Genomic DNA, 71,456 nt, shown 5'->3' with positions numbered 1-71,456 from the left:
CCCCGTCATGAACGATGGACCCAGATTCCACTCGATCATACCCATTAGCGAACTCACTGAGCGCGTCACTCGAGCCCGAGCGATTAGGACAAGGGACAAAACTTAGCCCCTCTGGTTGTGAGAAATTGAGGACAGCATAATGCACACAACTCAAACCGACCCCTACCAAAGCCCAATAGGGCTCGGGGGCTCAAGACACCAAACACCCGAGTCTGCGACCCTGAACTCACCCCAGCCATCGGCTATGCTTCGACTGCACACCAAACGTCGGGGTCTGCAACCCGAACTTGCCCCATCCATCAGCTATGCTTCAACTGCACACCAAACGCCTAGGTCTATGACCCCAAACTCACCCCATCAGGATCCACAAACTCTAGCTCGCCCGATCCATAAAACTAACTAAACTGACTGCCTTGGATGCGGGGGCTACACCAAGGCCAGGATCCATGACTCTGACCCCACCTGATCCCATGGCGTGCACTGACGCCAGGACCCACGAGTTCCGTCTTGTCCGATCCCTAAAGACTAACTACCTCGCTCGATCCCATGCTCATATCGATGCCAGGATCTGCGAGCTCCATCTCACCCAATCCCTAAAAACTAACCGCCTCGGATGCGCAATGACGCCTTGGTTGACAAACTCTGTCTCGACTAAAAAACACACACACGCCTGCTGATAAACACCCCCAAACGATTCTACCCGAATCGCCCGAGGGCTCGGGGGCTACACCCGCGGGTGCGCTCGCGCGCACCCACTGACAAAATGAAAACCTCCCCTGCTGGCAACACGAAAAAACCTCTCAGATGATTCTGCCTGAATCGCCTGAGGGCTCGGGGGCTACACCCGTGGGTGCACTCGCGCGCACCTACCATCAAGACAAAAAATCCCCCAAATGATTCTACCCGAATCGCCCGGGGGCTCGGGGGCTCCTGTTGGGTTCATAAAACCGGGGTCCCTTGGGGGCTGGCTTCCCAACAAAGGCTCGACCCAAGCAGACAACACGCAACTCACAGGCCGGCCTAAGTATCTGAACAACAGGCCAAAAGGGCTATCCAATCACCAACTAGAAGGTCTGGCCGAGGAGGAGCGGTGCCCGTTTTGTGACTCCGGCCCACCTCTCTGACCGGAAGGCCTGGCCAAAGCACTACTTCTGACTTCGACCCCACGTCTCTGACCATGGTATGCCAAAACCCTGCTCACTGCTCTTCTCTGACTGGCGCAATCAGAGCCGACTGGGACCAACCGACCATGGACGCCCGCTCGGTAAGGACCAAGAAACAGGCAAAGAAAGCAAGGTGGGGGCGTACAAGTCAAACCATGATAACTAGGACCATACCCTGTACACCTACAGAAATAGTACTCTGTAACTTCCCTAACACAAATAGTGTTGTAGGCGCTGACATTTTCCCTACAGTATTATGGGCACCATTAACTCCCATACGGTAAGGCTCGCCCACATACCTCTGGGCATCGACAGTGTTGTGGGCGCCGGCATTTACCGTACCGAGTGAACATGGTGAAACTCCTCACATGCCTCTAGGCATCAACAGTATAGCAGATACCGACATCTGCCATACCCAAACAATACGACGCAACCTCCCACATGCATCCAACATCTAATAGTGTTGTGGGCGCCTCCCATCATCCTGTACCCATCAACATGGGCAACAAGGCTTAGAAGCATACATACTCTCTCTCTCTCACTTGTAGGGCCATCCCCTTCATCTATAAAAGGGGATGCGCTCTCTCCCAACAAAAAGGTTGATTCCTGATTCATTAGGTCGATCAAGTTCACTAGTTCAAAACCACAGAACCGTCAGGTTTGAACCTCAAGCACATGCTTGAACACTTAGCCAATAGCAGGGCTCCCGTCACTCTTGGCCCTTCTGACTGGAGTCCGACTGGACCTCTTGTACTCCCCATCTTTCTCCTTCTTATTTGTAACCCCACTACAAACTTCGAGCACCTAGGCTCAGGAATAAAGTCACTGACCAACTCACACTGGACGTAGGGCACATTGCCTAAACCAGTATAAACCCTATGTCATTTAGTGCTAGGCCACCTCCGATCACAACGTACGGCAAAACTACAAATATTTACTTGTTGGTCAATTTCTGCACCAACAATATGTGTGCCCCAGATGTCCACATGACACATATAGTGTCAAATATGGAGATTATCAAAGATAATGCTTTATTATATATCGAACATCATTACAACGAGACTTACAAGTATAACAGAAGCATAGCGGAAACTATTCTTAATCTTCTCTTTGGGACTCCATACTCCACAAGGACGGTTGACTGGGGAAACACTTGCCTAGTACCCTTGTAACATCTCAGGGAACTCCTCCTTTGAATCACCATCTGGTACCCATCTAGGATTTTTTTGTTGTTGATTGTAAAGCAAGTGTAAGCATACCATACTCAACAAGTATAACATGAGGGGATGTAAGGTTCAAAAGGCTAGACATGGTTGAACTATGGTAAGCACTTTTAGTTGGTCATATTATATTTATTAAACATGTGTCGCTAGGTTATGCTTAAGCTCCCAAGGTGATAGTATATTTAACATCAAGGTTGATCATATCCCAAACCATCCATAGAACCATCTATCCCAAAAAGGATATAGGTCGCTCATGTCCATGAGCATGGCTGATATATCAGTTCTATACTCAGCAGAGTTTGTACACTTTCACCATGAGTCGTGATTGCCCTTTGCCCGAGGTGATCAGCCTCTTGACTCACTTCTAAGATAAGTCAACAGGGATCACTACGAAGCTTTTCACCAGTCGTTCTAATAAGTAGTAGCCGCTAAGGTTTTAGCTGTCTAGCCATATGCAGCCCTCCTCCAGCAGTGGCACTTATGGTTGCGGTATAGTACACACCCTGGCAGGGAAACAAACATACCAACTAGTGCCCCCCTCTTGCACTTTTAGTAAGCTATTAACAAACTAGAACAGATCAAGATACTAGGCTAAGACCAGAGTCATGTAGTTCTCGTGGCTGTATGGTAAGTCCTGGTTTGTCACTTTAAGATTCAGTCCTAACGAAAGGCAGACTAGAGCACCCAAAAAGGCCCAATGCTCTAGCCCCCTTCTATCCATGTTGCTAAAAAGAATCTTTTAATACCATGTTGCATATATCTTTAATTGTATTCTTTAGTCAATATTAGTTGGAGCAAACTGAGCATACTACCCACATGCAAAACCCATAGGTAAATCAAGGACGGGATAATCAATATCAAGGTAGATAGACTCCAGGCGGTTCATTAACATATGCATATGAATTGAGATTGCATTAAAGTGAATAGGTAACAAGGAGCCTCATATTATACTTGCCTTAACTTGCTTTTCCCCCAAAGCAATACACTCAAAAGCCTTTAGTATTCATCTTTCAATCTTCTGCTTCCAATTCTCAGCTTCTAGTCTTTAGAGAACAGCTTCTTAATCACCACGTAAACCTCACCAATTGACTGAACCATATATCACCACACAAACATCCATACATAGCATACAAACAAGAATAAATGAGAACAGTACACCAACCAATAAAATAAGCAAAATGGCGTATCGCTACGAACACACAAACGCAAAAGACACGCTATATGTGATTCAACGAAAAAGCGACTATCGAAGGATTTTTGGTGCAACAGAAAATAAAACCTATCCATATAACTTATTTTAATTGTAGAAACACATGTAAATATTTTCATTAATCAACTTATTTCATTGCTTAAGAAAGAGTGTAGTATAAAACCTATATTGACTTTATATTCCGAAAACCATGCAAGTGATAGTATTAATACAATTAACTTTTTAACTGCTAAAACACATTTGAGTAACATGAGAACCACTAACGCCACTACGTAGAACATGCCGATAATGAAACTATGATACAAAAGAAATGACTACCGGGGTTCTATATTATAAAAGAAAAAGCATAAATGCTTGATTTATTTTAATTAAGAAAAACCATGCGAATGTGTTTTTAATTTGGATTAGTTAAAACATAATTTAATTCGAAGCCCGAGTTGAAACTACCCATGTTTTATCCTAAACAATGTCATATAATTTAATCAAGTTAAGCTACATCTTTGCAAAATAAAGTATATATGAAAGCAACTAAATGAGTTTATCACATATGCGACGTGTTTAACTAATCAAATTTTATTTATAAATATCTCGATACCATTTATGCTAATTCAATTTTAACTTGCAAATACAAGTTGATATGTGAGAGCACCTAATCGAATTGTATATGACATGTTGTTAAACTAAGCAAATTATATTTTAGAAACATATTAATATCATCAATTAATCATATTGATATTATACATAAATTGTCGAGATATAAAACATATGTTACTTAATTATAAAACTATTTGCACGCATATTTAATCATTTCAATATTTAGCTACGTATGGAAAAACATGTGACATGAAAAACATTGCCACTAACATATATTTCACGTCAACACGAGTCAAACGCAACTTAAACGGTGCAAAATGAAATTAGAACTTAAATCGCTTTTAATTAAGAAGTTATTGAATAACCATTAATCAAATTAATATTTAGCTTATAATTTCCAAGATGTGAGACATGTTAAACATCGCTGCTAACACGTATCACACATTGCGATGAAACTCGCGCAATCGAATCGAAATCAAAAGCCTAAATCGACTTTAATTAATCAGTGATTAATTAATTATAGACACAATTAATATTTTAATAAAATAAATTCATAAACATATGATATGAAAACTAATAGCGCTATTGCTTAGATCTCCATGACCCAAAACTATCGTAACTGGAACGAACTGAAACAGAGTTAAAATGAATAAACTACGATTATTTAACGACCGGTGGCGAAATCGTAAATACCTCGTCTTCTACCTCTCTCTCTTCTTCCTTTCTGTCTGCTCCATGCGTGCAGACATACGTGGCCATGGTAGCTGCTGCATGACTCCACACAGGCAAGGGAGGGGCTCAGCCTTGGCCTGCCGACTAGCTGGCGCGCAGCAACGGCGCTGGGTCCACGACGGTGGCGCACTGGGCCCTCCCGTGGGGTCATGGCGGCTAGTGCAGGGCCTGCACGGCCGAGCCCGCACAGGCCGGCAACGGCGCCTGCTGTACAGGGCATGGGAGGCCATGAGGCTAGGAATGGGGTGCGGGGTCCGCGTGGGGTGGAGCCCTCTGGGTGGCGGCGTGGGTGAGGGCCAGGGGCGGTGGCACCTGGCCCTAGGCGAGGAGGGCCACGACCATGGCCGGAGATGGCCTGAAACAGAGAAAACCATGGTGAAGTTCATTGGATACCTCATTGGAGAAAGAAAAACGAATGAGAAACGGTCAAACGGTGATGGTCGGAACGCGACGGTTTTGCCGGAAAAGCTCGCCGAAGAGTTCGCCGGAAACCTATTTTTTCGAACTTCGGCGTCCGTTCTACGGGGCTACGAGTGGTGACTCACGAAAGCGGTTGTACTTTAGGAATCAGCACGTCGAGGGCTACACCGGCATATATATATACAAGCAGGATTTGGTGATTTTGAAAGTCTGAGATATTTTAGGAAATAATTGATTTTTGGAATTAAAATAACTACAGAAAATCAGGAATTACTATTTAGGCTCTGAAAAATATCTTTGAGCTCCAAAAAATACTAGAAAAATTCCTAGGGATAGATGGAAGGATAAGGAACACAACCAAAGTGGTTTTAGCTCCCAGAAAATACTTTTGGATTGATCGAGAAAAAAGACAGCTTCAAAAAATAGGAATTTAATCCCAAAAAAGGTCGGAAAGATTCTCGGAAAGAAAGACATCCTTCTAACGCGTCTTAAAACCTTTTCCATGCCTTTGGATTTTGAAAACAAAGCATCTTATCTAACTTTTGTTTTTGCAAGTTTTCAAATTCTTTTTAAACCACTACTTGAAAATAATATTTTGAAGATTGAGATTTGAATTTACTTTCCAAACCACTCATCACAAAAGTAACAATGCAATGGCATACCATGTATGCACAAACATGTTGCTATCCTTATGTTGGATTTTAATTTAAAGAAAATTTCCTTTTCCCTTTGTTTTTATGAGCACAAAACAATTAACAGAAATCATTTTACTCTTTTTAGAAAGTAGCTAATTTTATGGTGTTACAACCATGGTGTCTCGTGATTCGAGCGCTTACCCTGACCCATAGGTCTTAGGTTATTAGAGCACGAGCACCAAGGACAACTTCTAGTTTCTCCCCGTACTTGTAGATAGGTTTGGAAAGCCGCCTTGCCATCCCATGGTGTCCCCTTCATGCTTTTCGAAGAATGATGGTGGTAGCCTGAGGGATTGTTCCCGCCCCATTCTTTCTTCCCTACGCCCTCATATCTGTAAGGCCAGGGTGCTACAGGGAGGAGTAAGAAGTGATTTCTCACCTCTTTTCCTCCCACATTTGTAGCAGGCGCCTCCGAGGGCCCTGACAATGCTGCCTTGGCAATGGTGTCATGGTTCAGTGCGTCTCAAGCGGCTCGACTGCTCTTGTACTGCCCAAAGTTGGGTGAAAAGAATGACCCTTTCTATATGTTCCTTTTGTGCCTGTGGTGAGCCCCCAGGTCACAAAATCAAGGTCGTGGTTTTTGGTTTGACACGAGAAAGCATTTTCTCAACCTCTTCCTTCATGGTCGTGAGTTTTTCTTTCTTTTTGTGAACATCCATTTGGCTCGTAGGTCTTGGACCTCTAGGTTTTTTTTCCATGTGACCAAGCTATGATCACGCTTTGGGCCATGCGTCGCTTCTCAAGGAAGACTATATCATTCTTCCCTAGCCATCTACTTTGTTGTCCTCTCCCAAAAGGATCATAGACCCTTGGTAGTTTATGAGTCTCTAGAGCTGGCCTTAAGTCTGAGACCTGAGAAGCAGGGAAGAGTCCGCCAGGATTTGTCTCTAGCACTTTTTAGGGTCGCAGGTGACCCATCTCCATCTTTCCCTAATGTCTTTGCCGACCTTAAGGGGTCACGATGCCTTGTTACAGGTGGGTTTGGTTTCGCACCACGCGGGGAGAGGCATGTCCATCGTAACCACGTGGTTGGAGCGGTGTGGCTCATTGGGGTCTATGGGTAATTCGAGTTCGACCCGATATCCTCCCAAATTGATGTGGAGTTCGGTTGTGCCTCATGTGAGATGTCCCATAAATCATCGGCCATCAATCCTGTGGTCCCCAACCACCTCCGCAGCGGCCAGAGGGCAATATGCCTCCCCTAGAGGGGGTCAACCTAGGAGACTTCGAAGTAGATGACTCAAACACAAGGAGAGATGGTCATGTGGCTCCGCACCACCGATTTGAGCCATGAGGGCCCATCTCCTCCCTACCCCTATCCCTTTTGTGGCCTCGAGCCCTTCTAAGGGTCGGCCTAAGAGAAGTTTTCCTAAGCACAATGTGAGGTCGTGGATGCGGAGGGTCGCTCAGTGTGTGAACCTAAGGGGTTGTTGACCTCCCATAGCCACGTTGCATCTTGGCGGTGCCCTCTTGTAAATGGTTGTGCACCATAGAACATGGGCGCGTGAATCAAAAGATAATGAAAGATACGAGGCTTACTTGGGATATGCTACCATGTTGGCGTCCATCGCTCGGCCTTTCATCTGACCGCCTCCCCTACACTATGAGAAAGCGATTAATAAATGTGATCAAACTCACGAGTACTTCACAAACCTATGATGGCTCTAAATCTGTCAGGCGGTACGATAGGTGAGGTGTTCATCTTGGGTCACCTGCCATGTTGCTCTCTCATCTTCCCTTTGCGTGTCCGTAGTTCTGGCCTCTAGGGTCATCGGTGTGGGCCACGGTAAGCACTCTTGGAAGGAGTCACCGAAGGGTGGTAGGTTGCCTCCATGTCTTTGAGTCTTTCTACAAGAGTAGGGGTGAGTTCTTGGTTGTTGGTATTTATTAACGCACACAGATATATCCACAAGTGCACGGATACCATTGTAGCTTTCACCTGAAAGTATTTTAAGTATCATATCCATAGAGAAATGTGTGAGATTAACTATGGTCTAACTTAACTAGGGGTAGCAACAAGGTTAGGATGAATAGGAGCCTAGAGAGGATAACTGAGTTTCTCTAATTCTAACTTAGGTAAGCTATGTCTTCTACTGTTCAACTAGGGACATTACTAGGGAAAGACATCAGGAGAGGATGCTTTCCTTCATAACTAGGTCCTACTTGGACTATAAATGGGAGGTGGACTACAAAGGATCAACGACGCTATATAGTACTGATGTCAAACACGAGATCTACAACCAATCCAGAATGCAAGGTGCATCCACGATTAATCTAAGTCTAAGCACCACGCTTACACTCACGAATAATACTTTACTCCCTCTAGAGTAGAAATAAAGCACTCAAAAGAGTCACGAACCTGATGAATAATATAAACACAATGCTTACTTGAATCAGAAGTTGATACCAGAGAAATCTCGAAGGCAAGCTCAAATAGAACTTGGATCTACCAAGGTACAAGCCATAGAGAGGGCACCGATAGGCCAACACCTTCTCCAAACTCTTCCCTCACTCTCCATCTCACTATTTCTATTTATAAGACTAGACCCTATGGAGGACTAATCTTCTCTTGATTGTCGGCCCTAATCCTGATGAGGAGAATATGAATTAGGGTTTTAGGATCTACTAAGGGAGGGTGGTAGGGGCTGCTATATATAGGTGGAGCATCAATCCTGAGCGCTCGAATCAAACTGACTTGAATGAACAGCGAAGATTAGATCTCAATGGCGATGGGGAACTGACTTTCGAAGCGGAGGCTGACTGGTGGGACCCATAGGCCAGTCAGCCTGTAGGTGGTCCGGCCGGACCCACATGGCAGCCCCTCAGGGTCTACTTCGGTGGAGAGCCTCTTGGAGTTTTCTAGAATCTTCCCACGCTGTTTATGCTGCGGAATTCCATAATTTCTTTTGACGAATAGGTCCCCGTTGATGGTTTTCTGGATAAACCCTGCTGAAAACATAGATTCATCAAAACTTATGGAATTTATTAGTTTAATCCTCTATACCTATGTTTGGTGATGGAATTAAGTATAAATGCAGGTTATATTGATGGTTTATAATTGGTGTTAGTGACCATCAACAAGCTCCCCCAACCTTAAACTTTGCCAGTCCCTGAGCAAACCTAAACTCAACAATGGATCAGGAGTTGCTACAATATTTTCACGCCTCAAAAGTACACAGGTGTTCAATCAAGAATTCTCCTCTAGATTAGAATAAACAGTTCTGACTTTCAAACTTACCCATATTACCTTCAACCATGGGGCTTTTTAGCCTTCACTTGGGTCTTGTGCAATAGAAAGATAGAACGATCAAGTGAAGCACTATGTCTCAAGTTCTTTGTTCCACCATTGTTCTAGAGTTTATATAAGTTTTCAAAATAAAACTCAGAGATTCCATTGTATGACACTCTCAAGTCTCTCAATATATGTGGTATTTGTGGATCCTCACCAAGGCAATAATGATGTTATGTCTTTTTCTCATCCTACCACTAAGGCTTATGTGGAGTTCATAGATAGGGAGAAAGCTAAAGCATACTTGCAATGCATATATTATAAAGTCAAACAATGGATCCAAAGAGAGTTGAATCATACAATCAAATCAAGATGTGCATGTGTGTGGATATATGGTGGATATATATAGTGGCTAACCTACTTCTACTTTGCTCATTGAAAACTTATCTCTCTTTTGAAACTTGAAAACATTTTTGCGAGAGAACAGAGGCTATCTTATTCATCTCTTTTTTTAGGCGGACATCTGAGTACCCATTGTTTTCAATATCTAGGACACTTTTGTGTCCATTTTTTTCTCAACTCTTTTTTTCTCTTTCTTTTTTTTTATGAATAACTTTTGCATAGCCCCATGCTTCTTTTTTGCAACAAAACTTTTGAGAGATAGCAACAAGAACTTTGGAGCATTTATTTTGAGTGGATGGAAAACGTATCAAACATATTTTTGTGTTCACCCCCAGTGTAGGAGTAGAACATTTTTTGGGTGGATCTAGATGGAAGGCATGTTTTTGCGCCTACCCTCAGTGTAGGAGTAGTGCATATTTGGGTGGTGTGTACGTGATCTTGATTTTAAGAGCATGACAAACCTCTCAGAAGGGTCAACAAAGCTTGACAAAATTCAATGCAAAAGCAAGCAGCATATATGTGGAAGTTTTCCTAGCCTAAATAACATGTAGGCTTTGGTGGGAATTCAAGGTTTGTCATACATGAACCCATCATGTAGTATTTTTGTGTTTTTAAAAGATAAATCTGCAGAACTTTGGTGTCATTTGAAACAAGATAAATAGTACTCAGACCTTCTCATATCATATCCATTAATTACCTAAACTTAGATCAAGCATATGCTACCCACGAGTTTCAAGTTCAGAGTAAATCCTTATATCCAAACAATCTTATCCAAAACTTGAGAGAATTCAAGGCTAAAAACTAGATACTTGAAAGGAATTACAACAAAGCAACTATTCATTATTTCCATTCAAGAGATTATTCTGAGTCCTCTTTATTTTATTCAGCTCTTAAAAACAAACTATCATAGACACTTTTTATTTTCTTTCTATTTTTAGATCACACATTATTACTATAACTATATATATTTATTATAAAGATAACTTTTCTTTTATTTCTAGTTATTCAATTTTTTACTATAAAAACTAAAATTAAAACAAAAGATAAAGTAATACTTACCTGGATACACAGGGGTGCTTTTCCCCCATGCTAGCTCTTTCGGTGAGGGTTCGGTATTGTAAGTCCTTCAAACTGGACTTCTCCTCATGAAGTTTATTAATTGAGTACCTCAGTTTGCTCTGAAGATGAGGGTTCTTGTGATGACGCCTCTAATGGTGATGTCACCTTCTTCTACCAAACCCGTCTTGGTTCTGAGTTTGGATTTTGGTTTGATAGGTTCAGAACACTTGTAGAAATTTGAAGAATCAACTAACTCTCCCATACTTTGCCCGAAGTGTGTCCTGCTCATAAGACAAGGTAGATATCAAGTGCATGGGCTCTGTTGGTGGGAAAACACCAACAGAACCAAAACTTTATTTATTCATCTCTATCCTTAGGCACATTGAACAAGATGAAGTTTATGTTATGTGCTTCATTCATTTATAACATGGGTGATAAGATCAGAAGATTGAATAAGAATGTAGCGTTGAAGTACATTTGGCCAAAAGGGTTGAATTGCTTAACCTATGGAAGGGTTGTCCATAAGATATTAATCTTTACTTGATTATGACTATCATCTTCCAGAGATAAGATGTGCACTGTTAACACCTATGGAGGCACACAGAGACAAAATCCGCAAGCATACAGGTATTGAAGTAGTTTTCACCCAGAGTATTATCGAGTATCGTATCCATGGGGAAATGTGTGTGTTGTTTAACAAGTTTGTCTAGGGATAGCATTAAAGGTTTAAGGTATGAGTAGAGAGGATTGCTATGGTTATGACCCTATGCAAAGCAAGGCTTATGATTCTAATGTTCACTTTGGGACGCCGCTTAAAGGGTAAAGCACCACTAATAGATAACTCTACCGACACGACTACGGTCCTACTAATTTAAGAAAATTCTCAATTCGATGTGGATTACAAAGGATAGATAGGGTTGTCACCTTCCACTGCTACCACACAACAAGAAAGTAGGGAGCAAACATAGGTAGCTGATAGCCTAAGCACCATGTTTATGCTAACATTTACTACTCTAATCCAGCTAACAAGAACTAGAGCACTCAAAAGAACTATGAACCTATGAATAAAAGATGCCTAGATCTGCCAAAGTACAAGCCATAGAGGTAGCACCGACAGGTCGATACTCCCTCCAAACTCTTCCCTCACTCTCTAGCTCACTAATTCTATTGCAAGACTAGATCCTATAGAAGACTAATATTCTCTTGAGAGCTGGCTCTGATCCTGATGATGAGGATATGAATTAGGGTTTCAGAATGGCTCCAAGGAGGGGGGTAGGGGCTGGTATATATAGGCTAGAGCATCAATTTTGGACCCTCAGATCAAACCAACTTGAAAAAATGGTATAGATGCAATCTTGGAGGTGGTGGAGAACCAACATTTGAAGGAGGGGCTGATAGGTGGGCCTAGGGGGCCATGCGGCCTACAGGTGGGGCCAGTCAGCCCAACATGGCAGCCACCTGCCCTCTACTTCGGTGGTTTGCCTTCTAGAGTCTTCCCGCATCGGTTTCGCAACACATAAACGTGATTTGCTTTGACAAATAGGTCCTCCTTGCCATTTTTCTAGATAAACCCTGCTGAAAACACAGATTCACCAAAACTCATGAAATTTATCAGTTTAAACCCTTAAACCTATGTTGGCCATAATTTTCATGTATTTATACAAGTTATGTTGATGATTTATGATTGATGTTAACGACCATCAACATGCACTTTTTAGCATATTTGGTTAAGACTATGAGCTAAAAAAAGTGGTGATAGGAACAAGTTTAAAGAACTAAACATGTTGAGTTAATTAGATTGGATTAAGTGAAATTGTAACTCAAATATGTTTGTTTCTTATTTATATTATGTGCGTACTAGAATCAGGAAAAAAACTCTTTAAATGATGACCATTTACCTTAGGATGTTACCTTTGTCATTGGAGCATGATGACACCATATGACGAAGGGTAGATGACTCGCGATGGTCCTTCCTATTTGCTTGAAGTTTTCCTTGTTTGGTTAGCCTCACAGTATGAGTTTTTCATGAGCTTCTTGTCTCCTAGATTGCACCCTTTCTTTCTCATCCTTTTGTCATACCATCTTTTTGCTCTTTGATCTTTTGACACCTTGTTGGACCTTCCGCCTCACTCATTGTTTTATGCCTACAAAGGATTAGTGGACAACACATACCCGAAAGAAAATACAATTTTGAAACATGGGTTGTTTGTCTAGAATTTTATAATTTCCCTCTATGCTAATGAAAAGATAGTGTTAGAATTATTTTAGCATAGTTTTTGTTTATCATATTCTATACAAGCATGGCTTCAAGGCAAAGGTAACTTGCAGCTAAAGACAAAGTGAATGATCTTTGATACTTATAGTTCTTTTGTCCTTGATGAATGAGTTGTGTCTTCTTTGCGCCATGTTATTGAAGTTCAACATGTGTCTTGCTTCATCTCCAATTTGAATTCATCTCATGACTTACCCAAATTGAATTGAGAATTTCCTGCAGGGGTTACTCCAACAAAATATCCAGTATCTGCTAAAGCAATTTTTAGTTCAATAACCAAACTAGACTCCATGTCTAATTTGATTAAGAAAGACATTTTAACCTAAGAACCTCACTTAATTTAAAAAACCTTTGGAAGTATGTCGAGTACTTCCAAACCAAAACTTACTATGACAGACAAAGGTAACATGAAAGCACTATAGAGATTTAGTCAAACGGAGATGAAAGAACACGATTGTTATTTAGCAAATTGAGCATGTCTTAAAGGTAGAGACAACCAAAATAATTTAGCAACATGGCAAGAGATGTTTTTAGAGAAGTCTATCCCCTAGCTTGAATTTTGTAGAAAAAATCAAGTTTTGATGGATGTGATTAAATGTTACATGATAATTGGTTGGACATACCTTGCATTGTCATTCCTTATTCTTTTTGCTTCAAATCTAGAATGGTTAGTGACAAAAATACCCAAAGGAATATTTTCACAATTATATTTCTTTGCTCATATCACAAAGGAATCATAACAAAAAGGTGAAAGCTCATGTTATCTCCCAAAAGTGCTTGTTTTAGGACAGAAACTCGTCCTTGGGAAACCTTCGAATTGTGTTTCAAGTTGGTGAAGTGGTTTCCCCTCTAATACCAACCTCTGGGTACCTATCTCAAGATTCACACAACGAGATCTACAATATTTATGATAAACATATGCATCTACAACCACCCTTTCAAAGTTTTTATGAACAGGAAGTATGAGGGGGTTCAATAACTCATGTGTGGCAATGTTGGAGAGACCGATTGGTTTAGAAGATTTCTCATCTGAGCATGGATTCGATGAGGTGTTCATGAAGTAGCTTCCATGCTTGTCTATGTCATCTTCCTTTTCAAGCTCCAAGGGTGTTTCTTCATGAATGTCCATAGGCAAAAACTTTGTCTCCATCATTCCATACTTATGACATTCATTGGACGTTTTATTGTCTAGGATTTCCCATGGATCGGTGACTCTCGGGGTGATCTTATCTAAAGCCTCCTCCAAACTTGGATGAGTCATGTTTATTAAAGAGATTGATTTAAGCTCACTATTTGGATCTAAGCCAAGTTTGGATTCTACCCATAAGGCTTCGTCCTTGTCCATCCATTCTCTTGCAATGGCATATGAGTTCTTAATGCATTCCAGCCATTATCATTGCTCTTCTTGATCATCCTTGTGGTCTTCATAACCCCTATGCTTCGGTTGTCTTAATGGATTTCTAGGATCATCATGAGACTTAGGAGAAAGAGCATAAGAGAGATCATTGGGGTCAAGGATGGGTTGAGAGTGGGTTCAGATAAGACATCTAATGTGGTCATAGAAGGGGAGAAGATAAGATTGGCTTCTAAATGACTCGGCTCTCCTTCTATATCATCACTTGACATGCCACCCTTGATTTCTTCCCAATGTCCTATATGAGAATAAGGACGCTTTCTAAGAGATCTCTTCTTAAGAGGATTTGAATTATATTCGCTCGAAGGTCTCTTGTGAGGCTAGAAGTTTAAGATTTTCCCAAAAACATCCTTGATTTCAAAAGAGGATTCCAAAGGTTAAATTTCTTCTTCTCTTGGAGGATTTTGGGGTATAGATGGTTCGGGATTGATAGCTAAATCTTGGGATTGGAGTGGTTGTGATTTGACTATCAACACTTCCTTTTCTTGTTCGGGAGATTATTCCTTCTCTTCCTCGAGGAGTTCATTACGAATGCTAGTGCAGGGAGTCTTTCCACTAATTCTATCAAGCATAGATCGTGCTTCACTAACAGACAAATGAAGGAAAGCTCCTCTAGAGGCTTGATCAAAGGTTTGCGCAGAATCTTCCCTAATACCCATATAAAAATGTTGAAGGAGCATCGGGTCTAAAATAGCAGGGTCGGGGCTAGTGGTAGTGAGGTCATTAATACGATCCCATGATGTGATAAGAGATTCTTCTTCTAGTTGTCTAAAATTTAGAACCTCTTTTCGAAGGCTGACTACTTTAGAGATGGGAAAGAAATGTAAACAAAATTTAGAGCATAACATTTTCCAATCTCCTTGCATACTTCCTACGGTTTGACTATACCATTTCTAGCTCTTCTCATCAAAGAGAACGGAAACAACTTCCATCTTAAGGTTTTGTCCAACATACCAGCTTTACACAAGCATACATAGGTCTGTTCAAACTCCTATAGGTGTGAGTATGGGTTTTTGTTGCCTTCTCCCGAGAAGGATTGATCCTGAATTAGTTTTATTAAACACAGGCGTAGCTCATAGCCAGGTGTTAGGATAGGCTCTATAGATTTTTGTGGCTCTAGGCACACTCTCATAGCATATTGATAGATAGGAGTGGAATCCATAGTGAAAAGGGAAAGAATAAAATAAAAGAAAGAAGATAAAAGACAAAAGATACAAAGTTAAGCTAGGTTCGTAGTTAATTCAGCAACCATTTCCCTAGCAATGGCACCAGAAAGCTTGCTGGTTTTTATTAACGCACACATATAAATCCAGGTATTTATTAACGCACATAGATAAATCCACAAGTGCACAGATACCGCTGTAGCTTTCACCTAGAAGTATTCCAAATATCATATCCATAGGGAAACGTGTGAGATTAACTATCGTCTAACTTAACTAGGGGTAGCAACAAAGTTAGGATGAATAGGAGCGTAGAGAGGATAACTGAGGTTCTCTAATTCTAACTTGGGTAAGCTATGTCTTCTACTGTTCAACTAGGGATATTACTAGGAAAAGACACCAGCAGAGGATGCTTTCCTTTATAACCGGGTCCTACTTGGCCTACAAACGAGAGGTGGACTACAAAGGATCAATGACGCTATATAGTACGAGGCTATATAGTACTTATGTTGCACACGCAATCTACCACTAATCCAGAATGCAAGGTGCATCCATGATTAACCTAAGTCAAAGCACCATGCTTACTATCATGATTAATACTTTACTTTCTCTAGAGTAGAAATAAAGCACTCAAAAGAGTCGTGAACATGATGAACAATATAAACACAATGCTTACTTGAATCAAAAGCTGATTACTAGAGAAATCTTGAAGGCAAGCTCAAGTAGAACTTGGATCCGCCAAGGTACAAGCCGTAGAGAGGGCACTGATAGGCCAGCACCTCCTCCAAACTCTTCCCTCACTCTTCATCTCACTATTTCTATTTATAAGACTAGATCCTATGGAGGACTAATCTTCTCTTGATTACTGGCTCTGATCCTGATGAGGAGAATATGAATTAGGGTTTTAGGATTTGCTAAGGGAGGGGGTAGGGGCTGCTATATATAGGCTAGAGCATCAATCCTGAGCCCTCTGATCAAACCGACTTGAATGAACGATGAAGATTGAATCTCAATGGCGGTGGGGAACTAACTTTTGAAGCAGAGACTGACTGGTGGGACCCATATTCTGGCCAGCCTGCAGGTGGGGCTGGCCGGCCCCACAAGGCAGCCCCTCGGTGTCTTCTTTGGTGGAGAGCCTCCTAAAGTCTTCTAGAATCTTCCCATGTTGTTTATGTGGTGGAATTCCATAATTTTCTTTGACGAATAGGTCCCCCTTGATGGTTTTCTGGATAAACCCTGCTGAAAACATAGATTCACCAAAACTTATGGAATTTATTAGTTTAAACCCCTATACCTATGTTTGGTGATAGAATTAAGTATAAATGCAGGTTATATTGATGGTTTATAATTGGTGTTAGTGACCATCAACAGAGGTCGATGTTTAGAGGTCGGGATTTTACCAGGGCAGATCATGTCACTTCTAGGGCCGCATTCCCTATCGCATCGAGAGGGGCCATCAGTGCTGCTTGTGGTGTGACCCCATTGGAGGCGGGGTCAAACTCGCCATCCTTGTTGTTGTCGTCTTCTTTTGTTCCATTGATGTGAGTTTCGTGAGCTCTGTCATGCGGTGGAGGGGGCCTACGAGCGCTACCTCGACTCCACCCATGAGGTTAACCAGTTGGAGGGCTGCCTTGGCGCCATTGAGGTAGCTCTCGAGGCCTCAGATAGGGAGGCTACTACCGCACAAGCAGTGGCCGCCGATGGCCAGGCCTAGATTGTGGGTGAGTGTAGCTCTTCTACCTCATGGTTTCTTGTTGGCTTCTATGGTTGTTGACCCTCTTATTGTTTTGTTGCCAGAGCTAGAGGAGAAGTTGTTGACTTCCCACCATGAGATAGGGGAGTCCTGTCTCTAGGAGGCTCTCCTTATGGAGGATCACGAGTGTGCGGTGGTTGCAGGAATCTGGTAGGGGGCTGACGTTGCCTTTGCCGCCATGCAACTGCGGACTAGGGTGAATCTTCGCCGGGTGATGCTTAGGTTCTTGGAGCACGCATGGTGGGAGGAGCGGACGGTGTAGGTCAATGACTTCGCCACTGCTATAGGTGCCATTCTTGTCGCCATGGATGTGGAGGAGATCCTCCATGGTGATGGATGATAGCCCTAGGGTGTGCCTAGGGTTCTTGAACAATTCTTTGTTAAATATGTTTCTTCTAGCTTGTGTCTCATGGATTCAATTCTTTTGTGTGCTATCGACTAGGCATGGCCATTGTTGGTCTGGTCGCTTGAACATTGCAGCCACGAAGCCCTACCTAGGGGTTAACCCATAGGCCCTAGCCCAATGCAACCCCATTTTTGCAATTCGAGTGTGAAAGGTCCTAATGGCTAGAGGGGGGTGAATAGCCTATTAAAAATTTCTACAACACTTAACAAACTGGTTAGACAATTATAAGGCGAAGCAAGTGTTGCGCTAGCCTACTAAAAATGCAAGCCACCTACCACAATTCTAGTTTCTATAGTTTCTAACCACACAATGGCTATGTCACTATACTAAGTTAGTGTGCTCTCAAAAGCTAACTAAAGAGCCACACTAACCAAACTAACAAGCTCTCACAACTAGCTACACTAAAGAGCTTGACAACTAGTTTGTGGTAATGTAAAGAGAGTGAGCAAGATGGTTATACCACTGTGTCGAGGAAGGAGCCAATCAATCACAAGAATGAATACCAATGAAGACCAATCACCTCAGAATCAAATGATGACACAATGATTTTTTACTGAGGTTCACTTGCTTGACAGCAAGCTAGTCCTCGTTGTGGCGATTCACTCACTTGGAGGTTCATGCCCTAATTGGTATCACACACCAAACCCTCAATAGGGTGCCACACAACCAACACAAGATGAGGATCACACAAGTCACGAACAATTCACTAGAGTACCTTTTGGCTCTCCATCGGGGAAAGGTCAAGAACCCCTCACAATCACCATGATTGGAGCCGAAGACAATCACCAACCTCCGCTCGATGATCCTTGCTCCTCCAAGCCATCTAGGTGGTGGCAACCACCAAGAGTAAGAAGTGAATCCCAGAGCGAAACACTAACACCAAGTACCTCTAGATGCAAACACTCAAGCAATGCACTTGGATTCTCTCCCAATCTCACAAAGATATTGAATCTATGATGGAGGTGAGTGAGAGGGCTTTGGCTAAGCTCACAAGGTTGCTATGTCAATGCAAATGGCAAAGAGATTCAACTAGAGCTGGCCATGGGGCTTAAATAGAGAGCCCCCACGAATAGAGACGTTAGGCTCCTCACTGCACTGAACATGGGGTGACTAGACATGCAGGTCAGATCAATCGGACGCTAGACCCTAGCATTCAGTCGCACGATGTGTGCCACGTGTCCCCTGCTTCAAACATTGATCGCTCGATCCCAATGGTCATCAGCACATTTAAGTTGTGATCGGACGCGCTGCTTCGAAGTGACCAGACGTAGGACCTCAGTGTCCGATCATTTTCAGTAAGCATCCAGAAGCGAAAAATCATGACCGGACGCGTCTAGTCATGCCCCGACCAGACACACCTAGCACCCGGTCACTCAACGTCATCATGCGTCATACTGACCGGACTTAGGCCCTGACCGTTCGGTCATTTCTTACGCCAGCATCTGGTCATGAGACCAAAACCACACACTCACTGCTGCCACTGACCGGACATGCTGGTCCTTCAAAGACCAGTGTCCAGACACTTATAGTGACCACATTCACCTGAGTTTAGTCACAGGACATGTCCATTACACTCTATGAAACCCTGTCTTTTCTATACAGGGCGCTGGTGGCACCATCGGACTATTCACACTCTACGGGCAGACACTCTCCCGGTGAAGTTCCTAACCCTTGCTCAAATGTGCCAACCACCAAGTGTATCACCATGTGCACATGTGTTAGCATATTTTCATAAACATTTCAAGGGTGTTAGCACTCCACTAGATCCTAAATACATATGCAATGAGTTAGAGCATCTAGTGGCACTTTGATAACTGTATTTCGATACGAGTTTCACCCCTCTTAATAGTACGACTATCGATCCTAAATGTGATCACACTCACTAAGTATCTTGATCACCAAAACAAAATGGCTCCTACCACTTATACCTTTGCCTTGAGCCTTTTGTTTTTCTATTTCTTCTTTTTAAGTCCAAGCACTTGATCATCACTATGGCATCACCATCATCATGTCATGATCTTCATTTGCTTCACCACTTGGAATGTGCTACCTATCTCATGATCACTTTGATAAACTAGGTTAGCACTTAGGGTTTCATCAATTCACCAAAACCAAACTAGAGCTTTTAGAGTGTCTATAGGTTAGACATGGCAGCGTTGCGCCTTGCTCTGTCCCTCTTTGAGTTACGTGGACATCTTCTCCTTCTTGCTTTCATGTGGGTATATTTTTAGGCTCTATGTTGTTGGTTCTTGTGAGTCACTTCACCTAGTTAGGCTTGTTGTCGAGTCATTGCCGGGCTATGGTGGTTCATGTTCGTACATTGTGGCACGCGTCTGCCGCAATTGAGGGTGGAGGCGTACCAACTGTTCCCCACTAGGCCTTCCTCTAGAGGGGTGGTTATCGTGGACCCCGGCAAGGTGGTCCTACTATGTTGTTCAGGCGTGCGTTGAGGTGCCCGACGCTCCTGAGTGACTCATCCAGGTTATGTTTCTTGGAACTTTAAGGAGTTCCTGGCTGTCGGTGTTTTGTAAACCAGACTAGTAAACTTATACGATTGTCGCACTGCTCTAGGAAGACGATGGTAGCATCCAATGGATATGAGGATTTATACTGGTTTAGGTTAGAGCCCTATGTCTAGTCTCAGAGATGATTGAGTGTGTGTTCCTTGCTTGAATGCTCTGAAGTTCTTACAATGGGGGGTGCAAGAATGGTGGAAGGTCCTATGCTAGGCGAAGGGCTATCTAAAGAGAAGCTCTAGGAGCCCTACTACAAGGGTGAATGAATGGAATGGTAGAGGATGTGAGTCATCTTTGAGATGGGTGTCCTAGCTGCCCTTATATAGAGTTCGTGGCCAGGGCATGTACAAAGATGAGGTTCTCCCGATCGAGGGGTCGAGAGCCTGAGGGAGGGCCTAGCTAACTTGGCTTGCAAGCCACACCATCTTCTAGTACATGTCTGGTTGTGGCTATCGTCATGGACTTCTGGCCACGTTGTGATAGGATGTGACGTGCCACTATAGCCTCGATGGTGGTTTGTCAGCTATCCTATGCAATGTAGTGTCCATCGTGGCCTTCAACATCATCTCCTGGTTCCCCTTATTATTTTCCCTCTTTGTGCTCATCGTTCAGTTCCCCTTTCTATAGGTTCTTTTTGGCTCAAAGGGTACAGTCTATAATGATCATCCTGGCATCCATCCTCTTGTGGCTCTAGGGATTTGTGAGCATTGGAGGTCTCACGGCTTCATCTTTCTTGCTTGATGTTAATTTCAGACATAGGGTCCATTTTAGTAGGGATCAAACTTAGATTTGTGACTTTCACCCTATGTGTAAACTTCTTTCAGTGGTCGGTCCCCATACGATATGGTCATGTGCTACATTGTGCAATGTCTGAACTTGGTTCAATGTTCCTTGAGGTGTCGATTGTTACTAACTTGTCCGAGATGTGGTGTTGATGTCTGTTTTTGCTTGCTTCACATCTTTCACCTATGTTTGCCGTGATCCAAAAGATAGGACCAGGGTTCAAAGGAGATTCTATCGAGGGTTCCTTCCCAAGTAAGATGAAGGATAGGGGTTGTTCTAGGACTCTAAAGAGATTGAGGATTCTTAGGCTTAGGAATACCCCTAGGATTGAGAGAGACAAAAGACTTCATAAGGGGCAAGGGAACATATAAGAGGATTATAACCACTCTCTTTGACTCTCATAGCATAACATGCCTACTACTTAGGGAAAACTAGATACAAACTTTGGTTCTCACTTGGGTGCACCTACTATTCCCTTCCAATCCTGTGATACTAAAGCACCTTTTAGATTTTGGAAGTAGTTATAAACCAAGGTCAAGAGGCAAGATTATCTTGTGAGGTGAGGATTACTTTAGCTCATGGTGTTGTCACTAAAGCATAGAAGTTATCAGGTTTAGAGCTATTCTAGGCACAACATCGATGTCGACAGAATATCATCGGCAGTCCTCCGAGGGGTATCCTACGAAGGTAGATTGATCGGTAGAGAGGTGTGTAATCAAGAACAAGAACGCAACAGAGACACACGAGTTAGACAGGTTCAGGCTGTCAGTATGACATAATACCCTACTCCTGTATTTTGTTGGATTGTATTGGCTATCGTATGATATTACGTGAGTTTGGAGGGGTCACTGCCCACCTTATATAGTCTAGGGGCAGGGTTGCAAGTCGGTTAGATCTAAGAGATAACCAAAAAGTAATAATAGATTACAGGAATCTTGGGATCATACGTATCCTAACAGATCTCATAGTATCTTTAGGATATCTTCCTGGTGTCTTGCGGGAGGCGCCGAGCAGAGCCATGCCCCGTAAGGCTTTGTCTTGTGGGCTAGGCCACCCTTGGGGGTGCAGCCCATGTGGTCTGCCATGGGTATCCGGGGTCATACCCCCCATAGCTAGTCCCCGAGCGCCTTGTACCCGTTGTGCAACACCGTCTTGAGCTTGTCCGAGCAGGTGTGAACAAAGCCAAGTAGTCAAACTCATGGTTCGACCACTGTAATGAGTTGTCGAGCAGTTATGAGCAGTTGCTGAGCAGCATGAACCATCGTCGAGCAGCGTCAACCATCACCGAGCAACATAACCCAAGTACGGCTTGCCATAAGGGTGTAAGGAGCTCAAGTTCAGAAACAAAAATTTCTTCGCAGTGGACCAAGTGTGCCCACTTAGAGTTCAACCACGAGAAAAGGAGATAGTCTTCTTTAGCTTCAAGAGGCGTGGAGTCTTCTAGATTAAAGCAAACACACTCACCACAAGGTGAAGTGTGCCCACTTAGTCCCCGAGACTAATAGTAGATGACGTAGTCATGTGGTGCCAGGGTCCAAAGTAGAAGAATAGTAGAAGACCAGCCAAGCAGGTAGCCAGTCCCTAGGCATAGCCTCGAGATGAGAACAAGCAAATTCACTGCAAGGTGAAGTGTGCCCACTTAGTCCCCAAGCCTAACAATAGGTGACGTGGTGCTAGGGTCAGAAACAGTGGATAACTGAAGAAAAATCCCCAATGCAGCGAGGAACCAAGACGTACTTCTAACACAGTTCCCGAGCGATAGGAGGAAATCTTGGAGAAAACAAATCACGGAGAAAACACTAGAGTAACGGCTATACAGTAGTAATTACTGAGCCATAATTGTTGGTGGAGAAGTCAGCGAATATTCAGCGAGCTGTAACAAATTATGGAGAAAATCGACGATATAAGCCGTGGTTGCGTATAAGCCCAAGTAATGGCCCATCTTGCTATTGAGGAGAATTTGGAGAGGCGCCAATCATGGGAGCAGTTTCCCAAAAACCCTCAAATGCGAAAAGGTGGGGGAGTGCTTTAAAGCTGCCCTGCCGAACCCCACGCTCCCACCTTTGCCACTTTACCATTTTCATCTTCTTCCTTAGCCCTCACATTTCTAGATTCACATCCACACGCGCTTCCACCGCTAGTCCTCATCTAGATCTGAGAGATGGTGCTGAAGAGGGGAGCTGTGAACCCAAAGAAGGCGGGTGTCAGAGCCAGCCGTGATGAAGAGTGGGTGCCGTCGCGCCCGGGTGAAGCGGAGCTCGACAGATTGGTGGAGGCAGGCATTCTTCCTGACCACGTCACTACTGGATGGCAGCCATCTAGTGGTGAGCCCTTCCCAATGCCTCACACTGATGAAGTAGTGGTGTTTGAGGATTATTTCTAGTGAGGATTGGGATTTCCTGTTCATCATTTTTTGAGGGATCTGTTGGAGTTCTAGGCACTTAGTCTATGCAATCTCCACCCAAAAACCATCTTGCACATCTCAATCTTTATCCACTTTTGTGAAGTGTATTTGGGGATTATTCCACACTTCAACCTCTTCAGACACCTGTTCTGGCTGAAGAAGAAAGGCGGCAGCGGTTCCAAGGTGGTCGGCGGAGTGTATCTTCAGTCGCGTGATGGAATGGTGGGCGAGTACCTCATTGTGCCACTAAACATGTCGCTAAAAGGGTGGAACGCCAGGTGGTTCTACATGAAGCAGAGCCATCCTACCATCCACTGTGATGCCGACCACATCCTAGAGAGCCAGAAAAGCTGGTCGGAGAGTCCAAATAGTGCTGATATGGAGCTAGTGAGGGAGCTCCTTGGCCTAATAAAAGGCGTGAAGACCAACGGTGGACTGGTAGCAGCGATCTTCAAAATGCGTCGCATCCAACCCAACAAGGAGAGGGCCCACATGGGCTTTGACTTTAAGGGTGACACCGACGGCACCCGAGAGAGGTTGGAGGCGCTGTCGAGAGATGAGGTTGTAGAGCGGGCCATAGAGCTATTTGCTCCATTGGCCTCGTTCTAGGTGTTGGGGCAGACGAGACCCTTTAACTGCACAAATCTATCCCCTCAGGTAACCATCTCAATTGTTTGTTCCCGATACTTTTAATCTTGTAGCATTATCGAGCAGTGAACTGATTCACTTATGCAAAGATCCATTCACAGGAAAGAGCAGTGTACTTCTTAGGTGTGCTGAGGGGTGATTGGCCGAGGGGAGTAGATGCCTGACCACCGGCTTGGCCTGAAGACGATGCAGCCAGTGCCTCGTCGGAGTCTGGAGGCATGGACACTGGTCAAATGGAGAGTTCTCCCCTAATGTCGGAGAAGGTCCGGGGGAAGACGGTAGCGGTAGATGAGCCGGCCTATAAGAAGAGAAAAATGGCTAGTGCTGCTCCCTTCAAGCCAGGCGGCATCTCATTTGGCGGTGATCGGACCACTCAAACATGGAGCATCGCTGGGTCCGAGTGGTCGGATGATGATGAAGTGCCATTGGCTCCTCCACTGAGCACAAAGGCACCTCCATGTAACACGCACATAGAGGTACGATCGAAGAGAGGCAAAGAAGTCCTAGAGCAGCGGGCGAGAGGAGTCCCCAAGCAGCAGGTGATGGGATTCCCCGAGCAACAGGCGATGGGAGTCCCCGAGCAGCAGACAAAGGGAATCCTAGAGCGGCGGGCAGAGGAAGTCCTAGAGCGGCGGGCGGAGGAGAGGCCAACGGTGGAGAAGGTGGGACCTCCACCATAGAGCATGGGAGTCAACCCCATGGCCATGCCTAGGGCTCAAGTGGGCAGCGCCGATTCAAGAAATTGTACCAGTAGACCAAACCATAAGTATCCTTGCCTTAGAGTTACTTTGCCATCGTTCCTTATCCTTTTTTGGCGATTGATGAGCTGATCTGATGTAGAGCAAGGCATACGGAGGATCCAGCCCCACTCATCTAGACTGGTGAGCAGCCGAAGGCTGGCCCTAGGGCAGATGACGAGCAGTCGAAGGCTGGCCCCTGGGTGGAGGAGATGCTGATGGACCCCATCTCGGAGTCCCCGAGTGCTCGATAGCCTGTGGAGGAGTCAATCGCCCCTTCTGCTAGACTTGGCGGTGATGAACGGTTGGCATCGACAGTGGATGGGTCGGCGACAGCGCTCGAGGTAACGGTGGGACCCGCCGTATCCTTGGGAGTAGAGGCTAGAGTTGCCAGCGTCATGCTAGAATCTAGAGCGGAGAAGCCTACAGTGCCGAAGGAGTAGATGACGCTCCCTGAGGCATCGGCAGGCATGGTCGGACATGCTATCCGGCCACCGAGCCCCAGGTGGTGCCTCCAGCTATGGCAGAGGAGGATGAGGTGGAGGAGATCGAGCATGATTAACATTGACCCCAAGCTGTCTGAATCCTCCAAAAGTAGGCGATGAGGTGGTGGTTGTCGAGGAGGAGGACACCGCCAGGGAGCTCAGGAGACTAGAGTCTACCCTTGCCGGGGTGATGAAGCAGATCAAGGTTAGTACTGCATCTGGAATGCTCCTCTTTGATGTTGGAGACCGGAGTTCTTCTTCATAATCTTAGTGTTTTTGCAGGGGATAACTCAGACTACCGAGCAGCGGCGCGAGCTAATAAAGAGGATGGAGCCCCTTGCCGAGGAGAATGATAAACTCAAGGAGGCGATGAACCTTATAGAGAGAAACATCTAGAGGGCCCAGCACGAGCGAGACCTTGTGAAATACAACGCGCGGGACCTGGAATACCAGAAGGGCGTCCTATCCAAGTAGCTGTCGACCATGTTCGAGTAGGTGTGCGGCGAGTCTGAGTAGCTATCAAGTGCTTTCGAGCAGCTAGAGAGAAAGTCCAAGCATCTCAAGAACATATCTGAGCAGAAAACAGGTATGGCGTATCAGCGAATGTACTTTGTATAGTTGAATAGCCATATTTTTGGTGATGACTGTTGTGCTTGTAGAGCAAGATGCGGAGCTCGGCCAGCTGCGCTAGGCCATCGATTAACTCCAAGAGGAGAAGGAGAAGGAGTCAGGGCGAGTAGACAAATTGGTCGAGAAGCTCAACGGTGAGTACTTCTTGGTTGGAGTTATTGCTGGAGTAATATCCTGGCTCAATGGATTCTTGTGATGCCCGTAGATTTTCATTGGAGGGTTAAGGCACAGTTCAATGTGCTGGAGCAGGATGCCCAGACCTAGAGGGACAAGTTCAATGCCATAGTTGCTGGTGTCAAACCAGTGCTCAACTGCATCGACCTGGAGTTGGCTCCTCAGCCCGACGGTAGGCCGCCATGTTCGAAAACCATCATCGAGAGGTGCAAGGCGGCGTGGGAGAGCTTCAACCGCGATGCCATTGTTACCGCCATTACTCATGCTCTTGCGGTGGTTCGGTCCCACTATCCATCCATTGACCTTCAAGCAATAGGGGCTAGATTCGTCGAAGGGATGGGTGAGGCGGAGACCTAGCACCTAGAGGATGAGGTGGAGTACATGGCAAAGAAGCTAGCCGGCGACATCGACCTGTTCGGTGAGACGGACGACGATAGTGAAGCTCGGTGATCTGCTCGGAGAATATTATCTATAACATCTGGAGAGGGTAATTAGAGCGTGCAAGAGCGTAGAAAACATTTATGTATGAGTATAAATATTATAAAGTGCATGTTTATGTAGTTTGCTGGTATTTGTGGGGAAAATCATTGTAGTAATAACCCTAACACAATTATACGTAGTATAAGTAGCGTCCGAGCAGTTAGTTCATTACTGAACTCTTTGGCCTTTGCTAGCCCATAGTCCATAACATTGAGCATGGAGCCCATGCACGTGTAGGAGGAACAGGTGTCACCAAGGAACCACAGGCGACCACCCATAATGTAGAGCGCGGAGCCCGTAGCACATGTAGGGAGAGATCGGAGACTAGGTCTTCTCCAAAGAGCACGGAGCAGAACGTGTGCTGCTCGGTGGTTGGTGAAATAACTTGGAGACAAACGTAGTATAAGTGGCGTCTGAGCAGTTAGTTCTTTACTAAGCCCTCGGCCTTGGCTAGCCCATAGTCCATAACATCGAGCGCGGAGCCCGTGCACATGTAGGAGGAACAGGCGTGACCAAGGAACTATAGCCGACCACCCATAACGCAGGAGCGTGTAGCTCGTAGCATGTGTAGGGAGAGATCAGAGACTGGGTCTTCTCCATAGAGAACAGAATAGAATGCGTGCTGCTCGGTAGTCGTCGAAACATTTTGGAGATATGGAGAATCGTGGTCCTCTCTTTGGAGAAACCTGTTTGGCGACAAACCTTGGAGATTTGGAGAAACATGGTCGGTGATCTGGTGAAATACATTGGAGATTTGGAGAAACATGGTTGGTAATTTGGATAAACCTGCTTGGCAAAAATGTTGGAGATTTGGAGAAATGTGGTCGGCGATCTGGTGAAATACGTTAGAGATTTGGAGAAATGTGGTCGGTGATTTGAAGAAACCCATTTGGCAAAAAACATTAGGGATTTGGAGAAACATGGTCGGCGATCTAGCGAACAACATTGGAGATTTGGAGAAACATGGCGGAGCAATTATGGCGATCTTGTACTGGAGTTCATTAAGGAGTAGCATAGAGCTCGGCGACCGTAAGTGGAGATTAAATCGTAATGGAGAAAAAATTGAGACAAATTATGGAGACCAAAGCTTTATTCATCATAAAGTGGAGAGTACATATCTAGAGCATTTCAAGGATAGAAATGTATAAGGTGCTCAATGTGCCATGCGTTGGGGACATCGATTCCGTCTAAGTCACATAGGCGATAAGACCTAGGTCGGGTAACCTCTTTCACGACGTAAGGCCCTTCCCATGGGGAGGCGTGCTTGTGCATCCCTTCGGTTTTTTATTTTCTATGGAGAACGAGGTCACCGATAGCAAATGAACGACCTTTGATGTTGCGGTTGTAGTATCTCTACAAGTCTTCTAGATATTTGGTTGTGCGAACGTAGGTGATCAGGCGTTCCTCCTCGGCCCTATCGACGTCCTCTGTCCAAACAGCTGCGGCTTTCTCTTCATCATAATTTTCCACCCTAGGTGCTCGGAAGGCAATATCCGCTGGTAGTATAGCTTCTAAGCCATAGACCAAGAAATATGGAGACACACTGGTGCTACGACTAGCTTGAGTGTGCAGTCCCCAGACCACATGTCGGTGCAGAAAGTGACCAACAAGTAAATATTTATAGTTTTGTCATACATTGTGATTAGAGGTGGCCTAGCACTCAATGACATAGGGTTTATACTGGTTCAGGCAACATGCCCTACATCTAGTTTGAGTTGGTTGGTGACTTTATTCCTAAGCCTAGGTGCTCGAAGTTTGCAGTGGGGTTACAAATGATAAGGAGAAAGATGGGGTGCATGAGAGGTCTGGTCGGCTCTGATAGAAAGGGCCAAGAGCGACAGGAGCTCCTCTATGAGCTAAGTGTTCAAGCGTGTGCTTGAGGTCTGAACCTAGCGGTTCTGTGGTTGTGAGCTAGTGAACTTTATCGATCTGGATTAACTTGTATGAACTTGAATCCCCTTAGTCTCTTGGGAGAGAGTGCATCCCCTTTATAGATGAAGGGATGGCCTCACAAGTGAGAGGGAGAGAGTTCGTATGCTTCTAAGTCTTGTTGCCCATGCTAGTGGGTACAGGAGGATGGTAGGCGCCCACAACACTGTTGGATGTCGGTTGTATGTGGGAGGTTATGTCGTCTTGTTTTGGGTATGGAAGATGTCGGCACCTGCATATACTGTTGATGCCCAGAGGCATGTGGGGGGCCTTACCATATGGGATTTAACGGCGCACACAATACTGTAGAGGAAAATGTCGGCGCCTACAATACTATTTGTGTTAGGGTGGTTATAGAGTACTATTCCAGAGAGACCATCTAGAGGCACTGGAGACCGAAGTGAGCGCTCTAGTCGGAGAGGTGGGCCAGAGTTGACAAGCGGGCGCTATTCCTCCTCGGCTTGACCTTCCGATCGATGACTAGACCGTCCTCCTGGCCTATTGTTTTAGACACTTGGGCCAGCCCATGAGTTGTGTGCTATCTGCTTGGGCTAAGCCTTTGTGGGGAAGCCAGTCCATGAGGGACCTCATGTTAGCTCTTTGAGCCATCTGCTCGGATGCTTTTCTTCTTTCTGATATAGCCACTTTTTAGGGCATCAAGGATCATGCCGTTAGCCCATTTGACCTAGCCGTTGGCTCTAGGATGGGCAACAGAGATGTATTTGATGAAGATGCACTGGTCTTTGTAGAAGTCTAAAAAAAGGTGACCAGTGAATGTGGTTCTGAGGTCGGTGATAATGCTATTCGGGAGACCGAATCTATGGATGATATCTTCAAAGAGCTCGACTGCTTTCTTTGTAGTAGCTGAGAAGAACGGTTTATACTCGATCCACTTGGAGAACTTGTCGATGGCGACGTATATGTACTAGAAACCACCTGGCACTGGCTTGAAAGGCCCAATCATATCCAGTCCCCAGCATGCGAAGGGCCAAGAAGCTAGGATGGTCTGCAGCTCTTGTGCCGGCACATGTATTTGCTTGGTGAAAAATTAGCATCCTTCACAACATTAGACAAGGTCTTTTGTATCAGAGATGGCCATGGGCCAGTAAAAACCAGCTCGAAAAGCTTTGCCGACCAGGTTTCTTGAGGCCGCGTGGTTTTCGTAGGAACCAGAGTGAATTTCAAGAAGTAGCTTCACTCCCTCTTCTTGGATGATGCATTTCTATAGTATCCCTTCCTTGGTACTTTTCCTCATCAAGTTGTCATCCACGAGTACATAATGCTTGTTTCGATGGATTAGGGGCTCAGTTTTAGTCTTGTCAGTGGGTACTTCAGCATTGGCGAGGTACTTGATGAACTGTTCCCTCCAATTGTTGACCGGCGAAGGTACCATAAGTACCAGCTGCTCGGTGGAGGGAACTTCCTGAATTTCCTTATCTTCTTTAATGGATGGTGCTAGAAGATCTTGAACGAAGACCCCCGATGGAATCATGGTGCAAGAGGATCCTAACTTGGATAGGTGGTCGGCAAGCTGATTTTGATCACGCACCATGTGGTGGTACTCGATACTATAGAACTTTCCTTCAAGCTTCCTGATTTCAGCGCAGTATGCATCCATCTTCTCACTGGAGTAGGACCAGTCTTTATTGAGCTGGTTGATGACCAGCGCGGAGTCCCCATATACCATGATGTGTTTAACACTGAGCTCAACAGCTATACGGAGTCCATGGAGACATGCTTCGTACTCGGTGACATTGTTGGAGGCCAGAAAATGTATTCGGAGAACATATCAGAGCTTATCCTTGGTCAGCATAATGAATAGAATGCCCGCACCAGCACCGTTGATGTTGAGAGCACCATCAAAGTACATCACCCAGTGCTTAGGGCAAGTAGCGGCAATGGGCTCTTTAATCTTGGTCCACTCAGCAATAAAATCGGCAAGCGCCTGAGACTTGATGGTAGGCCTGCTTCTAAATTTGATGGAGTAAGTGTTGAGCTTGATAGCCCACTTGATGATGCTATCGTTGGCCTCTTTGTTGCAAAGAATGTCCCCTAGAGGGAACTCGGTGACCATGGTGATCTTGTAATACTCGAAGTAGTGGTGGAGCTTGCACGACATGATTAGGATGGCGTATAGCAGCTTTTGGACCTAAGGATAATGAGTCTTGGGCTCATTAAGAACCTCGCTAATGAAGTATACCGGATGTTGCACCTTATAGGCGTGCCTAGCCTCCTCGTGTTCGACCATAATGGCTGTGCTGATGATGTGAGAAGTAGCGGCGATGTAGATCAGGAGAGTTTCATCTAGCCATGGCACCGTCATGATCGGAGGCTTTGTTAGGAACAACTTGAGCTGCTCAAAAGTTGTGTCTGCCTCCTCTAACCAGGAAAAGCGCTTAAAAGCCTTGAGGAGTTTGAAGAATAGTAGCCCTTTTTCGCCGAGGCGCGATATGAAGTGGCTTAAAGCAGCCATGCAGCCTATAAGATTCTATATATCCTTGACGCATGTTGGCCATTTCATGTTGGTGATGGCGGAGACCTTGTCAGGGTTGGGTTCGATGCCACATGCGCTAACGATGTAGCCTAGGAGTATACCAGATGGAACTCCAAAGATGCACTTTGAAGGGTTCAGCTTCCATCGATACCTTTTTAGGTTGGCGAATGTTTCTTCGAGGTCGACGAACAGATCATCGGTGGTCTTGGACTTGACAACCACATCGTCGATGTAAGCTTCGACATTGTGGCCGATCTGTTGATCGAGGCACATTAGGATAGCCCTTTGATAAGTCACCCTGGCGTTCTTTAGTCCGAAGGACATGGTGGTGTAGCAGTACGCACCAAAGGGCATGATGAACGATGTCTTGATCTGGTCTTCTTCCTTGAAGGAGATCTAGTGATAGCCGGAGTAATAATTGAGGAAGGAGAGTAGTTCGTAGCTAGCGGTCGAGTCTACAACCTCATCTATCCAAGGCAGACTGAAGGGGTCTTTAGGGCAGTGTTTATTAAGATCAGTGTAATCAACACATATTCTCCATTCTTTATTCTTTTTTCGAATGAGAACAGGGTTTGCTAACCACTCAGGATGATACATGTCTTTTATGAATCCGACAGCTAGGAGTCATTTTATTTCTACCCTAATAGCCTCCTTCTTATCTGGCGCAAATTGGTGGAGTTTCTTTTTGATCGGTTTGGCGATCGGCGAGACATTCAAGGAGTGCTCGATCTTCTCCCATGATACCCCCAGCATGTCTGTAGGTTTCCAAGCAAATATATCAGCGTTGGCACATAGGAAGGAGATGAGCGCGCTTTCCTATTTGGGGTCAAGGTGAGACCCAATCTTTATGGTCCTAGAGGGGTCGTTGAGGCTGAGGCTGACCTCCTTGGTTTCCTTGGACTTGGCGGAGGCACAAGGAGGCTCCAGCGATGGGATCTCCAGGTCATCGGTGGGCACCGTCTTGGCGTCGGTGACCACACTGGCCATCTGTATGGAGAGGTCGGTGGCTTCGGCGAGAGTGAGACTCTCTGTCTCATAGGCATAGGCGATGGAGAGGTTGGCCCACAAGGCCAAGACTCCTGTAGGCGAAGGCATCTTCAGCACCAGATAAGCGTAGTGTGATACAACCATGAACATGGCTAGAGCTACCCGACCAAGTATGGCATGGTAGGCGGTGTTGAAGTCGACGACATAGAAGTTGATGTGCTCAACATGGTAGTTGCTTGCCATGCCAAATTGTACTAGTAGGGTGATCTCTCCAAGCGGTTTAGATGCCCTACTAGGTACCACACCCCATAAGGAGGAGTCTGAGGGTGTGAGATCTGTCATCCCGAGGCCCAACTCCTTTAGGGCTCCAGCGAAGAGGAGATTCAGAGCGCTCCCACCATCGATGAGCACTTTTCTAAAAAGCACTTTCTAGATGGTCGCATCAAGGATGAGGGGGAAACACCCTATGTAGGGGATATCCGCCCACTGGTCAACCCTATTGAAGGTGATGGGGACCTTGGACCATGGGTGATAGCTAGGGTTGGCGGTGGCATCTTTCGTGGTGACGGCGAGCACCCACCAGGTGGTGAGCTTCTGTTCTCTTCTGCTCTCGATGGAGGCAAGGCCCCCAAAGATGGTGGCAACCACCTTATCGTGGTCCTAGAAAGCATTGTTATTGCCCCTAGGTGGTCGGCGGCCTCTGGCTCCATTGTTGGTGTCGTCGTCTAGCTTTTTGTCCTGGAACTCTTGGCCAACCCAAGGCAGTCCTTCATCTTATGTCTGGCATTTTTGTGGAGAGGACATGGGCCATTGAGGATCTTCTTGTATTGCTCATTGTAGTTGCACTTGGCGTGTGGTTCATTAATGGTGGTGATGATGTGGTCTGGCCAATGGTGGCGATTTTGACCAGACTTGGGTCCTTCTGGCCGATCACGACCGCTATCATGATGGTAACTGTGGTCATTGTAGCAACGATCGTTGTGACGTCGATCATTGGGGCGGTCATCATAGCGGCGTGTTGGGCGATGAGTGCTCGTATCCTCATTGAAGCGCACCTCAGCTTCCTCAGTGTCGGCATATGGGTTGGCGGTCGTGATCGTCTCGCCAATCCCTGTGGGTGGCTTGTGGTTGAACTTGGAGCAAAGCTTGTGGTGATGGAGTCCTCTGATGAAGGCAGTGATGACCTCCGCTTCTGTGATGTTGGGAATAGAATTCCACATCTCGAAAAAGTGTCTAATGTAGCTATAGAGGAGCTCGGATGGCTTCTGGTTGATGCGGTTTAGATCATGCTTGGTGCCTGACCAGTACATGTAGCCATATAATTATCGGTGAAGACTTTTTTCAGCTCTTCCCAGGATCCGATGGAGTTCGGGGCAAGGCTTGTGAACTAGTTCATGGTGGTTGGCGTGAGCATGATGGGAAGATAGTTCGCCATGACACTAGTGTCTCCTCTAGCAGCATGGACAACAGTGGCATAAGCCTATAGCCACTGTGTTGGGTTCATCCTTCCTTCATAGGGCTCGACCCTAGTGATTTTAAAACCATGGGGCCACTGAAGTGTTTGAAGTGCCCTCATGAATGCTAGGGGGCCTTCAGGGTTGGCAGCGCCATCGTCTGTAGCATTGCTAGCATTGAGCAGCTCGAGAGCTGAGTCTAGATTACCGTACTCTTGCTTGTACTCCTACTGGCGACATACTTCTTCTTCATTGCGACTAAAGCGGCATTCATCGATACATCATCGTGCATCTCGGAGATTGTTGAGGTCCACTCAGATGTCCTGGTCGACCTCCTAGTCATGTTGACAATGATGTTCGATGTGGTTGCCCCTACCTCTGCCCTAGAGGGGTTGCCTATCATCGTGATGCTGGTCGATGAAGCGACTTGGGCGGCGATCAGATCTTTGCACGGCTGATTGGCGAATCGAGGTTGTGGAGCATGAAGGTCTCTAATCCTGGCATATCTCATTGACCTAACAGTGTGCCGCTTTAAGCATGGGGGCGACCTTGGCGACCTCTGGTGTCTGTGGGAGCTGGGCGAGCTCATTGGTGGCCACTGCCAGATTGGTGCTAGGAGTCTTGTAGACATCATGGTCATCAACACAGACAAACTCGTTGTCAAGGTTGCGTTGGAGTGGCCTTCCTTGTGAGTCAAGCTGCTACTCGGCCCTCATAAGGGCAACCTCGTTTGCTCGGTGCTATGCATGGTTGACATTCTAGTTCTTATGAGCGGCGCATTCCTTCTCGAATTCATCGTTCCAAGGGGGGCTATCGACGCTGGCATTGAAGATTGCGCCGGTGAGGAAAGGAGGGAGAGGAAGTAGCTCGGTGGTGGTTTCAGTGGTGATCTCCATAGAGCCTTGGGACTCAGAGTCCGGATTCTCCTCTAGGATGGTTTGGAGGGATGCTCTGGGGCGTCGGCCGACGTGCAGCATGTTGACGGCCGACAAAGGTTGGTCGGCGATCTGGTCGGCGGGAGGATGGACATCTCCAGCCTGGTCGGTGAATCTACCCCTTAGGGCATCTTGGTAAGCAGCAACGGGGTTAGAAAACCCAAAGGGTAGGGCCATAACCCTTGGAGTCTCCCAAGCAGGCTCCGATAGATCTAGATCAGAGGGTGGTCGGCGCTAAACTAGAGTGTCTAGAGTCGATTTAGTGATGGAGAGGCAATTGGCGAGCTTTAGACCAACCTGATCGATGGATGCGATCATATCATTGTTGTGTATATGCCTCCTCTGGTAGAGAGGAAGCGGGCAGCGAGTTGTTGAAGAAGGCAACCTCGAAGGTGGTTCCAAGATTGGATCTACAGTCGTAGGTGTTGAGGTGATCGGCGTAGAATCGATCTACATCGGCTTGATGAGCCCTCCGACTCCATCAACATTGATGACCCATGAGATAGATCCGACTGTGAAGATCTGGAAGGGCTATGGGAGGGACGAAGAGCCTACGGAAAAAGCCATCTTGTTTGATAAGGAAATAGCACTCACCCCCCTACATGGCACGCTAACTATCGACAGAATATTGTCGACAGTCCTCCGAGGGGTATCCCACGAAGGTAGATTGATCAGTAGAGAGGCGTGTAATCAAGAACAAGAAGGCAACAAAGACACATGAGTTAGAAAGGTTTAGGCCATCAGTATGACATAATACCCTACTCATATGTTATGTTGGATTGTATTGGCTATCGTATGATATTGCGTGAGTTTGGAGGGGATTCCTGCCCGCCTTATATAGTCCGGGGGTAGGGTTACAAGTCGGTTAGATCTTAGAGATAACCAGAAAGTAATAATAGATTACAGGAATCTTGGGATCATATGTATCCTAACAGATCTCGTAGTATCTTCAAGATATCTTTCCGGTGTCTTGCGGGAGATGTCGAGCAAAGCCGTGCCCCGCAAGGCTCCGTCTTGTGGGCTGGCCACTCCTAGGGGCACAGCCCATGTGGTCTGTTGTGGGTATCCGGGGTCGTACCCCCCACAATCGAGGTTATATGGGGTTTGACAAGTGGATTGTTCATGTAAGTCAACCACCGCTCCGATACCCATCCCTGCCGCAACCAGGACATGCCACGATAGCTTTAGGATCTTTTTAATGGTCGAGTGACATGGAACACCTCTTGTAGCAAACCAACATGTGTAACTTCCAACGTCATGCCCAAACAACAAGGTTTTTATGCTCACAAGAAATTACATGGTTCACATATGTATAAAAAACATTATTATCCCTCCTAGGCTCAACTCTTCAATGACTCACTTGGATTCTTATCAGAGTTAACTTGTAGCTCATCTTGGATCTACCCAATCCAAGGTCTACTATGCAGCGGTGAATAGAATGCTACCTCACATCTACCGAGCAACAATACCTGCAAAACAACTTAACGGCAGCGCCATGAGTACATTGCGTACTCATAGGACTTCATTCCAACATACAATATTTGGTGGATACATAGGGTAGTTGTAACAACCAGTCCCAACATACATGGCCTAGGCCCACTCTTCCGAGGAGTGGTCCCACCTGTGTAGCAACCCGCTTGAACTTTCGTCCTCGCTTCGTTCAAAATGGTTAACCAAAGGTTACTATGCATCCCTGGCCCTGGTATTTAAGTCGATCCGGCGATTCCTCAGTTTCCAGTATGGTACTAAACTGGTTGCACAGTGTTTTTTTACGGTGTTACAGTAACAGTGAACAGTACCCCGAATTTGGCTAGTCCATTTTTGGGTGAACAGTACTTGGTCTACAGTACCCGAAGCCTGGATGATACAGTACCCGCTTGTTTTCTCTGCTATAGTACTACCAGCCCATGACTGGGTTGGATTGGGCCCACTTTGGCCCATTAGGATGTTACAGTAGTTATCGGGTATTTGTATAAGTGCAGAAAGCAATGATGTTCATTAAGATTATGACATGTTATGCTCAACATGAAAGTAAAGGCATTTATCATTATAACAAAGGTGCTCATAATCTATCATTCATGCTACCATGGGTATAGAAAGAAAGAATAACCAAATAGTTCCATCCTGAAGGACTCTAGGCTTTCAAGACTCTATAGAGGTGTACAACTGTACCACACAGAAATATGGGACTAACCTCCATATTCTGGATCCTTGGAATAAGGGTTGCCTCACAATCTCTAGCCTTTCCCTAACTCAGCCTGAGTGTCCGATGAAAGGTTCGAGCGGTTGCCCGGTTAATGTCTCGGACATTCTCGACCGACGCCAACCCCCTTGCTAGTTTCATAGATAAACAAGTTGTAATTAGTTACTTGGCTTGTCGACCCCATCTACGACATGTGGTCTATACAGATGGTTACTCGGACTTATGTATCCCAATACACGGTCCTTACTGCTCCACGAGCTACATCGCCTGAGATCCCACACTCATGATGACCTACCCCTCGCATGAGCAAGATATCCAAGTTATCATCAAGATTATCATATTAGGGATATTAGTCCTTAGCCAGATTAGTTAGGTAAGTCAAGTTGTACCCTCATTGGTTTTAGTAGTTAATTATCCAGGTGTAGCATCCTACATGCGTGAGTATGAGTTCCCTTCTCATGCTCGACTTCTACCGTTGCCCAAGCAACTAAGCAATAAGCATTAAGCATTCCCATTCCCATTGTTATGATGAGAGGCTTCTATAGATTATTAAGCTACTCTAGGTGTAGTATGAGAGTGATTATTATCCAAGACTACATGTAATGCAAAAGTCATAATACAACTTGATAAGTATCCAAAGTAGGGTTTATAATAGTGGGGTGCCTACCTGGGTTTTGTCATTCGACTGGAGTTGAAGTTGTAGACGACAACTCTCACACATTCCTTATGCTACTCGGCTCCTGAAAGAGAACAAGGATCGAGGCTGAGGTCATCCAAGAAGGACTCAAGAACATATTTCGACTTAGAGCTCAGGATAGAAGCTTCTACCTATGGATCTACTATTGCCCCTATGGAAACTATGCTTAACCTAGTGTTGTTAACTCCCTATGTAGGAAGGCTGAACAGTCTCACATTCTTGTATGTTGTTAGACAGTCCGTCCTATCTGATGGACACTCCGCTATACCAAGTACTGAGGTGGTTTGTCTCTAGGCTGGCTCTGCTCAGGCTGTCAGATACTCAGTGGGGAACACGGATACTCTAGTAGGTTTGGGACTTAGGCATATCTGGGGTTCTCTATTCACATCGGATAGTTCGATCGATTGACAGACACTCTGGTGGGAACTAGGCTCTCTCGGGTTACTGGTTACTATTCTCTAAAATTCACCAGACGCTCCATCATGGGTGACAGACACTCCACTATGTCGCTCAGAATGGAAATCAAACTATTGGTGGCTAGACTCAGGATTAGCGGATACTTTGTTCTAGTGACGGATGTTCCGTCAGTCGGGCGACAGAACCTATGCTCTTGGGTGATCTTGGGATTCAAGTCTAGATGTGCTCAGCTATGATCTATGCATGTGCATGATATTCCTAGGATAGCTTAGGTGGTTCACTAGGTTCACTATGGCTGGGTTGTAAGCTAGTTTTACTAAGTATGGCAAGGGCTTTAGGATCAAACTTAGAGATACAAGAACTTGATGATAAACCATGAGATTTGGGAAGAACCTTGGCTCTGAGATCTGAGAGCTTCCATAGCAAAAGGTTGAGGATCCAAGCTTCCTTCACTCAGACATTCCTCATCCAAACTTGGCTTGGCACCATGTGGACTTCTTCTTGCATCATACCAAAGGGATGGGTCAAAGGATTATCCAAGAAATGAAAATGATTCTTCTTGAGCTTACCATGAAGGGGTTGAGGGGTGGAGGGTGTCCATGAGCTATTGTTGATGCTTTCCCCTTCCTCTCCTTCATCTTCTTTAATTCTTTATCCAATCTTTCCCCTCTCTAGCTCCTAGGGTTCTTACTTTGTTCTTGAGTGAGTTAGAGAGAGAGTGAGTGATGCAAATGCATGGATGAGTGAGAGAGTGAGGCCTTAGCTGATAGATATCCATTCCATTTCATGCTGATATATGGGTCCTACTCACTCAGGTGATAAACAACTCATTTCCCATATTTCTGTTGTTACATCGTGCTCTATCGGATAGTCTGGTAAACTGGCGGACTATCCGGTAGTCTCTGCCTTTGCCAAATTGACTAAGTCATTGGGTGGTTGGTCATTGGTGACCATTGCTTTGCTCCTAGGTAGTCCCTGGGGTTGAATTGTTGTCAATAACATCCATAGAATGAACTCTTAATTTGTTCGGGCCCTTTTCCTTCATTGCTCGGGGTGTAAGCCTGACCATGGCTATCCGGGCTCGCGTTGGGCACTTCTGTGTCCTGTCTGGCTAGCGTAATTTGTTAAATAGGCTTTGAGTGATTCGGAAGGTGAATTCTAAGATAGCCAGACATGACTGTCTAGGGCATAGTTAATTCAGGTCGTTATAGAAGGGGATGGGGATGACCCTGACCTTGGCGCCTTGCCTGCTCTACTTGGCTTTCGCTAGGCCTCGGTCATTCGGGCCTTTGTTAGCCATTGTGTTGTGGGCTGCATGACCCACTAACTAATTGGTGCCTTGAGACACCCCAGGATTACAACCCTGACACTGGCAGTTTCATTCACTTAGGTGATGCGCCCGCCATGATCATTTGGGCAAGCGCGAGTGCTCTGTAGGTGAGTCATTCTTACTGATTCGGCCCTCATCGAGCTCATTGCTTAGGATCTTTTCACTTAGCCTTGTGACCTTCATGTGCGAGTTCTAGCCTAGGGTTTGGTCCGCAGGGCTAACGTTGTGTGGCCCAGCACCACGGTCGAGGTGTCGGGGAACAGCTCACCATTTTGTCCCATCAAAGGTACACACAGAGGGGCTCGAAGCAGGTCTCTCATTTGGCGATGGATGATGTTTGGGCTCTTCGCGCATAATGCGTGACCGGCGCATTCGCTTGTCATGTTGTCGTTCTTTTGCTCGCTTTCCATTTGAGATGGAATGTGCTTCTCCCCCCGTGGTCCTATGCTTATGGACACATTTTTTACCCAAAGGGCTAGCCCACGAGGCTAAAAACATGCACAGTCCATTGAAGTGGCAGAGTGGTGAGGGGTGATAGAAGATCCGACACGATGCAAGAAGAAAGCGAGAGGTCGATGTTAGTTCTCTTTCCCTTCGCTCCTCTAGACCCAAACAAATGGGTTTCCCATTTCCTCTCAGGCTCGCGTGTAGGTGTCTAGCCTCGCCTAGGAGCTGGTCTGTTGGATCGGCCAGGGTAGCCTGATCGTGATGTCAAGACATGGGTCGCCGGCTTATCCTAGCGCTGGGAGCGATTGCAAGGCACTCAAGAAAGGGTCGCTAGGACGGTGACAAGCAGTGCTACGTCGTGGAGCACACATATGCATTCTCGTGCATGGCCTCCATAAGCAGGTCATGTCTGGCTGCTAGCGCGAGTCAGATCGGGTTGCTCAGGAACCTAAGCAGTTTCAAGGTGAGGTTGTCGATGCACCATTCCGTAGCTCGCTCCATGGGTTGGTCACGGTGTTATGGAGCTAAGGGTGCGCCTATATGTGTAAGTGGACATGTTTGGGTAGAGCAGCTAGAGCCAGAGATAATGTTACTGACTGATGTGTCAGAAGCCGTTGCAGATCTGGTTGTCATAACTTGGGGCGGGTTGATCCCCCAAGCATCTGTTTGTGGTGGAGTTGCTGCTCGAGGCACTGTGAGCCCTTGAGCGCTTGCTTGTGCTAGAGCTGTTGTGGTCCTTGGGCCACAAGCCGATGAGGTTGCTTCTCCACCGCTCTAAGCGATCGTAGCTGGCGAGGATCGACCCCACGGGCAGCCATGGGTCATTCCTTACTGGCTTGATATCCTCGATGGGCCCATGAGCCCCCGAGGATGGTCTCTTCGAGTCTGGCTTGTTGTAGCTTATGTCCAGGAGGACTCGTGCATACTGGTGCCTGAGTCCTCCTGGCACAAAGATGTCGCTGTTGCCGCGTCTCCGGCTCCGTGTGCGGTTACCGTTCCCAACATGGTGTTGTCATGACCTGTTGCTACGGGGGCTAGCTTCGAACGTAGCACGGTTCGGTCCGCTTGACGCGGTGCACTCAGGGAGCCCACTTCCTTAGATGCACACGCCTCCATGCAACAGGTGGCAACCTATGGAGTCATGTCGTGTGGCTTGCCTGCTATGTAGGATTGGATTCTGGTCTCGGGCTTGACCTTGTGTGGCACGATGCTGGTTAGCCGCTTGACCACTAACGACGACACCACATGGTGGTGGGTAGTTTTGTCATTCGTGCGTGCCCTAGTTTATTGCGTTTCACCGGTGGTGACGCTGCCTAGGGCGTGATTATATCGTAGGGTCTTGTTCCACCATGTGGCGGGCCTAGACAGGGATGAGCGGATGATGGGCGTTGCCCTGTCGATTCGGGCGATCTCACGATTCCCAAAAAGGATGTGGCCATCGTGGGTCATTCTTTGGGTGAGATCGCCATGAGCCATGGTTGTCTGGTTTCCTAGGTGGAGGTCTCGGCCATGGCTAGTAATGAGAGAGGGCACTAGGCCCCTCACATGGGTGCACTTCGAGATGTAGCCCCCAAGGGCAGTTCTAAGAGTGTGTCCATCGTGGATTGTGGGATCTAGACCTTCGGGACAGAGGTCTAGGTCACAACTGAGGGCGGACGCGGGCATCGGCCCTTTGGTGCAGTTAATCGCATGGTTCCCCCAAAAGGATGTGGTTGATTGAGGCCATTCCCTACATGAGTTCATTGCGAGCCGTGGACCTCTAGATTCCTGAACGAGAGGCCTAGCCATGGCAGGTAGTGAGCGAGGGTACTAGCCCCTCTAGGTAGGTGAACTCTAGGATGCTGCCACCGAAGGTAGTTCTGAGAGTGTGTCCGCTATGGGCTACATGTCTCGGATCTCTATGGCAGAGGTTTGGGTCATAGCCGTGGGCGGTCGCGGGTGTTGGCCCTTTAATGCTAATGAACTCATAGTTTTTGCGGTGGATGTGGTCGCCGTGGGTCATTCCACCAGCGAGTCCACCGGTAGTGCGAGGAGCCATCACTTCCTTCTCAACAAATGAGAGTGCGCGACTGTCCCCTACATAGCGCGCCAACTATCGGTGTTTTGTAAACCAGACTAGTAAACTTATATGATTGCTATGCTGCTCTAGGAAGACGATGGTAGCATCTAATAGACATGATGATTTATACTGGTTCAGGCTGGAGCCCTACGTCCAGTCTCAGAGATGATCGAGTGCGTGTTCCTCACTTGAATGCTCTGAAGTTCTGACAATGGGGGGTGCAAGAAAGGTGGAAGAGATGGAAGGACCTATGCTAGGCGAAGGGGTACCCGAAGAGAATCTCTAGGAGCCCTACTACAATGGTGAATGAATGGAATGATAGAGGATGTGAATCGTCCCCCGAGATGAGTGCCCTAACTGCCCCTATATAGAATTCAGGGCTAGGGCTTGTACAAAGTGGAGGTTCTCCCAACCAAAGGGTCGAGAGCCTGAGGGACGGCCTAGCAAACTTGGCTTGCAAGCTACGCCGTCTTCTGGTGCACGTCCGGTCATGGCTATCGTCATGGTCTTCTATTAACCATCCTGTGCAATGTGGTGTAGCCTCGATGGTGGTTCATCAGCCATCCTGTGCAATGTGGTGTTCGTCAGGGCCTTTGTCATCGTCTCCTAGTTCCCAGGGGCGTCATACCCAAACAAGGTAGCTGCCCTGGGTCATCGATCACTCGATTGCTTTGTGGGGCCGAGGACCACGGCCTTGATCGTTAGGGTCGGGGTGCTCTGCCGGTCTGGATGGCTTTTTCGTCGAGTCTCTTGTCGTGGATTCCCATCCCATAGTGGGTGGGATCGTACAAGCATCTAGTCGGTCTGTATTTGGATGATGGGTATCGTACCCGTTGCCACTGTGGTGCGGTGTTGTCTCATCGGTGTGGCATGGCATAGGGATGGTGTCTGACCTAGCCAAGGTTACTGTTGTCCCCTCAGTCCTTGTGGGGTCAGTGCAGCATGCTTCCTCTTGTTAGAACAGGCACGCCTAGCTACGCTCGATCTCCCTCCATCCCTCCCGGGGGTCGTGACGGGGAGAGGTCATGCGTCTTGTGAGCGCTGTATGTTAAGGCAGATGGAAGGGGTCGGGGATGACCCCGGCCTTGGTGCCTGGCCTGCTCCGCTCGACTTTCATTAGATCTCAGTCATTCGGGCATTTGTTAGCCATCGTGTTGCGGGCCGCGCGGCCTGCTGACTAATCGGTGCCTTGAGACACCCCAATGTTATAACTCTGACACTTCCCTTCCATTATCATATGTGAAAGGCGAGCCCACGAAGCCAAGGTCTATTAGGCCACAGTCAGCAAGCACGTCTCAGAATGCAGCCATCTGTCGTTCCGATCTCTGGCAAGTTGAGAAATGTTCATAGCTCCACATAGCTTCATTAAAATCACCAATAAGCATCCAAGGTTCAGCCGACGCCCCATGCAGCCTTCGCATCAACTCCTACATAAAATGTATGTCTTCCGTTTTGGGTTTCACCATAGACAAAAGTGATGCAGAACCAAGGCGAAGAACTCGATTCACGCACATATACATCAATGAAACATCTATGCTTTTCAATCAAATGCACATCAACCGAATCATGCCAATACAAAGCCAAACCACCACCTGTACCAGTACTATCAACAACAACAACATGTTTCAATCCCAATCTCCACCTCAAATTCTCAGCACGAACGCCTGACATTCTAGTTTCATATAAAAACACCAGGCAGGGACTGTTTGCTCCAACAAGAGCAACAAGCTCTTGAACTGTCCGAAAGAGTCCCAGTCCTCGGCAGTTCCAGCTTAATAGATTCATTGCTCCTGATGGGCCTCGCCATGAGGACCCGTCAGGTTGAGGGATGACTGATCACAAACATCCCTACGCCGCTTGCTAACACCTTGCTGAACCTGAGAATTTGCAATGCGGTCTTGGTTGTCCATGATGATACTGAACTCTATATTATGGCGCTTACCAAGAACACCCAGCTTCATTTTCAGTGCCACGACATTTTGTTGAACAATAGCACGAAGCCCAGGCTCTAGGTTGTCCCCTCCGCAAATAGCGACCAACCTAGCAGCTTCCCCCGCTGATATATCAGGGAAGATCACCCTGATGAATTCATCACCTGCGTATTCCTTTTCCTCACTAACAAACTCAGGATTTATAACCTATGATTTCAAGTGCACAAATTGTATAAACTTTACCATCAGGTCAGTTATCCCACATTGAACGAACTATGGCAGATTTCTCTTATCCAGCTTTATCATGTAGACCCTGTATGGATAGCCAAGAAAGCAATCAGGCACAAACCAAGGAGATACATAGCTGAAAGGACAAGAGGCTCCATAAACAAACCTGCTCTCCCTTTTATTCCAGTAGGCTTTTCACTTTTTACATCAAGGAAGTGATGACCGGAGGATAGCAAAGTTACGACAGCATGCTTTACCCAAAGGCTAGGAAGTAGCAGACAAACTCTGTACCCAAACACTCACAGCCGAATCATGAAATACATACGAATTTAATGACAAATATTGAAATATCACGTACTCATTAGGAATTTGAGCATTGAGACTTCTTCAGATCATCCATCAAACTAACACTTCTTCTTTATGTTTGGTGCTTGATTTTTTTTGTTGTGTTAGACAATATGTAATTTTATCATTGCTTCACTATAGAAAAATTACAGATTACTTATTTTGATTTTTAATTGAACTAGTTGATTGTGTAAAATTGTTGCCTAAAAACTCATACACCTTACTAAATATGACAATTCCCTTAAAAAGGTGCCGGTGAGGAATTTGGACACTACGACGTTAGTTGCACATGTGCATTACTATTTATCTTTCTAAATGGGCCCTAACTAGATCAAAAAAATTTGAAACACTAAATGGTAAATAGTTAACCACTTACCGTTTAGCCATTATTTATGCTTAACAATCCATAAGATGGGATGAATGGTTAATTAAATAGGATACGCAGCTGGTTAAACTAAAATGACATATCGCAAGTTTACACGATGTTTAAACAGATTAACAGACTATTTTGGCAAGTATAGACGTATAGTGCTGAGTGACTCCTTTAATTAAGACCAATGCTCTCTACCGCGAGTCCGTCTGGCCGGATGGGACGGACCTGCCTGTACCCGTGCCTCGCACGCCTCACTCGCATCTCATGCCTCCGTGCCCCCATCCGCGCCTCGTGCCTCGTGTTGCGCTGCGTCGCTCGCGCCTCGCGCTGCGCACAGCCGAGGTCTGACCTCCACGTCATGGCATTGACCTCTATGTCGGCCTCAAGCTCCGTGTCAATGAGCGTCCATTAGGGGCAGCAAGTGATGAGCACATGTTGCAACCGTATGTTTCATCTGGATGTTGTAAAAGTAGATCTGGTACTGCATATGTTGCAATGACTATACACGTATATTGCAAGTGTATGTTTCAAATGTCAGATGTTTCAAACGTATGTTACAAGTGTTTTATCTGGATGTTGCATATGTTGCACTGGCTATACACGTATGTTGCAAGTGTATGTTTCAAATATTTCTGCTGTTTTAAACGTATATGTTGCACGTGTTTTATCTGGATGTTGCATATATTGCAGTGCTCATACACATATGTTGCAACCGTATGTTGCAAATGTTTCATCTGTTTCGGATATATGTTGCAAGTGTTTCATAAGCCAACACGGCAATGAGGCGTAGGCGAAGGTGGTCCCCTCGGGCGTAGTGGTCCCCACGTGCGTGCGGGAAGTGAATCGGGCGCGCTAGTAGGCACGAAGCACAAAGTTGTATCCATGGGCGTGGCCGTAGGCGTAGAGCACGAAGCTGCATCTATGGGCGAGCAGCAAACGCGGAGCACAAAGGTGCATTCATGATCAGGCAGCAAACGTAGAGCATGAGGCGAAGCGAAACACAAAGCTGCATCCATAATAACCTTATTGAAAACCGGCGGACAACAAGCGCGGGCGCTAGTCTCTTCATTTAACTAAGTGTGCAAACACTTAATTTTCTGTCTAAGAAATGAGAAATCATGAAATGGCATACTATAAAAAATGACAAATTCTAGCAATAAACATGTTTATAGGTCGCCAAACTTTCAAATGCAATAAAAATGTTTGTCAGCTAACGAAACTCGTATCATTCCCGGGGGCCGGGCCAGAAGCAAGCGGGCGGAGAGATGCCGAGCGATCGCCCTCGCCGCCGGGCCCTCCTTCCGCTCAACCTGCCCCGGCACATCCCATACTCCCGCGCGCTGCAGCAGCGCCTCTTCCTCGTCGCGCAGCACCTCAGCCGCTCCCCGTTCTCTTCTGCCATCCGCCGTGGCCTCGACCAGCTCCACGCGCAGCTCCTCCTCAACGGCTTCACCCACAAGCGCTTCCTCCTCGCCAAGATCCTCTCCCTCGCCGCCGCCGACGACGACCTCCCCCGCGCAGAGTCACTCTTCCTCCTCTCCGTACCCCCCTCCCCGGCGTCCCCCACCCTCGCCAACCTCCTCCTCCGCACCGCCGCAGCGTCAGGCGCCACGCCCGGCGCCCTGCTCGCGTTCTTCTCCCGCCTCGTGGGCTGCCACGGGCTGCGGCCCAACGCATTCTCTTTCTCCACCCTCTTCTCTGCTATCGCCCCCGCGGGCGCCGGGGCGCTCCCCCACGGCCGCGCCCTCCACGCCCGCGCGCTCGAGAGCGGGATGCTCGCCCCGGCTGGCGAGAGTGGGCACGTGATGACCAGCCTCGTCTACGTGTACGCGGCGGCCCGGCAGCTCGGGGACGCCAGTAAGGTGTTCGACGAAATGTCAACCAGGGCGGTGGCAGCGTGGAACTGCATGCTCGCCGCGTACGTGCGGTGTGGCGAGGTGGACGCCGCGCTGCGGTTCTTTGGCGAGATGCCCAGGAGGGACGCGGTGGCATGGACGACAGTGATCGGTGGGTGCGCGAATGCTGGGAGGGCAGCAGAGGCGGTGGAGCTGTTCTGGAGGATGAGAAAGGCACGGGTCAAGGATGACGCAGTGACCATGGTTGCCTTGCTGACGGCCTGTGCTGAGCTGGGTGACCTGGAGCTTGGGCGGTGGGTGCATGCACGTGTGGACTTGGAAGGGTGGCAGCAGAGGACAGTGTTGCTGGACAATGCTCTCATCCATATGTATGTGAAGTGTGGTGCTGTGGAGGATGCACACCGCTTGTTTGGGATGATGCCAAGGTGTTTCTTGGACAACTATGATCTCGGGTCTTGCGATGCATGGTCACCCCCAGGAGGCGCTGGACTTGTTCCACAGAATGCAGGATCGTCCTGATGGTGCCACGATGCTCGCAGTTCTGCGGGCGTGCAGTCATGCAGTGAGGATTGATGATGCACGGTGGTACTTTGAGAGTATGGAAAGAGTTTATGGGATAAATCCAGAGATACAACACTATGGATGCATGGTTGACATGCTCTGTCGCTGGAGATGGTTGAATGAAGGGAGGGCAACCTTGAGCTCGAAGCTAAAGTGACTGATAGATTAGTTGAACTGCAGCCAGAACGAGCGGCTGGGCACCTAGTGCTGCTGTCCAACATGTATGCTGGCGTTGGACAGTGGGAGCAGGCTCGGATGGTGAGGGAAAGAGTGGCTGCACTGAATGCTGAGAAACCTGCTGGCAGAAGCTGGGTGAATCAGAATGAGTCCAGCATGGTGGTAGCACAAGCCCAACTGGTTGATCCGTGACTCAAAAGCCAAAAGCTTTCACAAGACTGCATACTGTATACCGCCATACTTGAAGTAGAACTGCAATTATTTGGTTGTCAGGTGTTGAGTCTTGACATTTTACTCAGAGCACTGGCATAGATGCAAATGGATTAGTCTTCAACAAATCTTCACCACCTTCAGATTGCCTGTGATACTAATGCACTCTTGTTCCTTTCCAGGTTAACACACATCCGTTGTTTTACATTCTTTTGTAGCACTTACAGGGTAAAATTGGTAGAAACAGTTATATTATATTTTAGTTCTAACTACAACTCCTGTTGTTGCAGGTCACCTCATTGTCACAACAATGGTGAAAAACCTACACAAACCCTAGCAGAAATACATACACAAGCCAACCTAGACACCTAGTTCACCTAAAGAAAAAAAAACAGTATCTGATATCAATCTGATAAACTTCCAATCTCCTATCCAATACTGAAAACTGCATAGTGCCAATGCTATTTCAAGTATCGACAAGTTGCCTGTATGCACTCTAACTTCGTGACAATACTGAAATCAACTAGTTGTTGATATCAGCAGGAGTGAAGGACCGTTTCAACTGTCATTCAAGAAGCTTGTTGCAAGTGCCAATGCCAATCGCAGCAGCAAGATGCCATGCAGCGTGGATATAGGGAGTCTCTGGGAAGCAATCGTCAGCAATGAACAGCGCACCTCCCAGTAGAGATGACATTTTGTGCAGGTTATGTGCCATCCTGAGCTCTGGTTCAATTGATGCTCTTCTTGCAAAGGAAACCTGGCGTTTAGGATAGTTAGATTTGCAAACAAATTGTTCCATGGATCTTGAAGTGTTCTCTTTAATCTAGAGAAGATACGTTGGATCATTTGGATTACTTGCCTCCATCAATCCAGTGTGGACAGCTGAAACCATCAATGGCTGAAACGGCAGGAGCAATGCTGATGCTGCCATTAGTAATCTTGGGTTCTCATTGCTAAGTGCTCTCGACAAACACTGCATGAAATACATAGTTGCCATGACGTGCGAATCCCGACACTCTAACAATGGTACCTATCCTTAGTGCAAGGATATGATGACTTACCAGTGTGGTGGTAGCAATCATAGTGTAGTCGGCCCAACGCAGAAACTTTCTGATCTCTCCTTTGGAAGAATGATACAAGCTCGAAGCTATTCCCACCCCAACCAGGGAATTCGTGTAGATAGCGGTGTTCAAGTTCTTCCTGCAGCATCATTTGCCGGCCTGTTAGTAGAGTTTCTGCACTCAACTGACAGAAAAAAAAAAGCTGTCAGCAAACAAAGCATAGAAGCATCTTGATTCAGGATCACGAGATGTGCCTTGCCTTAGAGTCTGCAGTCCAAGAACAATGAAGGGCAGAGAGGTGACGACATTCGCAATAGTCTCACCAGCATGCTTGTCACCTGCACAAAATATAAATCTTTACTGGAAGGTAGAAATCGATCGCCATATTGGAGGATTAGCAGATGGCAAGATTTACTACTGATGGAAGTTACCGTACATGTAATGGTGCAGTGGATGGGTTTCAAGCAAGAGGGTATCTGCTGCCATAGTCTTCTGCAGTTACAAGAAGGCATCAGACAGTGGTTAGTGCACAAATGGTGAGCTTGTGTATGTTGACTAGTTAACTACTGCAAATTTGCTCACCGGGTCAGCAATCTTTGTTGTGTTGTACCACTACCACCCTTGTGGTGTTCACAAGTTGATGACTCTACTACAAGGGTGGTTCGGAGAGCTTCATCCTCACTTTGTGACGGCTGCGATAGACGGCCAAGCTGCACACCGTAGAGGCTATCCAAGACGGTAGAAGGGGTTCTACCATTCGGGGCTCCCATCTGTCCTAATCCTGTTACTGTCCAAGGTGATGAAACGCTGCAATCCACTTATGCTCTTGAGCCCTGCGGATAAGATGCAGTCGTGCAGTTGATGATTAACTTTGAGCAACAACTACGCTCGTTCATCTCTCAAACTAGTCTTCACTCTTCAGCTGTATCCTTTTGATAAACAAAGGTCCTCCATTTGTTCTAAGTACACTAACTAATGGGCTATGCTAGGAGGATTGTAGAGGGAGGCGCACCGCAAGATCGCAGGCGTTTAGCTACGAGAGAGAGAGAAACCACCTTGTCGAGCGTGGTCTCCGCCCACCTCGCCGCCGGTCGTCGCTGCCTTGGTGGCCGCGCGCCCGATCGGCCGGCAAGGAGGCGGATAAATAGGCACTCGCGTGAGCGTCGCGCCGCGCCGGGAGACGCCACGAAATCGGAGCGCAGGATGCCGATTCCGAGGGGATCTTCCCTTGGCCGCGCACAAGCGGGGCAGACTTCTCTCTCGTGCCGCCCGAATATTCTCGCCCGCCGGGCCGGTGGGTGCCGGGCTCATGGCAGCAATGGTGCGACAGGCTAGCTTTGCCGGCCCGTTGAAGTGGCGGGCCGAAAGGGGACAGACCAGAAGGCCTTGCCGCCTTGCAGTGAATCCTCCGTCAAACAACAGGAAAAGTAGCGAAATGGAGCGGTCGGCTCGCTGCTGCGCCTGCGGGAGCGCGGAGGGTGCAGCGCCGCAGTCCCTTCACTTCACGTCTTCACCTGGCAACGTTGCTTGCGCCTGTTCAGGCCGGCAAACCTGGAGGTGTCAGGTCACGCTTGGCCATGCCCGGCAGCGCCTCCCATCGGTAATTGTTGCGCCGGCAGTGCCAGGCTCTGCTCCTCGCAAGAGCCATCTGACCGACGCCTCCACCCTCGAGCACACAGCATGACAGCACAGCTCGCAGGTCGCTTGATATGTCAACTCGGCAACAGAAAAAAGTTGCTTGGCGTGGTACAGTAGTTGGATCTCTCGTCTCTGTGTTTGCAACTTTGTGCTTCTCTGGGCTCTGTTCTCATCACGCGCTCTTACTCCGCTCGGTTCCGTCAGTGATGTGTGTTTCAATTCACATGAGCGCCTTTGTCAGATCATCTCAGGATTGGTTCTGTAGCAGTGCGAACTTGTCAGAATCACAAAGTGCTGTAGGTAGGAGTACTCTAAAGCAGCTGAATAAGGCAGGGTTCGGCTGGTAGGGAAAAACACTGTTTATCCTGATTTGCTGTGAGAGAAAAATACTGTTCTGGCTGAACACTGCTGAGACTCCGCTCGGTTCCGAGAAGACTCCGCTCGGTTCCGAGAAAAACGACAGGATTGAACCATTGAGCACAACGTCGGTAGGCGGCAGCTGCTCTAGATTGCGCGCGGTTCTTCATCGGTTCTGGGAAGAAAAGCTCTCTACTCCTAATCCTAGCATCATCAAAGGGTGTTTTTTTTCTCTCTTTTTTTTACGGGAGGTAAATCATCAGGATTGGGAAAACCATACGTCCATACTATGCTGAATGGAATGGACAGCCCGCCTACTAAAGACTAAAAAAACGGACGCATGACGCAGGAAAGTCAACTGCTTCCATCCATTGGATCCCCATCCAACGGCCCAGGTAGGCCAAATTCTTGAGTGCCACATACCCCCAAACCGTCGTCTATCCAGAATTCCAGATAAGGCGCGCGCGCCACGGCTGCCGTGCAAACCGTCCCCAAGGAAAACCAGCCTTCGCCTTCGCGTGGCCGGCCACCGCACCGATGGACGCCGCCGCCGCCTCATGGCGCCTCCTCTCGCCGGCCTCCTCCTCCCCGCCTCCCTGCCCGCAGAAGCTACCCATCAAGCGGCAAGCGACGTTCGCGGCCTCGCCACAGGCGCAGCAGTCGGCCAGCTCCAGCGCCAAGTTCAGGCTCCTCTGCCTCCTCCATGACAAGGTCCATCCATAGCTAGCAATCCTGGTTTGGTTGCTACCGGCCTCTCACCTCCATCGATCTCACCTACCACAATTCCTGCCGTCCGCGGTGTCTGATCGTCCATGCTCTTGGTTTTGTTTCCTGTTTGCTTGTGGGACGACGAACGCGCAGTCAGCGGCGCCGACGACGTCGGTGCAGCAGAGCTCGCAGCTGCAGAGGCTGGCGACGGTGTTGCAGTGCGGCGCCGTCTGGGCAGCTGTACGTACGACAAGTCTCTCGCTCAATTCCACACGACCCTGCAGCTTGATTGGACGCTACTGCACTATACCACGATCATATCGCACGTGACATCGCAAATGCTGTATGCCTGTATGTAGGTTGAGGCGCCAGCGGCGCTGGCGACGGTGACCGGGGAGGAGGACCTCGACCTCCTAGGGATCCTGCCGCCGATCGCGGCGTTCGCCGTCTTCTACTTATTCATCGCTCCTGTGCGTCAGCTACCCAGCTCTTGGTTCCTCTCAAAAACCCTGAGTGAGTAACAAGTGTGCATGTGTGTGTGTGTGTGCAGCCGCTGCTCATGAACTGGATGAGGCTGAGGTGGTACAAGCGCGAATTCGTGGAGATGTACCTTCAGTTCATGTTCACCTACCTCTTCTTCCCAGGGTGAGTGTACTTGCTAGCGTGACACTTTTACAGTTCCAAATACTACTAGTACTAGTACTAGTAGTATATAGTAAAACATAAAAACATGTTCCGATGTTAAAGGATGTGTCCAATGTCAGGATCAGTAGAACACAAACACCCCGGATCCAGACACAGGCATCTAAAAAGTGTTGATTTTGGATTACTACAGAATGGCATTAGCTATATTCTAGTGCTACACTAGTTCTGTAGATTGTAGATGCTCTGAATCCAAGTGATCTGTTGGCTATAGCCGCACAGGACAAGGCCTTCTTCCCAAGCTGCTGCCTCGGTTTTCATTGGTCTAGTAGAGTGAAGTGATTTTGCTTGCCTGGCCTGCTAAGGGCAGTCCCAATGATGTATTGATGATGGTTTCTATCCTCATTAAATGACTTGTCACGTAGGCAAAACGCTGACATAGCAACGTAATTAATAAAGAAAGAGAGCAAAAATCCTAAAAATGGTTTCCTCATGAAGAAATCAGGTCTTCTCTTGACCCAATGCACCAAAAAAACCATGAAATCGCCATTGGGGAGAAACCACCAGTTTCTAGGGGGCTCGTGCTGCACTCCCATTGGAGGAAGAAGATAGAGTTGGGAGAGAGAAAGATAAAATAATTATTACTCATAGAAACAATAGGTTGGAAAACAGTACTTTTTTTTTGGTACGGTATCCTATGTTATAGAAACTACTAGTTTTTTTTATTATGACTGCCCTAGTTAAGTTCAAAATTTATGGCATCTTCCAGCGACCTATTAATTTATGACCTACACACTACTAACTGAATTCGGTTTGGTATTTCCTCAAAAGGGAAAACAAAAGATTTGATTTCAGATTCATTTTGTAAGTATGGTACCCGTGTGTTATTTGCAGGTTGATGCTCTGGGCGCCATTCGTCAACTTCAGGAAGTTCCCGAGGGATCCGACCATGAAGTACCCTTGGTCCAAGCCAAAGGAGGGCACGCCGCTGTTCAAAGACAGATACCCGCCTATAGACTCCTATAAGCCTTGATATTTGTACTCGGCTGATGGCTCGTCGTCACGGGCACGCAGCAAAAGATTTCTTTACCTGAATCTGTGTAAAAACAATATCACAGTCTAATAATACCCGTGCTAGTACATGGGAAAGGTACTCTGGAGACTCAACTCTCGAGTCATTGTATTTGCCGCGATATCTCACGCATAGAAAGGGGAAGAACCATGCGTGTGTTTTTTCTAGTACAAGTACGCGCAGGCGTCAAAGCATATTTTGTGCTTGACAAAAGATTACACCTAATGGTGATTGGGCATATTTATAGTTCTAGACTTGAGATGTGTACCACCTGATTGTAACCTGATGCTCTTGATCTACGGCAATCTAATCAAACAGGGCCATGTTTAGTTCACTCCAAAATGCAAACTTTGGCACTATGTAAAAAGAAGATTCCTCATCACATCAAACTTGCGGTACATGCATGGAGTACTAAATGTTGACGAAATCAAAAACTAATTACACAGTTTGGTTGTACTTTGCGAGACGAATGTTTTGAGCCTAATTAATCAACAATTGGACAATTATTATCAAATACAAATAAAACACTACAGTATGCTACAGGAATCTACAGCAACTTTGGCGGCGCTGATTCAGGGCAACTAAACGAGGCCCAGATTACATGTGCTTAAATAGAATATTGGAAGAAAGGTTACAATTACTAGGATCTTATCTTAATATTACAAATTGAAACCTCCAATAGAGCATCCACATTAATTCTCAGTTTCTCGCAAAAATCAGAAATATTTGGTATTTCATTAATAGATTTTAATCATCATCGTCAATAATAATCATTGAATTTAATATGATTTCTTAAAAATTACCCACTTTTGTTATTATAAAAATTCCATAAAACAAGCCCCTAATTTTGCACCTAAAATTACCCTCCTAAGTTTGCATCCAAATTATCCACATTTATCTTCATGAAAGATAATGCAAATGAACCCCTAAATTTGCATATAAATTACCCACCTTCACTATCTATGAAAGATAAAGCAAAGTAATGCTTTTTTTCTTTTAAATTACCCATATTTGTCATTGTGAAAGATAATATAAAGTTACCCTTTAGTTTGTGTGTAAGTTATCCACATATAAAGTTACACATAATAAACTAAAATAGCCCTCAAATAAGTGTCTAAATATCAATATAAGTTGTTATGAAAAAACAAAAAGTTAATTTATATATTTTCTCAATTACATAATTCTACCACTCTCAAATTACAAGTAAGCATAAAAGTCATGTGCCAAATCAATTGTGAGGATGAGTTTGCATCATCAATAAAAGGTATTTGTGTTAACAAGTTTCCACCTTTTCCCATACATATTGTGTCAAACCATTAGACACAACTATGATTTACTAGTGAGAACAAGCATCAACACAACAAAAGTCATGTAATGGTGAAACTTTTGTCACAAATATATAGTCTCTAGTGACCATTAAATGTGCCACTTTTACAGTGGTAATTGTGACAATTATATTGCCATAAATTATGTATAGTTGTGCCAACTATTATCACCACTAAAAACATTATAAATGACATCATTTTTTGCCACTATAGCAGGAGTCTATTTTTGTGATAACAAATGGGCCACAAATGGCCACGTTACTAGTGGCAGTACAATTTGTCACTATGAGTATGGCCATTTGTGGGGAACAAAAAAAATCATCACTAGAGTATCTGTGAGGTGAGTATTTGTGGCGACTAGTGACGATTAAAAAAAGTCGCCGCAAAGGCGGCTTTGTGGCCAAAAAACTTTTTGGGATGAAAATTTTTGCCACAAAAATCCTTTGCCCTTGTGGTGCCTATACGTTATACAAACAACGGCTTGTTTTTTTGGAAGGGGGCTATTTATATATGTTGGCTGGATCATTGAGAGCTCTCTTGGCATTCTTAACAATCCAACACACTTGAGCTTTCAAGAACACCTCTCACTCATCTCTTGACTTGTGCTTGATCCTAAGTGAGTTTGGAAGAGATCTTGTGCATTTGATTTGTCGTCTTGTATCTAGTGGCACTTGTTCTTTGATTGAGCTACGGTTTTCTTGTTACTCTTGGTGGCTGCCATCACCTAGACAGCTTAGAGCATCGGTGGTTGTTGAGGGGAGTGTTGGTGATTGTTCTCTGCCTCCAACCAGTGATTTGTGAGAGGTATTGATCCCACCTCGTAGAGTTGAAAAGGTATACTCTAGTGAAATGCTCATGGCTAGTTGGGTGGACCTTGTGCTTGATTCTTACGACACACAAGTTGTGAGTTCAGCTTGTCACGCTAGTTAGCGTGCAAATCATCACTTGGGTATTTAATATAACAATGTGGACGTAGGTTGCCGACAAGCAACTGAACCACGATGATAAGTCTTTGTATTGATCACTTGTCCTCGTTGTTTTGCTACTACTCTCACTTGTATTTACATTCATATCTTTTGCTTGTGTGGTAGTTGCTTGGTTGAGTAGCTCTTTTGTTAGTTGTAGTTTCTAGAGTAGAGTAGCTTGTTTTAGTTGCTCACTAGTTTAGCTAGCCAGAGTTGCCTTGTGTAGCTTGTAGTCTTGCGTGGTGTTGTGATTTAGAGTAGAAATCACTTACTACTAGACTTGTATAAGATGCTTGCTTGGGTGATCTAGAACTAGAGTACGTAGAGACTACTAGGATCATTTGTTGCACCAATCACCTTTGCTATAGTGTTGTGCTTTTGTAGAAGAATTTTTTATAGGCTATTCAGCCCTCTAGCAATCTAGATCCTTTCAGTAACTGCATGCACTTTTTTAATAAAAAGATACTACTACATATAATGGAATGAACATATGAATTATGTGGTTCCACAAGCCAAATGTCCCTAACTGATCCTATAAAAATTACTACTATTTTTTATGACGATTCAAGTAACTTATCTTACATTTTGCATCTACATAATCCTTTATATATTGATTGTCGAAGTTAAAAGAGTTAAACCATGAAGCCATAAAACAAGTTAATATACTTTCAGTTAGCTACTAGGGGGATCATTGTCAAGACCCTAGTAAGTTAATTTCAAAAAAAACACTAGTAAGTTGCTGCGCCTAATCGTATGCTCCACAGTATATCCTTGAATGGAAACCTATTAAGCTTAAGCAATATCGGATTAACAAACTCTTAACCGTTATCCCTGCAACAATGTACAATATATATGGGGTCTATGTTATGACCGGCGTCTAGTATCAAAGGCGCCGGCCCATTAGTGGCTAATGGCTGATAGCAGCCGGATAGGTTAGGGGAGGCCTAAAGGCCCATAGTATTATTTCTATTATTTCCATTAGCTATAAATATCAATTGTGAGACACTTGGATAATTAAGCAAGAGTAATATACTTACTCGGCTTCCCTTGGGAGCCGGGAGTTGCCCTAGCCGCCGCCTGTTCTTCTCCTTCACCTCGCAATCACGGCGCCCCGCCGCCGTGTCCTGCATCCGGCCTCTCCGCACACATACAATCTCCGATCGACCAAGGGGAAGGTTCAGGTTCGTATCAACCTGGTATCAGCCATGTCGATCCAACCCTCCACCGTCGCCGTTCCGCCCTCATCCACGCCGGCGCCTTCCGCCTCCGGCGTCCTGCCCCAGGCTGCCGCCTCAACGTCGGCCCTGGTGCCGACCTCCTCGCAGCCGCTGGCCCAGGGCGCGCCAAGGGTGCCGCGCGCCGTCTTCACGCTTGAACAGACGACAGACGCGATCGTCGACCTCAGCCACGGTTTGGCCGAGCTGCGCCTCACGATGAACACCATGCTCCAGCTCTTCAACACCTCGCCTCCACAGTTTGGCGCACCACAACTGCAGTATGGCGCGCCGCCGCTCCAGCCGCTCCTGCCTCCGCCGCCCCCGTCGGTCGCCCTTCAGCACGCCCAGCCGGCCTCCTACTCCCACGGGATGCCCTCCGACGCAGGGCTCTCGACGGCATCGTCGCCTACTGTGTCGTCCGTTCCGATCCATCAGCTCCGTTTTCCGCCGTCGCCGTCCCAGATTCCGCCATGGGCGCTGAACTCATCAGGGTCGGTCTACACGTCGGTGCCCCCCCGGTCACATGTGCCCGATCATGGCGCACCGAGGGTGTCGGGAACCCTCTACGGCGGCACGGACGGTCTCCTCGTCCCTGGCAGCAGCATGGCGCCATCGCCTCCATCCTACCACGCACCAGGCTACGAGGAGGGCGCCTCGGAATCAGCACAGGGCAACGGGCCGCCCAAGTTCCACAAGATCGAGTTCATGATGTACGATGGCTCCGTTGATCCGCTGAACTGGCTCACGCACTGTGAACAATTCTTCCGCGGCCAACTCACGCCGGCATCGCAGCGCACCTGGATGGCGTCCTATCACCTCACGGGCGACGCCCAGACGTGGTACTATGCCCTCGAGCAGGACGAGGGCCAGCCGCCATGGGATCGGTTCAAGGACTTGTGTCGCCTTCGCTTCGGACCGCCCATTCGTGGCACTCGCCTGGCAGAGCTGGGCCGGCTGCCCTTTTACTCCACGGTGGACGAGTTCGCAGGCCGTTTTCAAGCGGTCCTGGCTCACGCCCGGGACATCTCCACCCGCCAAAAAGCGGAACTCTTCGTGGGTGGCCTGCCTGACCACCTCCGCGTGGACGTGGAGATGCACGACCCAGGTGACCTCCAGATGGCCATGTACCTGGCGCGCACCTTCGAACGCAAGGCCACGGCCCTCACGGCACCAGCACAGCGTGGCGCTCGCCCTCCCTAGCGGCAGACTCCTTCGGCTCGCTCGCCCGCTGGGGGAGGGACTCCAGCCGGTGCGCCCGCTCCTGCTGCGCCGAGTCCGACCAGCCCCGCTACGCCCACCCGCACCTTCCGTCGCTTGACACCGGCGGAGATGCTCGAGCGCCGTCGCTAGGGGCTTTGCTACAACTGCGATGAGCAGTACGTGCGCGGCCACATCTGCCCACGTGTCTTCTACCTGGAGTCCTCCGACTACATCGACGACGACGCCTTCACCGGAGCAGAGACCGCCACGGACGCCGCGGCCGAGGACCACACGGCACCACTAGAGGGGGCTACTGCTAATGCTCTGGTGGTCTCTGTGTACGCTCTTGCAGGGATCCGCACCTACCACACCATGCTGCTGCCCGTCACCATCAACGGGGAACGTCTCCTCGCCCTGCTGGACACTGGCTCCACACACACCTTCCTCCAGAGTACAATCATGCGACGCCTAGGGATTGTTCCGCATGGCGGCAACAACCTCCGTGTCACTGTCGCGAACGGGGAGCGTTTGCCGTGTGAGGGAATCGCCCGTGATCTGCCCGTCCTCATCGGTGGCGAGTCCTTCTCCGTCACGTGTGTGGGGCTCGCCCTCGGCTGCTTCGACTTCATCCTCGGCGTCGACTTCCTGGGAGCTTTGGGGCCCCTCCTGTGGGACTTCGAGGGCCTCACCGTCTCCTTCCAGCGCGGCGACCAGCGCGTCACGTGGCAGTGCATGGGCGCACCGGGTGCGTCGACACACCAGCAGCACCTGGCCACAGCCACGCCTGACCAGCAGCGGCCACTGCTGGACCAGCTCCTGCAGCAACACGGGGCCATCTTCGACGAGCCGCGTGGTCTTCCGCCCAGGCGCACCTACGACCACCGCATCCACCTCCTACCGGGGACCGCGCCAGTGGCGGTGCGGCCCTACCGGTACCCGCAGCTCCAGAAGGATGAGCTGGAGCGGCAATGCACCGCCATGTTGGAGCAGGGCATCATTCGGCCGAGCTCGTCACCATTCTCCGCCCCTGTGCTGCTCGTTAAGAAGTCGGACGGGTCGTGGCGGTTCTGCATCGACTACCGCGCGCTCAACGCCAAGACGTCCAAGGACAAGTTCCCAATCCCGGTGGTCGACGAGCTCCTCGACGAGCTACGCGGGGCACGCTTCTTCACCAAGCTCGACCTCCGCTCGGGCTACCACCAAGTGCGCATGCACCCGGCGGACATCGAGAAGACCGCCTTCCGCACCCACCACGGCCACTTCGAGTTCTTGGTAATGCCGTTTGGGCTGTCCAACACCCCGGCAACTTTCCAAGCCCTGATGAACGACGTCCTCCGGCCCTTTCTTCGCAGGTTCGTGCTGGTCTTCTTTGATGACATCTTGATCTACAGCTCTTCGTGGTCCGAGCACCTCCAGCATGTCGGCCTCGCCTTCTCCGCCTTGAAGGCCCACGGCCTCTACTTAAAGAGGTCCAAGTGCTCCTTTGGGACGCTCTCCGTCAACTACCTCGGGCACGTCATCACCGCCGACGGCGTCGCTATGGACAGCGACAAGGTGGCTACGGTCTCCTCGTGGCCGACGTCGCGTTCACCCCGGGGCGTCCGAGGCTTCCTCGGGCTTGCGGGCTACTACCGCAAGTTCATCCGCGACTTCGGCTCCATCGCTGCTCCACTCACTCGTCTCCTGCGCAAGGAGGCGTTCGCCTGGACGCCGGAGGCGGCGGAGGCCTTCGACGCCCTCAAGAGGGCCTTGTCATCCGCCCCTGTTTTGCAGATGCCGGATTTCACTAGCGAGTTCGTCGTTGACTGTGACGCCTCAGGTGCCGGCTTCGGTGCCGTCCTCCACCAGGGGTCAGGCCCCCTGGCGTTCTTCAGCAGACCCTTCGTCGCGTGCCACGTCAAGCTCGCGGCCTATGAGCACGAGCTCATCGGACTGGTGCAGGCGGTCCGCCACTGGCGGCCGTACTTGTGGGGACGCCGTTTCCTCGTCCGCATCGACCACTACAGTCTAAAGTTCCTGCTCGACCAACGGCTTTCCACCCTTCCGCAACATCAGTGGGTTAGCAAGCTGCTCGGATTTGACTTCGCGGTGGAATACCGCCCCGGACGACTCAACTCGGTGGCGGATGCACTGTCCCGCCGTGACGAGGACGCAGTGGCAGCATTTCCCTTGTCTGGGCCGTCCTTCGCCATCTACGACGACATCAGGGCAGCCACCAGGGAGGACCCAGTGGCACGCGGCCTCTTGCAGCAGCAGGCCGCGGGGACGCTGGAGGCGCCCTGGACCACCGCGGATGGCTTCCTCCTTCATGGCAAACGTGTATACGTTCCTGACCTACAGGACTTGCGCCATCAGGTGGTGACCTTGGCGCATTCCACGGGCCATGAGGGCGTCCAGAAGACCCTCGTGCGTCTGCGCAGCGACTTCTATTTCCCCGGCGACCGCAAGCTTGTACAAGACTACGTCCGCACGTGTGGTGTGTGTCAGCGCAACAAAACGCCCACGACACAACCGGCCAGTCTACTGCAGCCCTTGGATGTGCCGTCCCAAGTGTGGGCCGACATCTCCATGGATTTCATCGACGCCCTTCCCAAGGTCCATGGTAAATCTGTGATTCTAACGGTGGTGGATCGCTTCTCCAAGTACGCGCACTTCATCGCCCTCAGCCACCCTTACACGGCCGCGTCTGTGGCTCGCGCCTTCTTCGATGGGATCGTGCAGCTTCATGGCTTCCCCAATTCCATCATCAGCGACCGCGATCCGGTCTTCACCAGCCACTTGTGGAGGGATTTGTTTCGCCTTGCAGGTGTGCAGCAGCGGCTCAGCACGGCCTTCCATCCTCAGACGGACGGCCAGTCTGAGATCGTCAACAAAGTGATCGCCATGTACTTGCGTTGTGCGACCGGTGACAGGCCGCGCTCATGGGTCGACTGGCTACCATGGGTAGAGTACTGCTACAACACGTCTTACCACACGGCGCTTCGTGCGACTCCGTTCGAGATTGTCTACGGCCGGCAACCGCCTTCCCTGCTGCCCCACCAGGAGGGGGCGGCTGAGACGGAGGACGCAGACGCCATGCTCCGGGACCACGACGCATTCCTGGTCGAGGTCCGGGAGCGCCTCGTCCAGGCACAACAACACGCCAAGGAGCGCTACGACGGGCACCATCGGGCTGTGGACTTCGTTGTGGGCGATTGGGTGCTGCTTCGACTTCTTCACCGTCCCACCCACACGCTAGCGACACCGGCCAAGGGCAAGCTTCGTCCTCGCTATGCTGGGCCATTCCGCGTACTGGAACGCATTGGGCGTGTGGCCTATCGTCTACAGCTGTCCGAGACTGCACGCCTCCATGATGTCTTCCATGTCGGGCTGCTCAAGCAGTGGCGGGGTGATCCTCCGACGACGCCGGCGGTGGTGCCACCCGTTTCCGAGGGGCGTCTGCTACCGGCCCCGGAGCAGGTTGTGCGCGCTGAGCTGCGCCGCGGCCATTGGAAGCTGTTGGTCAAATGGCACGGCCTTCCGCCTACTGCTGCGACATGGGAAGCTCTCGATGACTTCAAAGCCCTCTACCCCGATGTACAGCTCGAGGACGAGCTGTTTGTCGACGCGGGGAGAGATGTTATGACCGGCGTCCAGTATCAAAGGCGCCGGCCCATTAGTGGCTAATGGCTGATAGCAGCCGGATAGGTTAGGGGAGGCCTAAAGGCCCATAGTATTATTTCTATTATTTCCATTAGCTATAAATATCAATTGTGAGACACTTGGATAATTAAGCAAGAGTAATATACTTACTCGGCTTCCCTTGGGAGCCGGGAGTTGCCCTAGCCGCCGCCTGTTCTTCTCCTTCACCTCGCAATCACGGCGCCCCGCCGCCGTGTCCTGCATCCGGCCTCTCCGCACACATACAATCTCCGATCGACCAAGGGGAAGGTTCAGGTTCGTATCAGTCTACCTATGGGCAATATAATTACGTCACATGAGCCTAGCTGGTGCACAGCTAAGTAATTAATCGTGAGCGAGCACTACGCCCTGCTGCTGGCTACTCACTGCCTACATGAAAGATCTCTAGGGTGGTTGGTGAGGCTTTGTAGAGGCGGATCGGCCCGCCATTCTTATCATATCGTCTCTACAAATCATGTATTTGTAGGGGCGGTTTCCAGACCGCCCTTACAAATCGATTTGTAGAGGCGGCTGGTGTTATTAACCGTCCCTATAAATTGATTTGTAGGGGCAGCCGTAGTACCAGCCGCCCCTATAATACCTGTTTGTAGGGATAGTTCAGTCTAGAATCGTCCCTACAGTACATTTTTTCGTCAAAAAAAATTCAAATTCGACCATATATATATATATATATATATATATATATATATATATATATATATATATATATATATATATATATATATATATATATATATATATATATATATATATATATATATATATATATATATATAATCTGACCAGAACATATATAATTCAAATCTGACCACAAGCACAAGAGCATTATATAAACTATCATTATAAGTTCAATTTACATAGAACCTGAATGCCATGTCAATAGGCAACAAGAAATCAACAAATACTTCATCAACTAAACATGTGAAGGTGGGAAGGTACGCGGTCACACAGCTTGGAAGGCTGCAGATGCAGTTTTCTGGTAACACACAGCAACCTAATAATTCATATGATTTGGCTGCAGTAATATAAAGAGTAAAATGTTCGTTTCAAATACTATGAATGAATCTAAGGCTGCATAGGCTCGCAATACATGGTTATATGTTTGGGCAAATAAAAAAGCATAGAGAAAGAAAACTGGATAGACAGGAGATAACGCCTCACCAGGAGTATACTAAATTTTTTTTTATGCTTAGAAATTCTAATTCCAATACTTTATCCTACATTTATAACAAACAGCAATAGCAATAAAATGGGTCAATCAAATTTAAGCAAGAACAAAGGAAGATGTAGCAGAAAAGGCACATTATATACTAACCTCGAAATTGTACCGATCAGCAGGTGCAATGTAGCCTAAGCCCAAATGTATTATTTGATGGACCAGAATAATAGGACCGAAACATATAAGGAAAAAAACAAAGAAGATAGATATGTAGCAAACAGAGACAGAGGCACCTATTGTAGCCACCCAACTATGAATATGTGCTGAGTAAATACATCATTGGCAATGGGGTGTGCTCAGTAACATAACAACCAGGGAATTATATGAACTAAAGACATCACTGACAATGGACCTGTGCTCAGCAACAAATGCACAAAAGCGTAGCAACTTATGAAAAACAAAATAACACATGCAAAAGAGAACTGCTAGGCCATAATGGCATTGTAGATATGAATATAGCTGCATATATATAACTGTGCATATATGAGTATAGAATTATAGATGGCATATGAGAAGCTAAAGCCAAAGGACCGAAATAATTAGCCTATCTGAAACACTATGTAGCGAGGCGCTTTAACTCTGAATATTGCTGGGAAAAATGCATGGCCATATAAACAGTCATGTGGCCCCCAAATTTGGCTAAACAAATTGGTTTCAAAAGCTAATGGATTGAACTTTAGAATGGGAGCCATCAATCCGTGTGATTAGTAACCTTTTATTGCACAAATTTTGCAATAACAAGAGAAAAGTCCACCACTCTCCAATCCAGTTTTTTTGTAACATTCAAAATACAGGAAAGGAAAATGGAGAGGGGAAGTACCTAGAGGGCATCATAGAGGAGACCTGGGCTCAAAAGGGGTGCATTCATGGGACTACTTGATTCATAGGTGCAACTCCGCTTGTCAATTGGTGCCCTGCACGAGGGATGTGAGGAATATCAGCTACAAAGTTCAGATATGGTAAGACGACAAAAAAATTTTGAGGCAAAAAATTATAGAGGTGCTACACATAGCCATGGTCTGAACATTATTGTCGCCACGTAACTTGAGTGCCCTTGATTTCTGTAAAGATATTGTAGCGAGCAGTCACCCTTGCCAGCGATGCCCAATTACCTGCACAAAGGGGAAAATGGAAAGATAGATGATCTAAGAGAGGAGCACGAGACAGAGGAGAAGGGGATGAGGCACTGCCACAACCAGCAGCCAAGATGAGCCACGGGCACTGTCGGCGAGGAAGAGGCCACCTGCAACCAAGGTCGACTGTGCTATGTGGTCCGTGGCTCGTGATGTAGCTGGTTTCGTCGAGTAGAGGTGTCGGTGTTTCGAGCAAACACCAATGAGTAAATTTGTGTTATTGTGCGTCTGACCCGGATGGTATGCTAAAAAGGCACAAGGTTTATGTTGGTTCAGGCAGAATGTCCCTACGTCCAGTTCGTGGCTGCTGCTTGTGTTATTAGCACCAAAAAGTTTATAGTAAGGGTTACAAATGGGCGAGAGAGGGAAACGTCCCAAGTTTCTGATGGGAAGGTCCAATGGGTGCTGAGAGCTTTGATCGCTGCTCAGCTATGTGTGATGTGATGCGTGGTATGATGAATCGATCCCCTTAGTGGGGTGCCCTGTCGTCCCCTTTTATAGGCCAAGGGAGAACATGGATTACAAATGGGAGAAAGAAGAAAAACCATAGGCAAAGGAGGTCCTTCAAAGATACCGGGTCTTCTTTTTTCTCTGTGTGAGCCCCGTTGACATGGCAGGCGGTGCTAGGGATAGCCCCACACTGGGAGCATATTCGCTAGTCCTATCATGTCCTGGTGTGGTTAGTAAGTTGTCACGTCCCATCCTGCTCCGGCGGGTGGCACGACAGACCAGGGTGCTGATCCGCGGTGATACATGGAGCAGATAGTGCAGAGACCGCACATCTGTTACTGTAGGTGATGTGAGTTTCCTCCTGAATCGTAGTGGTTGTCATGAGCTTCCATCAGGATCCGCGCCCGAGGGCAAATGGCGGCACCCACAACACTGTAAAACAAATGTCAGCGCCTACAACACTGTTCAGGCTCTGACATGCCTAGAAGGGCTTAAAGTGCCCGTCTTGCCACATCCTGATGTTACTTTCCTACAGGCGTGTAGGGTATGGTCCTCGGTATTGCTGTTGACTTGAGTGCCCTGCCTTATCTAAGCACATAGTTATGAAGGAGCAGCGCATAGACGTCGAGCAAGGCAGAGCTAGTCCCTAGATATTAGGCGAGGTGGAGCCAGCCCTCAGACGTCGGGCGAGGCGGAGCCTGCCCTCGGATGTCGGGCGAGGCAGAGCCTGCCCTCGGACGTCGAGCGAGGCGAGGCCAGCCCTCAGACATCAGGCGAGACAGAGCCTGTCCTCAGGGTCGGGCGAGGTAGAGCTAGCCCTCAGACATCGGGCAAGGCAGAGCCAGCCCTCAGACATCGAGCGAGACAGAGTTTGTCCTTAGACGTCGGGCGAGGGGGAGCCAGCCCTCGGACGTCGGACGAAACGGAGCCCACAACCTTGGTGGTTTGGACGATGTGGGACCCACTAGGAAATGTAGTTGTGTTCTTGATCGCTCTGATGAATTAGCATTGATGGGTATCAACTCCTCTTCTTCGGGTACCCTACTTTTGGTCCCCAACAATAGCCCTCAAACCCCCGGGTGATTCAAGTAGAATCGTCTGGGGAATGTTTCGACTTGCCAGTGGGTGCGCATGAGCGCACTTGGTAGGTGTAGCCCCCGAGCCTGCAGAGGAGTAGAATACTCCTTCGGAGGTTTTTTCAACTTGCCAGCGGGTGCGCGTGAGCGCACCCGATGGGTGTAGGCTCCGAGCCTGCGGAGGAGTAGAATACTCCTTCAGAGGTTTTTTGAAAGGGAGGACTCTGTGGGCCTGGGCTTTCTCTTGTCGCCCACGGCGTGCACTGGGGATGATGATTCCCCTTTTACCGAGGTCGGACCCTTCGCGGGTGTGGTCGTAAGTTTTGATGGTTGTTTAGCTAAATAGTTCGATTGGGGTCCTGGCATCCCGTTCGCGAGGATTCGGCCAGGGTAAGCTTACGGAGACTTAATCGTGGGCCGATATGCCTGTGGCGCTCGTGTGCCTGGGCGCTAGCCGTTTGTGGGGCCTAGCACTTTTCACCCTTTGTAGGGTTGTTTGGAGCGACTGTTGGAACCGTTGATGGGCCAATCGTCGGACTCCTAGGCCTAGACGGGCCATAGATGTGCTTTTGATCTATATTCCTTTTACTCGTAACGAGTCCTGGTCCACTCGAGGAGGCAAAACGTCTGGCGATTTTCCCATAGGAAAGGACACATATCCCGTGGCGTGACGTTGCGACATATCATGGCAGGCGCGGAGATCTAGGTGAACGGTTGGTTTCCTTGCATCTATCACCCCTATAAAACCAAAGGGTTTGCCCCTAGGGTTTCGTACTTTATCTCCTTGCCTTCACATCTGCAACCTCCACCACCAATCATCTAAGCCCCCCACATTCACGTCTTTGCCGCCATCGAGTTTGAATCCTCCCACCCCCATCTTCCAAGGGAGCCATGGTGCCACTCTAACATCACCCTCCAACGCATGGAAGGCCTTGTCCATCGCGGTCTTCTCTACATGTGGACCATCATTGAGGAGTGGCGGCTGCCCAGTGAGGAGGACGTGTCATTGCCGCCCAACGGCTATGTCGTGTCCTTCGCTCACTTCCATGAGCAGGGATTCACCACCCCCGCCCACAAGTTTGTTCGGAGGCTGCTGCACTACTACAAGATAGAGTTGTAGCTCCTTAACCCCAATGGAATCCAGCACATTGCGGCGTTCGTCGCTCTATGTGAGGGATTCCTAGGGATTAGTCCCCACTTCAACCTGTGGCGGTACTTCTTCGCCATCACCCTCCTGAAGAAGCGGGAGAAGAAGCCGGAGCTAAACACATTGGCATCTAGCTCTACAACAACCAGGTCAGCGAGTACTCGCTGATGCATCTGTCGACCTCCAACAAGGGGTGGCATTTGCATTGGTTCTACATCAAGACCGATGCAGCTGCCCCCTTGCTAGAGTTTATCGGGCGTCTCATCGAAGAGGTCCTGGACTCATGGAGGAAGTGGGGAGTCCCAAAGAAAGACAAGAAGAGGATCCGAGACCATCTCACCGCCATTCGAATCCTGAAGGAGAAGAGCATGAAGGGGTCAGGGATCATCGACGCCTACCACACGAGGAGGGTCGCACCGCTGATGAGGCGCGCGCTTCCCCTATATGTGATGGCGCTTGAGGCATCATTCAATAGGACAGTGCTCGCTGAGGGAGCGCTCTCCCACTCTGATGTAGCGCAACGCATCAAGGAGGCAATGGAGCCTCCATGGGACGATGCCGGTGCTCTCCTCGAGTTCGTGTATCTAGTGCCAAGGCACCCTCCGATGCGGCCAGAGCTAGGGTACATCGTCTTCATAAGTTTCCTTTCCTCATGCGTCCTTTTTTACTGAACTCCTGACTGCTTGATACTGATATTAAGATAAGGGGACTAGTCGAGGAACCTCATCCTCATGGACCACCCAGCTTCGCTGTCGAAGGACCCATCCGTGACGGTAGCCAACCACGCTGTGGCCGAGCGGTAGAGGAAGGCAAAGGAGGACGAGAGGAGGAAGAAGCAATAGAAGCTATGGGCACATGAGTGAGGGGAGGACATGGACAGTGACGATGATGATGATGAGGAAGACAATGAGGTAGTTGCCGACACCGAGTGGGATGACCTAGAGAGCGAGGATGCGCTGATAGGTATCCACTCGTCCTTATAGGGACCCTTCCCGTTTCATGCATCGGGAGGCGCGTTTGTGAGGCCGGAGGAGGCAGGCCAGACTATCGGCCCATCCTCAGAACTAGTAGGGGCGGGCGGATCTACCGCTGTGCTCGAGGTGCTAGCAGAGGGGGGTGGCCCCGCCGCCGCACCTCGAGAGCCAGCAGGGGCGAGCGGATCTTCCGCCATGCCTGAGGTGCCGGTGGAGAGGGTGGCCTTGCTACCGCGCCCTAAGAGCCAACTGGGGTGGGCGGATCTACCACTGCACTCAAGGTACCGATGGAGGGGTGGCTCTGTCGCCACACCCCCAGGTGCAAGGGAGGCAAGCCCCTCTGCCTGAGAGCAGGGGGCGGGCTCAAAACGGCCCCGCCACGACGAGATGGAGCAAGGACCTAGGGGTTCGTCCCCCAAACGTATCCTCTGCCCAACAGCGCCAATATAAGTCATTGGCTCCTTTGTTTTCTCTATTTTTCTCTGTTTTTGGCGTAACTTATGTCTTTTATCTCTTGCGGCATTTTGAGATGGGGCAACTTTTTGGCGCTAGCGCCCAAGAAGAGCATCACCCTCTAGGCAAGGCGGTGACCGTCGATCGACGTCACACCCATTTCGGGTAGGAGCAGCGCCGGTGTTACTACCTCATCGGCCGGTCAGGCACCGCCTGTGGTGACTCTTATGCCCTCGGCGGGATAGGCGGACACATTGGCTTAAAGGGCGCCCTCGAAGGTCGCTGAAGAACCGATGACGAATGTAGTGCCACTGCTGATGATGGGTCAGTCGGAGCTTCCGACCATCCTCATGGCGCCAACCGTGGCGATCACAATGCAGTTGGACGAGGCCTCGCACAACGCAGGCGGAGGTGGTGGTGGCCGTGACAAGCGGGCTACAGTCAGATGCCTTCGTGGCGACACCCGAGGCAGCAGTGCTACCCACACCTCTGGTGGCCCAAATGATGGCACTCGACATGGGCTGGATAGAGGGGGACACGGACAAGGGGTCCCCGGGCATCATGGCAGTGGTGGAGAGGACCAGCTGGGAGTCACCCCTAGCCCTAATGTTGGGAGGCAGTCATTCACCCGTGTGGGGTGAGCCTCTACTCTAGTGGATAGATCCACAAGACCCAACGTCGACAATCTTCTCCCTCGATGACGCTGTTGAGAGTATGAAGCGGCAGAGTGTCAATGAGGGGATTTCGGTAGTGCTAAAAGCTCTGAACTAGGCTAGGGGCTCCCTGCACGACGTCGTTGTTTCCACCGGCTAGGTACTCATTTAATCTTGCCTTTTTCCCTCTTCTTTCTTCATGTATTTTTGTGTTCTAACCGTTATCTTTTTTCAGTCCCTTATCGCTCATAGTCGGGAGAAATCCTAGTTCCTTCACGAGCAGAAGGAGAGTTGGGACCACCTCATCAAAGAGGCTCGGCTGCGTGGGGATGTGACCGCCTAGCTGGTTGCTACCTAGTATAGGGTGGCCAACCTGACTCCCGTTGTCGAGGAGGCAGAGAATCTACGACTGCGGGAGGCTCTTTGATGAGATGGGGCCTGTCGGCATGAGGAGGAAACCGAGAAGACCTTCCAGGACCTATCAGCATGAGGAGGGGAAATGGAGATGGATCATGTACCTCATGCATACCTTGAGGGGCAACACGAAGACCAGTCCTGTGCCGGTGCCCTTTTTTATCAGTGATCCATTGAAGTACATCATCCAGTACCCTTGATTGACGACTGCTGGTGGCATTTGGACCTCAGTCCATTCCACGATGAAATCAGCTAACACCTAAGACTTGATGGTTGTTCGAGAGGCATACGTAATGCCCTGACCCATCAGCTCGAGTGCCTATTTGGTGGTTCTTCCAGTGCCATCCTAGTTTTTGATGATCTCACTGAGGGGTAAGGATGTCACGACCATCACCGGATGTGACTCAAAGTAGTGGCATAGCTTCCTCTTGGTGATGAGGATGGCGTACAAAAGCTTCTGGATTTGGGGATAGCGGGTCTTTGAGTCGGATAGGACCTCGCTGATGAAGTACATAGGGCACTGTATTTTGAGGGCATGCCCCTCCACTTCCTGCTCCACTACCTAGGCGGCGTTGACCACTTGCGTGGTGGTCGCAATGTAGAGTAGAAGGGGTTCTCCATCAGTAGGAGGAACCTAGATTGGGGCCATTGTCAGGAGCAGTTTGACCATGTCAAGTGCCTCCAGGGCCTCAGATGTCCATTCAAAGTGGTTGACCTTCTTCAGAAGTCAATAAAGGGGGAGACCTTGTTCGTCGAGGTGTGAGATGAAGCGGCTGAGCGTGGCGAGGCACCCTATAAATTGTTGCACCCCCTTTATATTCTAAATCGGGCCCATCCTTGTGATGGTTGAGATCTTCTCCGGGTTGGCTTCAATGCCATGCTCGGAGACGATGAAACCAAGCAGCATGCCCCTCGGGACCCCGAAAACGCACTTCTCGGGATTGAGTTTGATGCTGTTTGCTCAAAATTTTGCAAAGGTCTACTCAATATCGGCTATGAGGTGGTCAGCCCATTTGGATTTGACCATGATGTCATCAACGTAGGCCTCAACGGTCTGCCCGATGAGGTCCCTGAAACACTTAAGCATGCAACGCTGGTATGTAGCTCCAGCGTTCTTCAGATCGAACGACATTATGACATAGCAGAATAATCTAAAGGGGCGATGAAAGATGTTGCGAGCTGATCGGACTCTTTCATCATGATTTGGTGGTACTCGGAGTACGCATCGAGGAAGTAGAGGATTTCGCACCATGAGGTAGAGTCAACTTTTTGGTCTATGCGTGGCAAAGGAAACGGATCCTTTGGACATGCTTTGTTGAGATCTGTGTAGTCAACACACATCCTCCATTTCCCACTCTTCTTTTGTACAAGAATGGGATTCGCTAACCACTCTAGGTGATATACTTCCTTGATGAATCCGGTCGCCAAAAGCTTTGTGATCTCTTCGTCGATGGTCCTGTGTTTCCCCTCATCGAAGCGACATAGGTGTTGTTTCATCGGCTTGGAGCCTAGGTGGATCTTCAAGGCATGCTCGATGACTTCCCTCAGAATGCCTGGTATGTCTGAGGGTTTCCACGCGAAGATGTCTCTGTTGGCTCAAAGGAAGCCGACGAGTGTGCTTTCCTATTCGAAAGAAAGCGTCATACCAATGCGCACCATTTTGCCCTCAGTGTTCCTAGGGTCTATGAGGACCTCTTTAGAGCCTTTCGCTAGCTCAAAGGATCCGGTTGACCTTTTGGGGTCGGGTGCTTCTTCGGTGACCTCTTTTCTGATGTTCGTGAGCTCTCCGGAGGCGATGATTGTCGCAGCGTGATCGTAGCACTCAACCTCACACTCATAGGCATGCTAGAAGGAGGTGTCGATGGTGATGACCCCGCCAGGCCCTGGCATCTTTAGCTTGAGGTAGGTGTAGTTGGGGACGGCCATGAGCTTCGTGTAAAATGGTCATCCCAGGATGGCGTGGTAAGTTTCATGGAATCCAACCACTTCAAAGGCGAGGGTCTCCGTCCTATAGTTGGACGGACCCCTGAAGGTGATGGACAGATCGATCTTCCCAAATGGCATGGTCTGCTTTTCCAGGCACAATGCCATGGAAAGGCATGCCGGTTGGCTGGATGCACGCTCGGTCAACGCCCATAGCGTCGAGCATCTTGGCGTACATGATGTTGAGGCCGCCGCCTCCATCCATAAGTACTTTGGTGAGCCACTTCATGCTGATGATTGGGTCAACCATGAGCGGGTATCTCCTTTGCTACGGAACACTCTCTGGTTGGTCGGTCCAATCGAAGGTTATAGCAGACTCCGACCACCTGAGGAAGCCAGGCGTGGCCGGTTCGGTCGCATAGACCTCACGACGCGTGATCTTCTGGTGGCACTTGGAGTCATAGGCCTATGATTCTCCAAAGATCATGAGGCAGCCATTCAGTGTTGGAAAGCTATCATCCTTCCCCTTGCCATCATCCATGGTAGGGTCAGGGTCCTTCCCTTGCTCCCCTTTGTTGGAGCCTTCGGACAAGAACCGCTTCATGAGGGCACAGTCCTTGTACATATGCTTGATGGGGAAGGCATGGTTTGGGCATGGCCCCTTGAATAGTTTTTCAAAGTGGTTCGGAGTGCCCTCCGTGGGCTTCTGACCACCCCTACAGTCAACGGCGGCCACTAGAGAGTCCTTGCATCGTTGCATCTTGTTCTTCTTTTTAGTAGGACGGTTGGAGGCGCCTTCACCGACATCCTCATCCCGCCTTGCCTTGCCATTGAGGCGATCGAAGATCGCTCCGATTGCTTCTTCGCCCGAGGCGTGGCTGGTGGCGATGTCAAGGAGTTCCTTGGTGGTTCATGGACCCTTGCAC

The 71,456-nt window shown here is 48.0% G+C and overlaps 3 protein-coding genes and 2 pseudogenes across 3 annotated transcripts; 3 read left to right on the top strand and 2 right to left on the bottom strand.

The window, feature by feature from the left end:
• Positions 1-29,740: 29,740 nt before the first annotated feature.
• Positions 29,741-30,205, bottom strand: LOC136544091 (uncharacterized). The gene has a single exon (XM_066536360.1). It carries the CDS (start codon positions 30,203-30,205, stop codon positions 29,741-29,743), a length of 465 nt encoding a protein of 154 aa, XP_066392457.1.
• Positions 30,206-45,681: 15,476 nt separating this feature from the next.
• Positions 45,682-47,636, top strand: LOC136546210 (pentatricopeptide repeat-containing protein At5g56310-like; annotated as a pseudogene).
• Positions 47,637-47,766: 130 nt separating this feature from the next.
• On the bottom strand, positions 47,767-49,423 carry LOC136546211 (uncharacterized). The gene is made up of 6 exons (XM_066538174.1): positions 48,866-49,423; positions 48,720-48,775; positions 48,543-48,621; positions 48,284-48,422; positions 48,082-48,195; positions 47,767-47,979 (listed from the first exon to the last, which is right to left on the bottom strand). Exons 1-6 carry the CDS (start codon positions 49,051-49,053, stop codon positions 47,788-47,790), a joined length of 768 nt encoding a protein of 255 aa, XP_066394271.1. The 5' UTR covers positions 49,054-49,423; the 3' UTR covers positions 47,767-47,787.
• A 1,323-nt stretch (positions 49,424-50,746) lies between these two features.
• Positions 50,747-52,795, top strand: LOC136546209 (NAD(P)H-quinone oxidoreductase subunit L, chloroplastic-like). The gene is made up of 5 exons (XM_066538173.1): positions 50,747-50,989; positions 51,140-51,226; positions 51,346-51,456; positions 51,537-51,631; positions 52,523-52,795. The coding sequence occupies exons 1-5, from the start codon at positions 50,816-50,818 to the stop codon at positions 52,659-52,661; spliced, it is 606 nt and encodes a 201-aa protein (XP_066394270.1). The 5' UTR covers positions 50,747-50,815; the 3' UTR covers positions 52,662-52,795.
• Positions 52,796-56,195: 3,400 nt separating this feature from the next.
• Positions 56,196-58,363, top strand: LOC136544090 (uncharacterized; annotated as a pseudogene).
• Positions 58,364-71,456: the final 13,093 nt, after the last annotated feature.

This window comes from Miscanthus floridulus, chromosome 3, assembly GCF_019320115.1.
Source record: "Miscanthus floridulus cultivar M001 chromosome 3, ASM1932011v1, whole genome shotgun sequence".
Lineage (NCBI taxonomy): Eukaryota > Viridiplantae > Streptophyta > Magnoliopsida > Poales > Poaceae > Miscanthus > Miscanthus floridulus.
The sequence above is the reverse complement of the archived record's forward strand: the minus strand, read 5'-3'. Positions and strand labels throughout refer to the sequence as shown.

Bases quoted from the DNA above. Each gene is read 5' to 3' on its own strand.
- LOC136544091 (XM_066536360.1), bottom strand. From the start codon at position 30,205: ATGGTATATGGGGACTCCGCGCTGGTCATCAACCAGCTCAATAAAGAC.
- LOC136546211 (XM_066538174.1), bottom strand. From the start codon at position 49,053: ATGGGAGCCCCGAATGGTAGAACCCCTTCTACCGTCTTGGATAGCCTC. The intron at 48,622-48,719 runs GTACGGTAACTT...TATTTTGTGCAG, and splicing joins CATCCACTGCACCATTACAT to GTGACAAGCATGCTGGTGAG. The intron at 48,196-48,283 runs GTAAGTCATCAT...TATTTCATGCAG, and splicing joins TGATTGCTACCACCACACTG to TGTTTGTCGAGAGCACTTAG.
- LOC136546209 (XM_066538173.1), top strand. From the start codon at position 50,816: ATGGACGCCGCCGCCGCCTCATGGCGCCTCCTCTCGCCGGCCTCCTCC. The intron at 50,990-51,139 runs GTCCATCCATAG...ACGAACGCGCAG, and splicing joins TCTGCCTCCTCCATGACAAG to TCAGCGGCGCCGACGACGTC. The intron at 51,457-51,536 runs GTGCGTCAGCTA...GTGTGTGTGCAG, and splicing joins TCTACTTATTCATCGCTCCT to CCGCTGCTCATGAACTGGAT.